Genomic DNA, 72089 nt, shown 5'->3' on the forward strand with positions numbered 1-72089 from the left:
CCGACCATGCAGGAGAATTTCTTCTACACGGATCCCCTGAAGCAGCCGGAGCAGCCGGAGCAGCCGGAGCAGCCGGAGCGCTGCGTCTCTGCCCCACACAAAGTGATCAAACACTGCGGAAATCCAAGACGAACCAGGAATATAAGGAGCTGACAAACGACTGCTGCTCCCACATGAGGATGACCCAGGTGCTTGCTTGGCCCGCCAGCAGATTGATGACATAGGTGATACGGGAGCGGGAAGAAAGAGGGCTGAAGCTCGAAAACCAGGGAGCACTGAGCCAGGAACACCCTACAGGAGTCCGGATCCCCATCGTACAGTGCGGGAGGAGAGAGGTGGGTTTCCGGACGGGAATGGTGGCAGTCGGGGGTGAAATTGGAGTTGGAGGTGGCCACACTGCATGGAGTGTGGCAAACTCCATGGAGAGGGACTGCACGACAGCCCGGGGCTTCTGCAGGTCGTGGTCGTGATCATGTCTGCCGATGGTGGCCCCCTGGGCGCTGGTTGTGCTAGGACGACAGTCAATGTCTGCTGGGTCCTTAACTGGCTAGCTCCTACTGTCACGCGCCGACTTGAGATAGTAGTGGAACCCAGATGCAGACAAGACAGGACGAGGTTGGGGTAAACTGAGAATGATCTTTACTGAGAGGCCTTGGAAACATTAAACATGGGGGTAAGAAGAACGAGCAACAAGACATACTAAGAGAAGGGGATAAATACACATGGGGGTGATTACAAATAGACAGCTGTACGAGACAGGGTCTAGGGAGACAGGAGGGAGATGTCCATGGTAACAGAGACAGACTGCAAGACAACAGCGAGATAGATGAGAAACACAAGGAATAAAGACAGAGCACACAAGAGACCGAACTGTGACAGAAATTATTGTGGAATCTGGTAGTTGGCTTAAAACAAAGCTGATGATTTGGTCAGACATTGAAATTGGGACTACCACCATAAACAAATGAGGGAGTTGTGTAACAGTGTCATAAATTAATGCAGACAGTTCATAACAGATATGGTGGAAAAAGGAAGCTGACGACACCAACACTCTTATCCAAGACATGCTGAAAATGATTGATCAATCAACGCCATAAGAAAGTGGTGTTGAGTGAAGAAATGGAGATTGCGCTCAAAAGGCACATTTGTGGCATTGCTGCCGCAGAGTTCCAGTGGATGTACAACAATTTCCTTGTTACAAGGGACCCCCAGAAAATTCTTAAAAAAAAACATTACTTTGAGGACTTTTCAGATAGGTTCCACAATAGAGCCCAGGGCCAAAATAAAGCAAATGAGTTTGTCCTGCTTTCCTTGCAACCTGCAGTTTTGGAATATTTAACCACAAAAACTGTTCCAGATATTCCACAGCAACTATTGATAAGCATAGTGTTGTGGTTAGTTAGTAACCCGTTGTTTTTGCTAATTAGTAACCCCACATGAAAAGAACCTATTACATGTTATACTAAAACCAATACTCAAAATTTGATTGGCTTCGATTGGCTATATGGAAAGTGACATCAGAACAAAGACAAAGACTAGGGGCTGCGATTGGCTCAAACAGGATTTTGAGTAATTCATGACACCAAAAAAAATGGAAGAACATGTAAATGAGCAAGCTTTTCCGCCACTATAAAACAGGAGAACAAAGGAGATAGAATCAGTCGTTTTTGCGAAGCCTACTCGAGTTTGCTGCTGTATTTGTCTTACCGATACGCAATAAACTTGATCGCATCAGATTTTGTTTTGTTCCAGTGGTTTTTCTTCCAAGTTTTGAAGTCAGAATAAGAAAGAAACATTGTCTAGAGATCCAGGATTTTTTTCACAGGTCCAGGCCTGGACTTCTTTGTTCACGACATTTGGCGAGCTCCAGCCAGGACAGAAAGACGACCAAAACTGAGGCCAAGACCTGAATGGTCATTTAAAAGCTGTTAAAAAACCCCCAGATATTTAATGTATTCAATTTATGCTGACTTTTTTGTTTAATCACATGACACATTTCAATTAACAGCTTATTCTTGTAATTTTAATACAATTTTCCTGTCATTTTGAAATACAGGGAAAATTTTGAATTTTTTTTGGAAAAAAACATAAAAACAAAACCTGTAAAAACATTGTTTTTTAAAGTGTGGATGTTGGCAAACGTACGGCTTGTCCAGAGGGTCGTCACAGAGTAATTACATACAACTTTCTCGTGTTGAGGAAGTTTTATCTCAAAAGAACGCCAGATGGTAGAAGATAAAAAGTTCTAGATTGGTAAAAGATAAAAAGAAAAAATTGCACTTGTATTTGTAATCAAGTTAAAATGTTATACAGTACTTGAACCACCCGGAGTGAGGGGGAGTCAGAAAACTCTAATTAGAACAATTAGAGATAATTAGAACAACCAATGCACAAGTGAAATGACTCCTGGTGTTATTTGGATTAGCATTATGCACACTGTGGATTCTGGCACAGTACTTCTTACTGAGAAGGAAAAAAAAGAACGGACTCGGAGACGCATACAAGGAAGGTGTGGAGCATTGGCAAGACACTATTCTGATTAAACTAAGTCTTTGGCAGATCACCAAATTTGTTAATCTAACTCAAAAAAAAGAGAACTTCCCAAACATTCCCTAGGAGCAAACGTTGCGCTACTAGTACAAAAAATATATAATTATTTGGTTTATTTATATGTATATATAAATATAAATATATATATAAAAATAAAAAATAAAAAGATGAACAAACAAATAAACAAAGAAACAAATAAATAAACAAACAAACAAACAAATAAATAAATAAGTATTAGAACAGCTGTGCAACAATCCAAGTATGGCAGCTACCATCAAACCCGATATTCAGGGAACTGGAGGGGTTCACTATAGAGGGCCGAGACAGACTCCAAATCCACGGCTGAGTATCAGCGTCAGTGCCAGGCCAGTCAGGTGGGAGAGTGGACACACAAAGTCAGACATCCCGAAGGAGACGGGAGACTTCTTCTTCTTCTTTTGGCTGCTCCCATTAGGGTAGGACTGTAACTATACTAATTAGAACAAGGGAGCTAGACGAGGAACCAGAAAACTTAGGTCTCTGTCGAGTGGCACGCGACAAGGATATATGGGGGTCGGCCAAGGGAGGAGCAAAGGGGGTAAGCGACGGCAAGCAGAAGGGGTCCCAAGCGGAGTTTAACGAGATGGAGACTAACATAAAACATCACAAAGCCAAAGATACCAGTGACAAGAGGGCAGAGAAAAGAGCTAAAGAAAGGGAAGTGCTAAGTTGGTTCAGAAAAGAGGGAAGCAATCACCAACAAATGGTTACGGCAATACGAAAGACAGTGATAGAGGATAATAAGGAGCCAGGGAAAGGAGACAAAGGAAAAGGGAGGGAAATAGAATGTCAGAGGCCCCACCCCATAGCTCCCCCTTATTGAACTGAACAACTGGCCTGACCCACGTGATAAAAACTTGTTTAGAATAGGACAGAGCTATAGCCAAGACAAAAAAATGAGAAGTGACCGGCAAGTTATAGGGAGACTTCACCCTTAGACTAAGGGAGGGACAGACAGACCAAAGAAGAAAATACAAGAATAGGAACGGAAGACAACCTCCCCCTGGAATGCAACACAGATCCAATCCAACCCAAGCTACCAACCAAATAACACGCGCTGGGGATGAGGGCAAACCGGCCACCTAAGGGATTGCCCTGAGCATTGGTAAATTGTAAATTGTAAATTAAAAGATATGATAAACAAGTAAACAGTATTGACTTTAGACACTATACATAAAGTAGTTACAGTACAGTATATTGCATAAGTCAATTGTTAGGTTTGGTATGATATACAGTCATGTTTGTGTGTTCAAATCCTTAACGGTTACCTTTTTTCAGGTAATGCCTGCCTAATCTCAACCTGACTTTGAATAAGGTAGCTCTTGATACACACTATAAAACTTAGCAAGTAGGTAAACAAAGAAGGATTTTTGTTTTGTACACTGGAGAGGTGATTGGTTGGTGATGAAAAATTTAAACAATAAAATAAAGGTGAAATATGTTGGCCGTTTCAATGGGTTTTAATTTGGGCATTCCAACATTTTAAGTTTAAATTTGAAAATATCTTGTGAATCAATTAATGTCATATTTGTATATTGACGAATATTAACCAACCTGTCTATCCAGTGTTTTATTTCCGCAGTTTTAAGCATTTGAAAAGGAATCCACTGGACTGCAGTTTCGACTTCTGACCAGTGTAGTGACTGCGTCGGATTGGGAAGACCTGAAGGCTTGACAACAGGATGATCAAAAAATAATTGCTCTACAATTAAGCAAGGCCATAACGTGCAGCACTCAAAGGTCCTTGTGAATTATTGTTACCGTATTATTGCTATTTGTATTTAACTGATTTGCAAATACAATTAGCTAATAGGCTCAATTGGAATTATTGTGAGATGAAATGCATGCAAGCATATAAATGAAAAAACCTTGACTGAATTTAACTCTATACCTCTAATTGAGCTCCATAATTTTCAGATATTATATTGTGCCCTATAGAACCAGAATCATTTTGATTAGCTCTTATTTGAATGTGACATTCTGCAAAATTTACCAAGTTGATTCAAGCAATGTTCAGAAAGAGTTAATGATTACTGTGATAACGCCTAGAGACATTGCTATCAGAGAACCCTGGGGTGTTTTCTTTGACACTGCCTGGGGCACTGGGGCACTGGGGCACTTAATGTGCTGGAGACATTGTCAAACTGTCTGCAGCACATTAAGTGCCCCAGAGATTTCACAGAAGCCCGACAGACAATCCAATCTACCTGATACTCTGCTAGGAGACGCTCTACTCCTGAATTGCCGATAAGGTCTGTGAAAACCTTGTGTACAAAGATCCAATTTGGTCAAGATCAGGCTGAATAACTTGGGACAGGCTGAATAACAAACGAACAAAGTTCTGAAATGCAAGCGTCGACTTCTGCTGCTCTGCCTCTCCACAAACAAACATGAAGTATGTGGCCTCCGACTGTGTGAAGTGAGAATAAGATAGAAACGTTGTCCAGAGATCCATGCTTTTTTTCAAAAGCCCAGGCCTGGACTTCTTTGTTCATGACATTAGGATAAAAGGATGACAATGCACAGAGAGCTCTTAACGTCTGGATACTACAGCAACTGCTATCCAAACTGGACTACGAGAAATACTGTCAGAAATCATGTTCTACTTCCAGCGTGTCTAAATCATATGAAAACACTGAGAAATGACAGTTCAGATGTGGAAGTTGTTTATGGACTGCCTTGTAGCCGTAGTTATTTCAGTTTTGCTCATTAACAGCGATGAGGCTCTACCAACTGGTCAACTGAAGTACAAAACAACCCATCCATCCTTTTATTTTTTGTGGAGTCAAAAGATAATTGTCAAGTTTTGTTACAAGTTGTGATGAAGAATTAAGAAAAGTCTTGCATGCCACATGTCTTCCATCGTCATATTCTAGAATTCAGCACAAGAATAATTATTATATCTTATCAGGTCTATTAGTCTTTTCTAATTTCTTTGAAAATCATAGATTTCCAGATTCTCAATTCAGGCATAATTCATTTGTTTCAATCAAGACCACCCTCACGGAGATCCATTTTTTGCATGAAGCTTACATTGAACTTTATTACATTAAATGTTACACCGTTATGAATTTCAGCAGAACAGAACCAAGAACAGCAGTATAGAAAAGTTTTTACATTAGAAGATAGGAGGAGCTGGGTGGGTGCTGGTTCAGACAGTGGTATACAGCAATGCATGAGATGCATGATTTTATTTTGTTTTTGCATTTTTATTTCCACCAACAAAATCTTTTAAAGGCCACATTTAACCCAGTCTGTGCGTGTGCATGTGTGCATGTGCGTTTGTGCCCTAGACTCTGAGTTCCTGATCCTGGATTCCCAGTGTTCCCCGTCACCAGTACCTGCCGGTGACGGATTGCCTGTTCCGGAATCCCTGTATCTTCTCAATGAATCCCTGTCAATACTCCCTAAACCGTGTGTCTTGCAATTGGGTTCCTCCTCTTGACCACCCACCGTAACACTACGAACCGACCAGCCGTGAACCCAGCAGACCCGGTTGTTATGGCATTATGGCCGGCCGCCCGCAGGCTGCCCCCCCCCATCCCCACAGGAAACCCACACACAGCTGTAAACACCGCCCGACCATAGACTTACACTGTAAACAGGCCGGAACAAATGAACTCCTGCAGTCACAAAACACACCGGAAAGCATACTCGTCCATTGAACTTTAACAAAGGGCCGAATTCCCTGGACCCCGTGTATTGCTGCCTGCTGCTATATTTGAAACAGAAGAAGAAGAAACAGTCTTTATTCATCACGCAACACACCACACTATAACACATGCTTGCACACACACACACACACTTTGATGGTGGCCAGTGAAATGGATTCTCTGCTTTTGACCCATCCTGGGTTGTCCTTCCTCCGGGGGCACAGCCAGGAGCAGTGGGCAGCATACGTGGACGCGCCCGGGGACCAGGTGATAAGTGTCCATTGCTGGTCAGACAATGATGGGTGCATGTTTTTGGTGGGGGTCCTTACTGACGTGAGGTGGAGGAAACCCCATGTGAGCACGGGGAGAACATGCAAACTCCACGCAGAAAGGCTCCTATTTGGGAGCCGCCGGAGCACGGTGCCAACAGCGCCCCAGGCGGGAATCGAACCCAGGACCTTCTTGCTGTGAGGCAGCAGTGCAATGGACTGCGCCACCGTGCCACACATTTGTGTGTTATTGTGGTGAAAATCGGGACAATTTGGTATTGAGTGTTGAAAACCGGAACATTTTTGTGTTTTACAGATATTTGTCTGGACTCAGGACAAAGAGACTTTTTTTTTATAATCTTCATTTTAAACTGTCAACATACACAGTATCATAAAAAAAACATCATCATCAACATCATACATACAGATGACACATTGAGAAAACATAACAAAAAGCAGTGTTAAACAGAAAAAAACAAAGACGAAAAAAAGTATTTTATGTAAAATAAATTAAATAAGGGTGCAAGAGTGTGATTAAGCTCACTTAAAAACTTTAAACACATTGCATACATTCATTGTTTTGATTGCTGTATTGTTTTGTGAGGAATCAATTGTTGACACGCATTGTTCCTTCATAAATACAAATAGATCCCATTTTTATTTTTATTTTACATTTGTGAATATGGAATTCGGCAAGAAGTCAAATTAGATTAATAAGGAAAAATGCATTATCATTTTTTTCACTATAGTCATAGCAATAGCAGTAAAAAGCAAAATCTGAGAAAATGTTGTCAACTATAAAATTAACATCTTTCCACAATTTATATGTTAATTTCCAAGACCAAAATAGATGGGAGCAAGTTTCCATATGTAATTCACAGAAAGAACAATTTACATCTACTTCTCTCTTTAACTTTTCTTAAGAAATGTTTCACTGGACAGAATATATGGATCAATTTAAATAAAACTTATTTGATCTTATTTGTTCTAAGGAACCTTTGTGGTAAGGAACAAACTTTTTTCGAGTCAATATTAGTCACAAATTTATTGCAAAAAAAGGTTGCTGCAGAAATCGAAACCATGTTGTCCTGAATCAAAGCGATAATTCTGGAGTTCATACCTCTATTAAACGAAAAACAAACTTTACCTAATGGAGACAGAATTTCGGTCAGGGGGCAACACTCACAGGGGCAGAGAGTGGTCGACTTTCCCAAATAACATGTATTTACCAGATGGAATAGCGTCAAAGGCTATAGAAAGTTCTTTTGGAGTTATTGGAATATTGTACTTGTCAAGAAATTCTGAGTAGCTGTACTACAGGCCTTTTTTATTAAACATCTGGCTCACTAGTATAATATCATTGTTTAACTATTTATCATAAAATAATGACTTGTTCTTATATATAATATTAGTCGTTCTAAATATAACCCCTTTGCCGAGAGAAATTGTGCTTGTAAATCAGCGTCCATGCCATAATAATCTGTTGATGAAAATTGGAAAGTTTAAGTGGGATTCTTTGAATACTATAGTTCTAAAGTAGAATACATTTTAGGCCACGTAAATGCGAAAAGACGTTATGAGAGATGAAATTCCAAATAGTAGTCTGGGTTTTTTTTTTTAAGATATTCTTTGATCCAGTTTATTTTGAATGCATTTAAGAGAGCTGAAGTTTATAAAATGAAGCCCACCACTGTTGTATGTATTTAGAACTACTGATTTTCACACATAGTTGGTTTTGATTTTTTTTTCATAAGAAATTAGTTAGCATCCTATCAATCGATTTACATTTTGAATTGTCAACATATAATTGCTGAGCAGCATAGGTTAGACGGGGCATACCTTCTGCCTTAGTGAGCAGAACCCTTCCCAGAGACATGTCTCTTTGTAACCAGTGGTTGAGAACCTTTTGGGTCTTTTTCAATAATTGGAGAAAGGTTTAAAGTGCCTCTTGATTTCCTTATCAACTATAGTATCTAGTACAGATTTCAATCTGGGAGTTATCTGGGAGATATCTGGGAGTCCACATCACAGAGGACTTAACATGGACTGTACACACAGACACTCTGGTGAGAAAGGCGAAGCAGCGTCTTTACCACCTCAGGCAGCTGAGGAAATTCCGGGTCTCGGTGAGGATCCTCAAGTCCTTCTACTCTGGAGCAGTGGAGAGCATCCTGACAGGCAACATCACTGCCTGGTTTGGGAACTGTACTGCCCAGGACAGGCGGGCCCTGCAGAGGCTGGTGCGTTCAGCTGAACGTACCACTGGAACCACCCTCCCCCCCTTGCAGGAGCTATACACCAGGAGGTGTAGTAGCAGAGCCTGTAGGATCATGAAGGATCCTCATCACCCCAACAACGGACTGTTCCAGCTGCTGCGGTCAGGCAAGCGCCTCCGCAGTCACACAGCGAGAACAGAGAGACTGAGACAGAGTTTTTTCCCGCAAGCCATTAGAACTGTCAATGCTGACCTCACCAGGGGTCCTCACTGAGCCACACACATAGGCTCCACTACCTTCTGTACTATATGCAGCATACTATACCGCATACTGTATCACTGTTCAGGGTTGTTCGTGATGCCGTATTGCTGCGCCGTACTGTTGTATACTGTGCTGTATTATCCCAAACACTACCTCACTCTATTTACATTCACATGCCACTTTAATTCACATGCCACTTTAATGCACATATCTGTATATACATAGGCATATTCCCTCTATCTATTCCATTTTATTTCATTTTTTTTATTGTATTTTATTCTATATATTTTTATTTTATTCTATAAGTATTCAACTTACTGTATTACGTTTTAGGAGTCAGTTAGTCGGTCTATTAGAAAGACATTTTTTATTTTTATTTTTTCCTAGGACAGTGTGCTATCACCGGGTGCGTTGCATTACATTTCACTGCATATATGTATGAAAGTATGTTTATGTATGTGACAAATAAAAATCTTGAATCTTGAATCTTGAAAATCTATTGGCCAGTATTTGGGCAAAGACTTAATCATTATTTAATAAGGAGTTTGGATGCCAGTTATCTAATACCAGGGGAACTTTTTTAGGTTTAGAAATCAAGGTGATTAGACATAATATAGTCGGGAGTAAACCTCTGTCAGTATTTTCTGTTAATGAAACGGGGCTACGCTTACAGAAAACTGCTTATAAAATTTGGCAGTGAAGCCATTTGTTCCAGATGATTATTTTCTATATGGTTTATAGCATCAGTGATTTTATTCAACGAAATAGTGCGGTCACAAAAATCACTATCTGCCTCATTCAACTGATCAATATTAGGAATCAAAAAATCAATCAAATCAAAAAAGTGAGAGGCTGTCTGATGATAGTACTTGGAAGTATAAAAATGTATGTAAAACTCAGCACAATAGTTTTCTATTTTCTTTGGTTGTCTTTAAAGTCTAAAAAAGTACGCAGAGTTCTGCTCTCCCTCTTCGAGCCATCTTCTCCTACATGATCTAACAAATGCTCCTTCAGTTTTAAGCTTATGTATCTCGTCCAACCTATGCTGCTGCTCAATAAGCCCAATCTTTTCTGACCCTGTGAGGACATCCACTGGTTTGGAAGCTAAAGATGCAATCTTAAGTGTTGCATCATTTTCATCTGCTCTTTTTCTTTTCGCTAAATTACGACTGTAATTCCTCAGGTTTTTTGAAATCTCATGTCTTAATAACTCACAATTTCTCTGATACACATTTTCATTTAGAGCTTTGTTACAGTAGTGCCTCATCACACTTTCAATGTCAGCAATGGTACTATTCTGTGTTTAAGAATAGTACTATTAAGTGTCCAGTATGAGGATTAAAGGGTAGTGGAGGAAGACGATAAAGGAATATAAATATGGAGTCTTATGATCAGATAATGGCAGCATGGTTAGAATGGTAGAATGACTGTTGAAACATTTTTCAAATCTTTGGAGATAAGCCAGTGATAAATATGTGACTGGCTTGATTGTGACTTGTTCGCTCCACGTATTAGTTCAATTAAATCTATGAGTGAACATCTTCACATGAGAACTAGAGGAATCTGAACTCCTTGAAGGCCACCTGTCAATGTGATTGTCCAGCGCAGTATTGAAGTCTCCACTGAAAATGATGGAAGAATTCGGAAATTAAGATAAGCAGGGATGTAGTCACCCTTCTAATTGTTAGCTTTCCCGAGTTGTAGCGCCATTGGCTCCCTTCCAAGTTCCTAGTGCATATTCCTAGTTAGTCTCGTCTTCCCCTTACCTGCTTGTCTCCTCTCGTCGACCCAGTCTGTCTCTCCAAATCCAGCCAGCCCGGTTTACCTGTCTGTCACCACTCGTCGACCAAGGCTGCCCGTCCATCTCCATCCAGCCTGGTCCCCCGTCTCTCCACCCGGATCCTGGACCCCATCTCCTGGTCATCATCGTCCCTGCCCTGCCCTGCTCCCTCCCTACCTGACCGGGTCCTCCTGGCCAGCTCCACCGTCCAGGCTAAAACATCCTTCGCCTGCCTTCTGTGTCGTGCGTTTGGGTCTCTCCCAGTTCTGGTCGTGACACTAATCTGTCAATATAAGCATTTTTCTCTGTTTGTATTCTTTGAGTCAGTATTATATTGTTTGCAATATAGAAATGTAGCTTTACGTTTAACATGAGTTCTTAGCCCTCTCGTATTTAGTGAAATAATAGACAAAGACAATGGATGAAAAGTAATAAACATAGCTACAGGCAACAATACATGGGTATGTATTACAGGTTTTCCGGGTTCTGTAAAACACAGCGAATTACAATTTTCTGAGTTTACATTGAACACTGCATCGTTTTTTTTCACTCGCTTCATAACTTTTTTTTCAAGGTTTTCTGAGATTTGTTTGGTCTTTTCTTTTACACGAGTGACTCCTCAGGATGGATGTTCTGTCCACTCTTTTAGTAACTAGCGATGCAACTTGGTCGGGTAGCTCCCAGTCCCAGCAAGGGAAGTTATTTATTTTAATGTAGATTTAACGTCTTGGAAGTAAATTTTGTATGAATAGTTATAAATGCTCACTTTCGCATTTTTTCCAATCACCTTGCACTTATGTCACTGACTGTTTCTCATGTTTAGTTCAAATGTCCCTCAAGAACGGTGTTTTAACAATTACGATCTTTGCCCGGGCCCGTCTACGTATGCTGCCCACCGCTCCTGGCTGTGTCCCCGGAGGAAGGACAAGCCAGGATGGGTCAAATGCAGAGGATCCATTTCACCGGCCACCATCAAAAGCATGTGTGTGTGTGTGTGTGCAAGCATGTGTTGTAGTGTGGTGTGTTGCGTGACGAATAAAGACTGTTTCTTCTTCTTTCTTGGATCGTGCAGTGCGGACACCAAAGAAAGATTTGGTTCCTCCAAAGGTTCTTAGAACTTCCTGCGGTGCGAAAACGGCTTCTTTGTCCATTTATAGTTTTTGGGGTTTCCTTTAAACGCAGCATCGACTCAAGTTGTCTGCCTATGTGCAAACGCTATGCAGTCCACAGGGTGCAAGTGGCTAGATGTGAATGAGTTCCGAGAGCTGAAGCTTGGACTTGTATAACTTTGGATGATGTCACAAAGCGCCCCTCTCCTCAAACTAATCAAATCACGCCAATGTTCTCCTTCCATTAAAATTACAACAGTTTTTCCACAAATTTCTTCACCAAATGTGGATCGATAATAATCAAACGACAAGACATCTGAAACATCCTGGTTCAAATGAGACCTCAATCTCTGTGTAGTGCAGTTGTCATGTTCAAGATATTTTTAGCCTGAAATACGCCAAGGAGATTAAAAATAGAGACTCTGAGCAATAACAAAGGGGTTCCAGATGTGAAGTGTTAGACCAGATAAATGGTAATACACCAAAATAGAAAACTTTCGGTCACTAAGAGGGTACTAACAAGGGGATGAGAACTGCAAACTTTTAAGAAAAATATAGTGCACATGTGGAACATATGGTTCAGAATCAAGTCACAATGTGTGAACATGAGGATACAGTAAAATGTGTGAAATGTGGCATCCTCTGGTATGTTTTAAGAATGATATTTTTCTCTGTTTTTTATAAATAAAGAGGGAAATGAGTAACTAAAACTAACCGCTGTTAACTTTACCTTGCATCGTCATTTATGTAGTGTTTGTATATATGTTAAAAATAAAATAAAGATTCAGCTCAGCAGCTTGCAACATAGGGCATCTCTCCCTATATTTAACAAATTCAAATAAATTTGCTAGTGCAATTGAAATGTTCGTTAAAAAAATAATAACCTATGGCATTAATGCAAAAGAGAGAAGAAAGAAATTAAGTAACATAGTAAACTGTACCCTGATTGTACCTTGTGCTAAATATGGCACACCAACCATGTCTCTAAGGACGAGGAAGTACAGTAGTTGGCTCCTTATATTCGCCAGCTCCTTATTCGAATTGAGAAACACAACATGACAAGATGGACTGTAATTAAATGAGAAAGGTAAAAAGTGATGGCACTTTCCGCAAAATTGTCATGACTTAACTATAGGATTTTTTATTCTGACTTTCATTATGAATATGTATTTTTTATAATTTACCTGGTGTGCAGACTGTGGTGTCATTGTGTCATTGCACTTTTTTATCTAATTGCCATGTTCCTCCACTCTTATTTTCTCTGGATTTTTTTTTTTTTTACAGTAGCAATTATATTTTATGAATCCCAGAACATGGTATGTCAGACTAGTCTCAATGTGTATTTCTTCCCCAACTGATAAAGCCCTCCCCCTTTATTTCAAAAGTGTCTCAAAATGTGACACTCGTGTATGACATACAATGCAATTGAATACCAGCAATTACGAAGATCTTTAATTAAGATATTTTACTGTATTTCCATTCAATAGTCTAGAGTCCTCTTTTGTTTTAAGGAAAAAGAGCAAATTGGTGTTTTTAGCTGTGTATATGTCTATATATATAGCCAGCATATCTTTGAAAGTGAATATCTCGCAGGGACGAACCCATTTTAATCTGGATGCACAGGAGAAGATAGTTTCCTTAAGCTGTTAGAAAGAACCCTGGCAATGATTGTCTCCATATCAAGTGAACATTGACAAAGTGTAGCCTCATCAACAACCCCGCCCTCTCACCCCAAGCTGTGGCGTACTCATGCTCCGTCTGTGTTTCTGTATTTATACGTGGTGTTAAGTTTAGAGTCGCCTACAGTTTAAAGGTAGTAACAACAAAGACCAAAACATCAACAACTTCACACAGATATGGCAATTTGTTGAAAGAGGACTTGGAAAGGACATTAGAACTAGAAAAGGACATGGTCCTTTAGGCTTCCCAACTATAGACCATGTGGAAACAAACTGTTTACCATCGGTTTCTATTTTACATGTAAAACAATCATTTTACTACATAACACTTCTATAGTTCTACCACATCTTAAATGAAAAGCAGGGATTCAATTAAAATAAGTAATTCAATAGCTTCTCCTCATTATTTTTAAAGCACTGTATTGGTTGTGTTACAACACAGACAACACTGCGTCACAGTATGATATGCAACTGCTCTGTCTCGGACGGTAAAGCACTGCAGAGGGCGATGAAAACTGTCCAATGCATCACCGGCTCCTCACACTCCACCATTGGGGCTGTCCAGCGCAAGCGAGGTCAGCAGAGGTCACGCAGCACGGTCAGGGTCAGCTCTCACCCCGGCCACAGACTGTTTGCCCTCCTCCGCTCTGCGAGGCGCTACACAACTCTCCGTTCCCGGAACAGCAGGTTCAGGAACAGCTTCTTCCCTGCGGCTGTCACCCTGCTGACCTCTGCGTCGCCGCTGAATAACCCCCACACACCTTCCTCCAGCCACTGAACATTTGCACCAGACTCTTTTATACTGCTGTTCATTCTGTATACATCTCACCTATAGTGTGTTCATATACAGTATATCCTACTGTCCATACTTCAAATTGAGTGGCACAATGAGACCGTATCTCTTGTCATTCTGGATTCTGATATTTAGTCACAATGTTTGTCATATAAAAGTGTCCGATTTTTTCAATGTTTTGAAAATAAGGGCGGCAGAACATGGCAATTAGTTATAACATGCAATGACACATTGACACCACAGTCTGCATACCAGGTGAATAATAAAAATGCCATTCACCATAAAAGTAATAATACAAAATCCTAAAGTAAAGTCATGACAATTAAGCAGAAGGTGCCATCACGTTTGGCCTTTCTCAATTAATTAGAGTCCATCGTGTCATGTTGTGTTTCTGGTTGCTTCATATATTAGCTACGGATATATATTTTTTATATATTCCATTGAAGAATGCCATCCTGGACAGCCATTGTTTGTTTTAATTTTCTGAATACACAGTATTTGTAACAGGTGAGTCATTTCGGAAGTCTCTCAACAGAGGCCTCTGCAGTGCAGGACAGAGTTCAGTCACTAAATAGAGCCACCTACAGACCAAATGACGTTATCGCAGCAATTTAAGGTGGACTGATTATTCGAATAAATAGCTGGCGATTAATAAACCAACTTCCGCCTCGTCCTCTTCAGGTGGGAATATTTCAGTTCCATTCACAAAAGCACGGCCTCCAAACAAAGAAAGCCAGCCTGTTCCTCCTTTCTCGGTCTTCTGCAGACATGTCCTCTCCCAGCTTCGAGTTGTTATTCTTCAGAAAGGTTGAGCAAGCCCGGTCACCGCGGTGGTGACGACCGTGGAACGTTAGCTTCTTACTTCTGGCGATTGCAGTTACGCTTCAGAGATCACAAAAGTGGCGTTCATTTGTGACGATGTGATTTGTGTCTTGTTGAACAAAACTTTTGCGTGTGATAAACTTTTGTTTTCCGCCGAGCTTATTTTCTGCAGTGATCCCAAACCCCGTGGGGAAAATCCCATTCACTTTTGGCCGAAGGAACCAGGGCGATGCTGACTTCCGGGTTGTCTACAAAATACCCCATCCCTGCGCCACACGCTGTAGGACCTTTGGTTAGTAAAACTCTATTTAAAAACACCACACGCCCGCACATGCAGTACACCGTGAGAAAGGTGTGATATTGATATGCTAGAAATACCAGATGTTAAGCAGTGGTTGTTGGAAAAAAAACAAAAACAACCGAATATAAAGATCGAAAATAATAACAAATAAAGGGGGGAGAGAACAGCTGCATTCCATCGATATAGGAACACGGAAAAACCACACCGCCCACTCGGATTTGTGAAAAGGAACGGCCAGCCATTTATGTTCAAATTCCGGGCAAAATACTCATGTTAGGTTAACATAGGTGTTGTAGCTTACAGAATTCGGGGGGTTGCCAACCAAAAAAGATTTGCTCGCGGGCGTCTATGTTTTCCCCGAAACAAATGAATGAAGGCAAACGAACACATCAGCTCGGAAGTGAGGGGAGAGGGGGCCGCCGAATCTCCAATTTCCGAGTTCCAATGGAATGCGGCGTAACGTCTACGTCGCAGGCCATTTCCGGAAACAACGAGCCGGCGTGTATCCAATCAGAGAGCACTTGCGTTTGAAACGCGAACCGAGCACCGACGCCAGCTCCCAGTTTCGGAAACCTGGTCGTCTCAACTGACGTCTCAGCAGTGGAACCCGGGTCGGGAAAGTCCGCACAAGGCAATTTATGCACCCGGTTGATTGTGTTCGACCCTCGGTCGCCTCTCCTCGACAGCTGTTTCATGGGAACTCCAGAGGGAGAAAGAGGTAAGGCGCTTAGAAACTGGCTTTATGTTTGTCCGGAAAAATCCAGCTATTTTTTTTTTAAGCTAACGTCAGCTGACAGTAGACTTGGCTATGGAGGAACCGTCTGTCTAGCACACACACACACACACACACACACACACACACACACACACACACACCACAACCATTGTACGTTAGCCACCGCGTTCACAACTTAACGTTAGATATAAAGAAGTATACATTTAGTTCGGCAACGTCGTATTTACATACGCCTCTAACCGTGTTAATTAAAAATAGCAGGGCGAACGCCGACAGTCGCCTGTTTACTTTGGTGATGTGTGTGTTGAGTTCAACGCCTACTGGGAGAAGGAATTAATAACCAAGGGACATTGTTTGTGTGCCGGGGCTGGGATTGCTTTGGGCTTCAGATGTCCGGTGAAAGTCATCAGGGGAAATCATCCCGACCAAGATGTCTGATCTCGCTTCGTTACTGTTTTTTACTCAAACCGGGTGATATGTGGGAGTTAATTATCACAGGATAGATTAACACACACACTGACCACTTTATTAGGGACACTTTATTAATACTGGGTAGGACCTCCCTTTTCTCAACAAGACGTTGTAAACATTCCTTTGAGATTCTGGTCCATGTTAACATGATTGCATCACGCAATGCCTCCAGACTTGTCAGCTGCAATTTCATGCTGCGAATCTCCCGTTCTCTCACATCCCAAAGGTGTTCTATAGGATTCAGATCCGATGACTGGGAAGGCCACTGAACAACATTGAACAAATTTTCATGTTTATGAAACCAGTTTGAAACGACTTTTACTTTGTGACATGGTGTATTATTATGCTGGAAGTAAGTAGCTATTAGGAGATGCGTTATTTTTTGCCATGAAATGATGTACATGGTCAGCAACAACAATACCCAAATAGACTGTGGCATTCAAGCCATGATGAGTGGTACTAACGGCCCAAAGATAGAAAGAAAAAATTCCCCACACCGTTACACCACTGCCACCAGCCGGGACTGTCGACACAAGGCAGGTTGGGTCCATAGAATGGATTCATGTTGTTGGCGCCAATTTCTGACCCTACCATCTGTGTGCCTCAGCAGAAATCGAAATATATCAGACCAGGGTACCTTTTTTCAGTCTTCCACTGTCCAGTTTTGGTGAGCCTGTGCCCACCGCAGCCTCAACTTTCTGTTCTTGGCTGTCACAAGTGGAACCCGACGTGGTCTTCAGCTATTGTAACCCATCTGCCTCAAGGTTTGATGTGTTGAGCATTCTGAGATGTTTTTCTGCTCACCACAATTCTACAGAGTGGTTGCTGTATCTGAGCTACCTTAGCCTTTCTGTCAGCTCAAACCAGTCTGGCCATTCTCTGTGGACCTCTCTTATCAACAAGGTGTTTCCGTCAGCAGAACTGTCACTCACTGGATGTTTTTTGTTTTTCTCACTATTCTGAGTAAGCTTTCGAGACTAATGTGCCTGAAAATCCCAGGAGATCAACAGTTACAGAAATATTCAAACCAGCCCATCTGGCAACAACAATCATGCCACGGGTGAAAAACACTGAGCTCACATTTCTCCCTATTCTGATGGTTGATGTAAACATTAACAGATGCTGCCCCATACCCGTATCATGATTTTAATGCGTTGCACTGCTGCCACACTGTTGGCTGATTAGATAATTGCATGAATAAGTAGGTGTACAGGTGCTCCTCATAAAATGCTCAATTGCTATCAACTGCTAAATATTTAGACCTATTGGTGGACAGTATAAGTCATACATTGTCGTTATTAAATCCTCATGCAAATTAGTTTCACACAATTGAGATGCTAAACAATATTGTCCATTTATACTATCATCTGAGTTATGCTGGTGGTTTATATTCACAGCGGTTGCTGTGTTGTCCTTTCTTCAAGTTCACAATTTTTATTTTTTTATTTTTACTATTTTATTTTTAACTGTACAATTCTCTCTTGAGCTGCAGTGTACAGGGTAAACATCTGTACAAATCGTTCAATATGAAGTACGCGAAGTCCGGACTTGCGGACTTGGTAGTTCAGACTTGGCAAGTTCGACTCGGGAGTACAGACTCCCGAGGACGGTCATTCTGCGAAATGCATTCTGCGATACTTGGCTGTCCCAAGTCCACACAAGTCACCATTGATGCATCCTCGATAAAATGGGTGGAGCAAGTTCACATCCGGGCATTTGGACTGGACTTGGCTTGATGCGTACTTTGAATTGGCACAGTACTTGGGCTGCGACTGATGACGTTTCACAAGTCCACAAGAACACAAGTACAGACAAGAACGCAGATTGAGAAAGGGCCGTTGTCTCCTGAAATTAAATTAGGTAGGTAGGTACTTAATTCTTCCAGAAGGGAAATTGCAATGTCCCACTAGCTCACATAAACAGGCAAAATAGGCAAAATACTAATAAAGCAATACGATAAAAATATGAAAAAATAAAACGGCAATGTATGCAAAGTTATGAAAATATACAATAAACCTAACAGTCAACTGTATCCAACAAAGAAATCTGCCAGTATACACTGAACCTGATGATATACAGATAGCACCTAAAAAATAACAGAACAATAAAAACGATAACCATGAAAGACCTGAAAAATAATTGGTCATGTCCAAAAATGAAATATACGGTCCTACACAATAACTTGTGAAATAAACAGTGAATCACAAATATGAATGTACAATGAACCTGGCATTAAATATATAACCCTTAGAGAATAAACTGTTTTTCAATACATTTCCTATCCACCAAAATAAAAGATTGACATTAAACATACATACACAGCTGTATTAACAAATTCAGATCATTGATGTAGGATGATTATGATAATAACACCATTATACTCCCTTGAATAAGTGTTATGTGTACATCTCTCTCTTCAGATTGGGTAGATGTGGCAAATGATCTACTCAGAAAGTGTCAAATAAACCTGAGGCTGGCCAAGTTAGCAGACTGCAATGCCAATGTTTTCATCGCTTTCTATGAAAAGATCTTGGGAGAGAAAGTTCCAGGTAGGTTTCTGTTTGAAATGTTTTTCAAATGCACTTCAATTCCGGTCATTACATTTTATTTTTTTAAATCCATAGGGTTAAAAACATTTTGTCTAGTGGCGAGCACGTCCCCCTAAGCATGTTTAGAATGTAAGGAAGGATTCTTAAGAACCTCTAAGCCACCATCACAAGATGGCCTTTGTCACTCTGTCCTGTGTAAAGTGAGTGTACAGACCAGATGAAGATTTCTGCATGTGTATGTGTTCCTGAGGTTTGGGGTGTGTGTGTGTGTGTGTGTGTGTGTGTGTGTGTGTGTGTGTGTGTGTGTGTGTGTGTGTGTGTGTGTGTGTGTGTGTGTGTGTGTGTGTGTGTGTGTGTGTGTGTGTGTGTGTGTGTGGATTTTGTTTTATTCATTTTTGTCTGTGTTAGATTACATTGCTAAACCATGCAGTCAAGAGGATGATTTCCATAACGTTCAGTCTGTGATAGACTCGTTGGCTCTGGACTACCTTCAGATCAGTCTGTCGCACATTACAGGTAAAAAAACAACAACAACAAAAGCAACCCACCACTGAATTAATGAATGAATATGAAAGGGTTACAATAAATGATGTGATGTGATCAATTCAGTCAGACCTGAGTGGTACATTCACAGCTCATGGACAAGCAAGTTCTCATTGAACACATAATGGAAAAAGCTCCAGCTCCTCCTCGGGCAGGATTATATAACGCTAACGCTTCATGGCCTGTGTCCTAACTTTGTATATGTATTTATGTATGTCTGTCAAAAGGAGAAAATATTGTCAGAGGTGACAAGGAATCCATAAAGAACTTGTTGGAAATCTTCGACGGCCTGTTGGAGTATCTCAACGAGGAGACGAGTGAGGAGTTTCATAATGGAGGTAGGGAAGGTCGTTGCTTACTTATCCTCACTCTCAAGACTCTGTCCTTCCCCATGGGTCTGTAGCTTATCCCAGAGTGTTAATTTTCACAAAGGATCTATGGGGTTTTTATCAGATTTTATATTATTTAATTATAAAAGTATTTCTCTTGTGCTGTCAGTTTTTAAGGCAAAAAAAAATCGGATTAAGGATTAAATGTCACAAATGTTTTTTTTTGTTTTTTTTGTTTTTTTTTTGAAACATGGACAGTTATCGGCCCTGCATTTCACTGATGCAAGTAATCAAAAGATCTTCACAGACACGGAGACGTTCCCCACCTCAATTTAACTCCATATGCTGTCGCTCACTTTTAAAAGACACTTCTATGGCCACTGCGTGGAGAACGATGACAGTATTTCTCTATTATCATCTATTGATGGTGATTTAATCATTGATAAAGCGACTGCTTTAAAAAAAAAAGCCGGCTAACTAGAAGCTGCTCCATTGTTGACTTAAATAGAAAAAGTCCCTTCATAAATTATTGATAGACCACTACAGAAATGAACACATATCCAAGTATGGAACATATACATTCAATTGTTCTGCAAAAGTTCAATATCACTTCAAAGGTTTAAAAAGCTATGTAGTTGTAATAACCATCAGGTACCTGTTTAAAAGCCTTTCGGTATTTGCGCCGTCCTGAGGTTTAATATATATATATATATATATATATATATATATATATATATATATATATATATATATATATAATCAGCCCCAGAGCTTTGGTTGGGGGACCAACGGTCTGTCTTCCAAAAACTACTTTTAAACTCAGTTTTAAACCCCTGGGTTTCACTGAGGACAGCCAGCTCTGTGGAATTAGCCGAACTGAGTGTGCCTTTGTGTCCACGCCTGGCTTGTCTCACTGGCCACTGGCATATCGCAATTAGAGCTTAATGACTGTCTGCCTGACAAAGGATGTTTTTTTTTATAAGGGCCCGTTCAAATTAGTTTGTTTAATCATGCCAGGAGACAAGACATAGACTGTACAGGAATCTATGAGTGGCTCGTTAAAATGTATATATTTTTTAATGTTTATTTTTATCTTTTTCCAATCACATCACAGAATGTTATGTGAGAAGAGGCTTTGCTCTGGCTTACCAAAATAGGGATACTGTGTGTGTGTGTGTGTGTGTGTGTGTGTGTGTGTGTGTGTGTGTGTGTGTGTGTGTGTGTGTGTGTGTGTGTGTGTGTGTGTGTGTGTGTGTGTGTGTGTGTGTGTGTTGTGTGTGCAGTGTGTCTGTGTGTGTGCAGTGTGTGTGTGTGTGCTATGTGTGCAGTGTGTCATAATCCACACTGTACATTAATTAATATATCTCAGCTTTAATTTCTGGAGTTGCTGTGTGTGACTACTTTGGCGCTTAAATTCTGTGTGTTATAATTATGTCTCACTGCTTTTTAGTTTATTTTTATTTTTTTACTTCAGTCTTTTACTTCAGTCTTACATCTTCTATCGCCGCTATTTCTTTCCCGGTAAGACTTTGATAGGACTCTTGCTGAGTTTGTGCCGAGAGGCGTGGAGCCACAGGGCCCTGAGCAGACAGACGCCACGTTGGAGGCAGACTCCCTGTCATCCAGTGCACAGTGAGTTCTTTTGTCCTCTCTGCCGCCCATCATACCATCAACATACCACCAACATCCAGAGTGTGGTTGATGAGACCCTTAACATTATGTACCATGGAAAGTTGGAGAAAATGTGTCTTGTGAAATGGAAAGGTTGCCACCTGGGACATACTTTGTTTCTATCTGTTTTTTCTTCCACAACTGAATGTATTATAGGGACTTAAAGTCCCTGTCTAGCAAAAATAAATGTGTTCTGATTTTTTTAACACCAGATAAAAATGTGCTATTAATTACCCAGCCAAATTTGAATGACTGTAAAAATCGGCAAGATGTAAAATAAGGTTTCAAAATCGTGGAAAAAAAAGGCAGTTCCCTCTGCTCTTGGAGGGCGGTGTCTGCTGAAGGCACGGTAACCACACCCAATCATGTTAATCATGTTAAACGTTTATATTGAAGTATGTCAATTCCATGTTTAAATGTTCTGCACAACCCAGTCCTGTGTCTCCAGTTGTTCACCTCAAAGCAGCTCTGTCTGGCTGCAGGGCCCCCTGTTGGCTCCTCCGCAGGCCAGGTCTCGCGCCACGGCCTGCTAGCATGCAGCTAATACTAACAGAACCAAACCCTGCACGGTCAAACCAATGGGACGGTTCTTTTTTCATTTCGGGTGTCCGTTGCATGAGTTCACGATCTCCCTGGAGACACCTTTTACTCCAGGTGTTTATATAGTGTTAGGGGAGGGGCCATGCCAAGTATGACCGCTCCACATCCTTGAGTCATGATTTTGCTCCACCCAAAAAACCCGCACCACAAAAATGGTAAGAAACAGTTTAATGGTTTAACTAAATCCACAATTCAATTCAGCTTTACATTGTTCAGTCTTTTCACAATGTTTTTAGCAATTACCTTTCAGCAATTACTTTCTTAATAACTGCCGTTTTTGTTTCACTCTCCCTTTTAAAGCTAGAAATGGCCAATAACATCGATTCCTTTCCTCATGACTTAAGGATATTTAAGCCCCTTCATTGTTCTCTTATCTGCCTCTGTTTGTGTCCCCTGGGCCAACTCCCACCCACTTTCTGACCTTCCCCTTGTCTGTGAAGGAGGGGAAAAACGAAGCAAACGAAATGGAAATATGCCTGAGCCGTCATCCGAGCACATCTTATTGACACAACAGCCGGCTTGGCAGCTCTGATCACTGCTGTACACAGTAATGGCCGCTAGTTATATTCAAAACAGTAGAAAGCGTTTGAGGGCAGCTCTGTTCATACCCATAGCGGGAGTTCCAAGTCAACTGTAACAGAATTGGAAGCAACTGGCTTTTCAGATTAGATTACAGTGGATTTAGTTCCTCCCTTAGTTCTTCCTGTCCCGGAAATGGCAAATTGGAATTCAGCTGATACAACATTGTGCTACAGCTGATACAACATTGTGCTACAGCTGATACAACATTGTACTACAGCTGATACAACATTGTACTACAGCTGATACAACATTGTACTACAGCTAATACAACATTGCACTACAGCTGATACAATATAAGTTAGGCTACTGCAGGGTTCCTACGCAGTATTGAATTTGATTTGAATCATTTCCAGGTCTGAATAGGTATGGAAAAAAAATTTGTGTTTCCAGACTATTGCTCCTATTCTGTTTTCTAAAATATAAAATTCAGAATTTCTAAAAATAAATTGATCATACAAGCAGGATGTTTGTTCATGGCGTTTGGAGCCGGCAGCAACTGCAGCCAAAATGTTTACCACTCTGAGCGAGCACGGGCCAGAGCGAGCTTGATGTCATTGAAAGCAAGGCAAGAAGTGTGATGTGTGACTGAACGCACTACGCAGAGCTGCCGCCACACCTGTACGCCACAGCCTCTAAAACAGCTCTGCCCCAATGTGCCTTATTTTTGTACCAAACTGGACATCCGCGACCAAATTAGTTTGGAAGAAAATGCGGCAATATCTTTGAATTGCATATATACATAGCATCGCCAATAACCAAATATTAAGCTTGTCTGAACATTTGTGTTATGCAGTGATGTAGTTATCGGAAAAGTAAATGTAACATTTTTTGCATAAGGAAGCCATACCTTTATGGCTGTGTTCATCGTTGTTTCCATGGACACTGAATAAACAAGGCTACACAGACGCCGTGAAACTTTTTTCAACTCCTTCAGCTTTTTTATAAAATAGACAAAAAAAATATGGGGGTAACAATAATATATTATTTATTTAAAACATTAAGGGAAAATAATATAGGGTATAGGTAGCAATGGTTACTTTACTTGCTCTTTGAGCAGAGATGTTTGACAGTGGAACATTGTCCAACTTTTTGCGTAGGGGTGTGGACTGAACGGCCACAATGGGTAAATGGAGGTTTTCTGGAAGCTTACAATCCTTGGTTGAACTTTTCTGGGTTTGGTGTTATTTGAATGAGCTACAGTACCTAGCTACAATCTTCTGGCAATTATTTTGGTAAAATGGAGAATCATGTTTTTGTAATTCTCCTTAGTTCTGCCATCCAGTCCAGTAAACATTCCCTTCACTCCTGGAATGCAGAAGAGATTGGATCGACCAATGAGCTCATAGGACTGGGAGACTCGGCACGCACCTTCACAGCCAAACAAGATGGTTAGACACACACACACACACACACACACACACACACACACACACACGCAAGAATGCATCCTCTGTCATTGGAACCTGGCCAAAGGGGGTAATCAGTAATATTTTATTCATTTATGGCACTAATTGTCCACAGCGTATGAGTGGGATTTGAAAATGTCGACAGTTGGTCCACTGTTACTTCGATGGCCGCTGAGATTTCAAGCTCTAACAGCATACAGTCTCAGTTGTGGACGAAATGCCCCTCCAAATGAGTCCTCCTCGACCAGAGCAAGAAGCTCCGAAGCCTAAAATCCTTAATTCAGCGTTTCATTCTAGTGTTAGCCACACAAGACTTGCTGCTGAGAGAGAGAGAGTTAAAATCATGTTTATTTGTTGATTTTATCCTTTTAGCGGGTGACTTAACGCACCCCCAGGCCCTTCCATTTGTGGAGCCTCTTCTCATACCAATTCCACAGCAGCCTCCCTACCAGACCACCACCCACCACAGGGGTGATACAACCCCCTGTCAGCCCGGCCTGCCTCCCAAATCCAGCCGCCTTAGCCAGGGCCACTCCGAGCAGGAAGCCGCCCCTGCTGCTACAGAGGTAAGTTTTCAGCTTTTGTCATTAAGTAGGATAATACCTGTTTTCCCCATAAGACAACAAGAACAAGTTATATAATGAGAATGTTTACAGTTTATCGAATTATCCTGAAAAGATGTTAACAATCAAACATCAAACAACTCGTGCTTACATTTGACTGCATTTTAAGTGAAGTAGCTAAAGTGCTTGCAACTTGGTGTTGGCAAGTTTCCATGGCCTGAGACACTAAGGAACAGGAAGGAAGCGTGGAAGGGTCAATGGAAGGTTCTATTGTTTCCTGAGAGCGCCAACGACTGCCGGTTTTTGCTATTTGAAATTAAGTGAAAGTCACTCAACCTGCTTTTCGTGATAGTGGAGGTTGTTATTCCTGGTACCAATCGGGCTCACCGTGAACACAAGTAATGCTGTTAAGTAGAACTGGGCTTCTTTATCCAACCTTGCGCATTTTAGCTGAAGTAGAGCTGAGAGAAGCAAGCACACACTTCCTTTGACTCTGGCCAGCATCGGGAAGCATGAGTCGCTGCTGAGTCATTTAAAATGAGAAACATGAGAGGAGTAGTCATTTCAAAAAAAAAAATAATAAAAGCCTCATCCTTTCACTTGCTATTTTTTTCTGGTCCCGGACCTTGTGTTGGTCTGCGATTTCACCTCGTTAAAAATCTGTCGACCAGTTAGCGTCTTTGTGTGGAAACAAGGGAAGTCAATAGTTGAGTCGATTTAGTACAATACATTTTAAAGAATTGTAGTAGTTTTCGGTTCTCCTTATTTCTCCTTGTTTCAGCCAGTTATATTCTCTATAACTGGGAATTAGATTACAACGGCCCTGTGGCTTTATAGAGCATTGGACTTCTAGGTAAGCACTGGAGAAGTGATTCAAAGGTTGTGGGTTAGAGTAACACCGAGGTCGAGCTTTATTTCTAACTTCCAGGCGTTAGTGCTGGGGACTCCCTGAAGGGAACTATGAACTGTGGAGGAACTAAACACCTTCAAGGGCTTTCTTTTCTGGTTTCGTTCGCACTGCACTGGAACTCTAAAGTGATTTCAACTAATGTGGTTTCAGCATGACTTCTGTGTTTCGTGTTGTATTTAGTCTGTAACTTTCACCTATTCCACCTTATCAGTCTACTAAAATATTTCTACTAAAAAGTAGAAAGAAAAACAATCCAGTTGCTGCATCATCACTTATATTAGATCTAGAAGACATAATTTAAAAGTTTGCTCTGACTTTCATAAGGCACGGGCATGCATCGGGACAGAGCAGGGATTTTTTTGTTTCATTCATTAACTTCGGAAAATGAAATAAATACATCTACAATAAAAAAGTTTATTGTTTTTTTATTTTTATTGGTATTTTTTTGTATGTCGTACAGAAGTACAATAACATTTCCATAGAGTTCATAACAGGTAAAATGTTCCCTCTCATGACATCCCTATCATATACCTTTTATTATTTGTCAAATATCACACTTCCAGTAGAGCATGCACGGGGCTAAGCACCGGGCCAAGAAAGAAAATAAATAATAAAAACTCAAAGATTATTGGAGGGAGACTCAGAATCTAGGGAGGAGCTGTGATACGGGATGAATTGTGTCATCATGCCTTTAAAAAGGGACGAATAACAGCAAACTGTACGGCCGTGATGATTGTTGTGAAGTAAGCGTCTCTTTTTCTTTGCATAGCACAGTATGTTGTCATGATATTTTCAGTTAATTTTAACTACTTCAGGTTCATGGTATTTGTCTTAATGGTTTGAGGCTTGAGGAGGACTGCTGTCTTGGTTGGCTGAAATCGGTTACATGCAGTTTCTGACCTGCGCAGAGCGCGTTTCTGTCTGGCTGCACAAAGACCACTTTGCTTTAATAACGGAGGGCCAATAGTGCCTTCTCCTTCTATTCTGTGGTAAAAAAAAAAAAAAATCACAACTTTCATAAATCAGCCATACCTCATTCTCTCTCATTCCCTCTCTCAGAACTCCAAGCAGCCGGCGGAGAGCAGCCTTTCCAATGGACTGCAATACCCTAACCAACACTCCACTCCTGGTGAGTCAAAATTAACACACTGGCACACCTTTCCTCAGACTTATACGAATACATATATATATGAATATAGATAAGTGTTACGGGAACACAAACTGTGTCCTGGAACAAATTAATTATCACCAATATGTTGATATTGCAGTTGATGCCAGCTCTACCAGCCTACTGGAGCTAGCTTGCCAACATGACAATTGTACTTTCTGTTTCTGGTACAACAGAGTGATTCTCATTTGAAATACACACCGTTTTGACGTACTATCTGGTAAATTAGCTCAATGTTGTGTTGCGGTGGAACTTCCCATTAAGTGCTGTGCTTCTTCTCCAGCTCTGAGTGAAAATTCTGACTCCAGTCTGCAGAGAACCAGGACAGCGGAGGAGAGAGAGACACTAGAGGTAAGGAAACAGCAAGCCAGCCTACCTCAAACACTGAAATTCAGTCTCTGTGAAACAATCCGAATGGCCATTGGTGCGGTTGTCTGGGTTAAATGCAGAATTATTTTCAAAATGAAACACGTTGTAGTCTGCTGTCTGCTGTGGCCCCACAGTGATTCAAATCTGGCTGGCCCCAAAACCCAAATGGTTGACTCTGTTAAAACCTCTCTCTCCTCCCAGCCAACGTACGGGGGTCCCAGGACGATTCTGTTTCGGACACAGACAGACTTACTCCCCTCACTGCAGGATGGGTTGGAGCACAAAGCCACTTCACCGTCAGACACAGAGGAAGAGGAGGTGGAGGTGGAAGTGGAAGATCTGAGCGCCAACCTGAGGCAGGAGGACGGACGAATAGCTCCCAGGGAGAGGAAAGCCCACGGGTAAAATTGATCAAATCCACCAATAGGGCTGAAATATTTTGGGAAAATATGAAATTGTGATTATTTTTTATTTAATTATTAGTAGTTTTATTTTTTTTAGACCATTATTGCGATTTAGTATGTGATTTTCTTTTTAATTTCCTTATCCTCTGTATTATTCACTAAACACAAGCAATACATCTTTCTATACAACCTTTCCCAGATCAGGAGCCACATTAACAAAAAGTGTTTTCAGAGGAGCCAAATTTCTGAAACGCCCCTTTCCTCCATCAAACCATTATGCATTTTAAAATAAGGCTACTAGTTATATCAGTAGTATATTTCTAGTATTATAACAAATTAAATATAAATTATTAATAATAAAATTGCCAGTGGAAACCAGATGATCAGCCATTGATCACTCAGTTAACAGATCATTGATCACTACCAGGAAATAGATCTCTATAGATACGCTCTCTCTCGAAGCCGTCATAGGTTGATGTGTCTAATGGGAAATTCAGTTTTGAATACTGCAGACAATGTCTCAGACAGAAGTTATTGAAATACTCATAGAATTTTTTTATTAAACATTACATAACACTTTGAAGAGCTGCAACTAGTCATAAAAGAGCCGCAAGTTGAGTATCACTGCTTTAGATTGTGTAACATTAAAATCGCAGCCTGCGATTTGTACATTGTGTACTATTACATTGTGATGTCAGCTTGAATTTGATTAATCGTTCAGCCCTACCCCCAATACCTCAAACCTATCTTTTCAGCCTCCCGTATACTGTACATAGTTCTGTAGAGAAATATTATGTTAAGTGAGGTAAAGCTTTGTTCTTACTCTCTTCCCCTCAGTCATTAATTAATGCTGCTTCACAAATTGTCCAGCATGTCTTTTTAACTTGCATAATATTTTGTGTTTATTAAAGTTTATTTTTATTTTTAAGATTTTTTTTAATTGTTGACTTAATTGTTCATGTTTAATTGTCCCTTCAGACGGTTCTCAGAGGAGAAGTGTGAGGAGGACCCTTTGTCCCGGCAAAGGCAGAAGAACCTGGAAACGGAACAGGAGCTCCACCACATGTCTGTGAAAATGTCTCGACGACTGGAGGAGCTTGGCAAGGTGTGTGTGTGTGTGTGTGTGTGTGTGTGTGTGTGTGTGTGTGTGTGTGTGTGTGTGTGTGTGTGTGTGTGTGTGTGTGTGTGTGTGTGTGTGTGTGTGGCTTTTATTTACCATCTTAATGGACGTTGTCATTGAGACATTTGTTTCACTGCCATTGCCTCCTTATATCAATAGTGATGTGAGATAAAAGGGTTATAACTATTTCACAGTTAGCTGGAAAAAAAAATCACATATTGAACACATATTGAATCTGCAGCTTGATTTCATTGTAATGCAGTATCAAGTGACCCATTTTCTAATGACCAGGACCAGAAGTAAGGAACTATGATGTAACGCATCTCGAATTTCCCATCTGAGTTGTGCTTTAAAGAGTCTGCGTGTGGTTTTTTGTTATTTTCTGCAGATGTTGAAACGTGCGCTAGTAGAGAGTGGCGAGTCCAGCGAGGTCCGAGAGGAGGACAATGAGTGCCAGCACAACGACAGCATCGTGGACAGCAGGCCACACAAAGGTAAACTCCAGCACTTCTGTATTTTAAAGGCCATGGCTCATTTATTTGACATTCCCCTTAAAAACTGATCCAAAGGTTGAGCCATACAGTGGTTACCAGGGTTTTTAATTTATGGTTATTATGCTTGTTGGGGTCCGGGGTAGAACCCTATTATTTCTTTGCCACATCATTATTGGGGTTCAAACCCTGCAGGGGTAGAATCCCATTGTTTTCTTGCTGCTCTATTATTGTTATTCTTCTTTGTTGTCTTATGTTGCGTCTCTATTCTATTATAAATGAGAAAGATTGGTCGAAAAAAACATGGCCATCAATCTTCAAACAAAATATCTTTGCACAGGGCGGTGCTTAGCAGGAAACAGCCAATTAACTCAAGCTGTCTTAAAGCAATCCCGATTAAACCCAGAGGAGGCATCCCACACTATTCTGAATGTACACACCAAATTCCATTCAAATTTGATAAAGGGGGGTGGGGGGTGTAAACGGCATAACTTTGAGTGCACAATTGTTGAAATGCTGCATACATTGTGATGATACAACAAGTGAAGAAGAAGAAGAAGAATCTTTAATTGTCACACGACACACAACACTACAACACATGCATACACACACATGCGCACGTGCTTTGGATGGTGGCCGGTGAAATGAGTCCTCTGCATTTCACCCATCCTGGCTTGTCCTTTCTCCGGGGGGGCAGCCAGGAGCAGTGGGCAGCATTCGACGACGCGCCCAGGGACCTGGTACCATATGTTCATCGCAGGTCATGTGCATGTTTTTGGTGGGGGTCTTACTGATGTTTGATGGAGGAAACCCCATGTGAGCAGGGAGAACATGCAAACTCCACACAGAAAGGCTCCTATTTGGGAGATAACCTGCCAGAGCACGGTGCTAACAGCGGCCCAGGCGGGAATCAAACCAAGGACCTTCTTGCTGTGAGGCAGCAGTGCAATGCACTGTGCCACCGATTGAAATGCGAAACCCGTTCGTGGCTTTAATTTTTGCCTATTGAGCTGCTTCCTCCTTATTATTACTAATGCATGCCCGTTCAAAAGAGAGGGGGGAAAAAAAAAAAGACTTCTAAGACATTTTAAAGGCAGCTTAACAAAATCAATGATTCAATCTGTGTTCCGCAATGGAAGATGAAACTGCCGGTTAAAGTTATACACCTGGTAAAGACGCTCTTTGTGACTCAGTCGCAGAGCCCTGAAGGCCTGCTGTGTATTCAAAGTTTTTTAATATTACATTTGGTGCGTGTCCAAATTGCACCAAATTCGACACTGCAAGCTAGGGCTGCCCCTGACTATTAAGATTATCCTCGTCGACTATGAGGCGTCATTTCAAGCCATTAGTTAACTAATTGTCGTACATTCATGATATTAATTTAATTATTTTAATAGAAGTTTTTGGGATATCAGAAAATGGTTTGACTTTCATGGCCGATAAAGAATATTTAAACTAACACTGTGCTACATTACAGATTAAACACAAAACTTAATAACCAGCTTTTAAAATCGAAATTAAATTTACAAGCACTGCACGCACATAGTGAGCTGCCTGTTAAATACACCGATTACATATAAGATCGGTTAAAGGGACGAGCCTCTACACGGCGACTCAGCAGATCCCATAGGTTTTCTATGGGATTCAGGTCTGGAGAAAGTGCAGGCCACTCCATTTGAGGTGCCCCAGTCTCCAGCAGTCGTTCCTGAATGATGCGATCTCGATGTGCTGGAGCATGGTCATCCATGAAGATGAAATTAGGCCTGTGTTGTTCATGCAGGGGCACAATGACTGGATTAATGATGTTATTCAGGTACTATGGGCTTGTCACTGTACCATTCACAAAGTGTAGGGCAGTTCTGTATTGACTAGACACACCTGCCCACACTGCCACACACCACCACCACCAAAGGCTCATCTGGTGACAACATTGGCTGATGCATAGCGCTCTACTTGACATCTCCAACATCGCTGGCGGCCATCATTTCTGCTCAACGTGAATTTACTTTCATCAGAGAACAGCACTGAGGCCACTGGTCCCTCGTCCAGCGTAAATACTCCCTGGCCCGTGCAAGACGATGATGGCTGTGCCTGGTGGTTTGGTCAGGTACCCTTGCAGGTCGTCTAGCACGCAGACCATGCTGATGTAAATGGTTTTGAATGGTCTGACGTGACACTTGGGTGCCTCTCACCTCCCTTAAATGTGCCTGGAGTTGAGTGGCATCATCATCTGGTTCCACAGGGCACTGTTCACAATGAAGCGCTCATCAGTGTGGGATGTGGCCAAAGGACGTCCACTTCTAGGCCTTTCTGTCGCTCCTCCAGTCTCTCTGTATCTCTGTTGGAACCTGCTGATGACACTCTGTGACACTCTAAGCTCAGTGGCCACTTCCCTCTGAGAACATCCTGTTTGAAGCCTCACAATGGCGAGGTACTGTTGATCAGTTGTTAGGTGTTGTCTTGGTCTCATGATGTCAAAATGTGAACAGCATGATGAAGAGGACTGTTTAAATACCAATTCTAATTGAACCAGGAAATGTATTGGTCGATTCATGGATCAAACACCTGTTGTGAATTTTGCCGTTCGGCTCCTTGTTAGAGAACAGCAAGTTGTGCAAAAAGTACTGAAACATTGAACAGTTGGACATGTGCATTCAAAAGTTTAGAGAAGGTCAAATTAAGTTCACCTGTAAAGGTTATAGTGCATTTTATCTTCATCCTGAAATTTCACCTGAAAGCCGAATATCCCTACCTTTCTGTGAGTAGTGTATTTGTTAATTTTTTTTGCTGAAAATACCACTCAGATTATTAAATAATATGCATCCAATCCACCCTGTCTGAAAACTGACTACTTCAGTGGGAGGAGCCACCCTGCCAAGGTCCCTAGTTCTGTGAGCCAATGGAGTTTGAACACAATTTTCCGGGTTCTGTGAGCCGATGGCGTTCACTGATTTTACCTCTTAAGCAATGCAGTTGCTGAATCTTGACTCTCATTAGATCTACGAGGCCTCATTTAAAAGTTTGTTCCAACTTTCACCACGGTGTCCGGAACAGCGCAGAGCTTGGAGCACCACGAAATACGGCTGGGCTTGGGGCTTTTTTTTTTTTGTTTCATTCAATTACGGAAATGTCGGAAAATAAAATAAATACATCCACGGTTTATATTGGAGAAATCCGAGCAGATCGCGCGCCACACCCAGCAGTAACCTGACGTGGACACACACACTGGTGTCTGGAGCAGCACAGAGGTTAGAACACCGCAGGATACGGTGGGGCTTGGCGTTTTTGTTTCATCAATTACTGAAAAATAACGGAAAATTAATTAAATAAATATATCTCCGGTTTTGTTTGGAGAAATGCGGAGTGGATCTCGCTCCGCAGCCTACAGTTCAGTCAACCTAACGTGAACACACACAGAAAGAAGCACACAGTGGAATTCATTTTTAAATACTTACATTTCCCTCGTCTGCAGTTTTGTCCCACACAGTTGGTATTAATTCCACTTTCCTCTCTCTTTTAAAGATTTGTGATGATCTCTGCAGCCAACAGAGCACTTCCCATGCTTAGCTTTTAGCTTCTATGCTAGCGTATCCAGTTGTGCTCCAGGTGTGGGTGGAGTTACTCAGATGGGGGTGCGGTTCTAATTAGAATGACTCCCTCGGTGACGTGTAGGAGGGCAGCAAAGCTAAACGGCTCATTTTAGGACATGTTTTCTGTAACAGACAGCTTATGCCATGGACACACTACACGACTTGCAGAGTTGTGAGATCGCTGTACTGTTCACACTACACAACTTTCTGTCTTGTGATCAGGAATCTTTCAGTCTTGTGGTTTCACACTACATGACTGATCAGCGACAGGGGGTCACACATTACGATCTTTCACCAGGAGGAATCCCCAACGAGTCTGTCGGGTCTCCAAACTACATTTTGTCACGAAAAACGAATGCAAGAATTTACACCAGAAATGACGAAATACCATGCATGGGACAGGATAATGTATTTTTTATTATATTCTTGATCACTGTAAAAAAATTAATTAAAGCAGAATTAATAAGAAATATATTAAAAGAGCAGCCTGTCCACACCACACATTGCTCACGGGAGCGCTATGATTTTCCTCTGATCTGGAGTTCTGCAGCGATCTAGAAAATCCTGTCGGCGAGCGGAAAATCAGGTCAGAATCACGTAGTCTGAACCTAAACTGACTGGGGATGGTAGCTCAGGCGGTAGAGCTGGCGGTCTAGTGATCTAAGGGTTGCAGGTTCAATCCCAGGCTCCTCCTGCTAGCATGCTGTAGTGTCCTTGAGCAAGACACTTAACCCCTAATTGCTCCTGATGGCTAAGTCGCTTTGGATAAAAGCGTCTGCTAAATGTAATGTAATGGGTTATCTTATTTTATAGTCTGTGTGTTGGTAGGCCCATCATAGACCAAAATGTACATGCTCAAGCACTGAAAAAGTGAGTTTGGCATAATAGGTCCCCTTTAAATGTATGAGGCCCTATTATTATTATTATTATTATTATTATTATTATTATTATTTTATTCATATATACATTTAAATTACATATTGACATAATTTGCACTGAAATGTGGCGTACGGAAGATCATTTTCCCGCTGTCGATCGGCATCCCCTTTGAAGGCACATTTACCAGGGCCTCGGACTCTGTAACTTGCTGCGCCTTCCCTGTCCGGGATCCCGGACCATTGCCCCTCCGCACCGACTTCAATGCTTCTCGGGGCCGCGGACTTGCTCACTGCACCTTCCCCGTCCCCTTCCGGCCTTCGGGCGCTCCTCTGGCCGGCCTCTGGCCAGTGGTACAGTGGTGATGGGGCCTTTTTATAATATCCCCATTCTCAATGTGTCGCAACAACCAGCAAGGGGACTGAACATTTTGTTAATTTATCAGTAACACAAACAAAATAACTTAGAACCAGCATTTAAAATATACATTTAATTTACAAGTGCTGCATGGTGGGCACGCTTGAAGCGAGCGGCCTGTTAATTACTGGCAAAAGCTGTATTTATTCTTCTGCATGTGTCGGAACAACTAGAAATTTGTTAAATATCAAATTTAAAGCCACATAGGTTTTAAGGTTAATTTTGACAGGGCGCAGCTCCTGAAATGGAGTTAATATATGTACAGTATATATTATTTTTGCTCGACCAACCTACCAATGAAAGTCTTTGTTGACTTGAGCCTAATGGAAACCTGCTGGAGACATCACTTCACATCACTTGTCAATCTTGCACTGGCCACACGATATTATTTCCCCAATATTTGTATCAGCACTTCAGCAGTATTGTTTCAAATCAGTCAAAGTGTTTTCCACTCACGTGACCAATGTCCCCTGGATTTGCTTCTTTCTAGACACCCCCCGCCCTGAGGCAGAGTGTCGGCCCCACCCTACACTGCCCACCTCTCCCCGGGCGTGTCCGTCCCTGCAGGAGCAGCTAGAGGGCACTGCCAGGGGGGAGTGGGGCCAGGAGACGGGCCTGGAGCGTGGCGTCAAGACCAGGCGGCAGACCAACCTCTCTGATGGTTCCTCTGTACATCGGACACGACGGCAGGAGCTCCATCCTAGGCCCAGCCGCAGGAAATCCAATAAGGTGGGAGCACACTCATTACGTCACACATTACTTCTATTGAGAAGTTTCTGAACAACGGATTCTTGTGAGTCCCAAAACTCATCACTGTGATATATTTTTTGAATTAAAATAAATTAAATTGGTTGGTAATATATAACCATTTTGTCATTTATTTGGGGCTCCCTCTCTATAGTATAATAAAAGTAAGTAATGCAATACTCATGAAGCAGTTGCCTAATATATACCGTTGAATATCCGCAGTACAGTTTCCTATTTAGCCTCAGTCTTTCTTATTTGCCTAAATACAAATTCTAAGTTTCATATAAAATTAGTGGTGCTTGGTGGTGTCTCCAAAAGTATAAGTAATTCATTTAAATAGTCCCTAAAAACTGCCTCTTTGGGCCCAAAAGGTTGAGAACCCATGATATAACATCGGTAGATATTTACAGCTTTAAAAAATAATAATAATAATGTCTTTGACTGCTGCCTACCGAAAATAATGTACATTAGTAAGGATGGGAGCAATTTACTAACCCTTTGAACTCATACAAATTAACAAAAAAACTAATAAAACCAAAAAGGATTGCTCTCTATGAATAGAACTGAAACTGGATATACTGAATTTTAGTTCAAATGTTATTATAATTTTAAAAATGCAATTTTGCAGACAGGGTTTAGTCTATATCAGGACAAAACTAATCCTTATTTAATTAATCCAGAACTGAAAAATGCCTTTCTGAGACATTGCTTAGTTTATGATGAATTAGTGCTAGACTAGGATTTCCTGGAATAAAGTCAGGACGAGTCGGCTGCTTCTGTCTGGTCTTGGTGCTGGTCTTAGTCCAGATAATCCATGTTCTCTATTATCAAGGTCAACCTGGAGGCCACGTACATGAATCCAAAAATGAACCTGCCTCTGGCCAGGTTTAATTCAAGACCTCACTTAGACTAGATTAGCTCTAATCTTCCCTCTGGAAGTCCGATTTTTTTAAAACCGAGACTAGGGCCAAGTCTGAGACTATTTGAAATATGGCTGAATCTGGACTAACTGAAAGTGCGATTTAGTCTAAGATTAGGCCTAATCTGTATCTGGGAAAACGCCCCTAAAATGTAATGTTTTGCCGACTTGGCAATATATTCAGAAAGAGTGCAGCTTCTATCAAAAAAGAATGAATGTGCTATGTGGCAGTCTATACTTTTGTATTTCAGCAGCAGGTGAACGTGGCCTATGAGGAGGAACTGAAGAGATTTGAAGACAGAGAACGGACCAACCTGGCTATGGAGCGCCTCAGGGCTCAGGAAGCCGTAAGTCTGAACACACTCCCTGTGTTAGTTTCTCAAACTACCTGTCTCGTGTCTGTGCCTTTGGAAAGGAATGCATTTCCCTGTAATTACTCTTATCAGCCATTGGCGAAACATTTTGCATGGTTCTAGATGTAGAGTAAGAAACTGTTGTCATGTAGACAACACGGCATTATCTTTATATCTGCACTAAACTGTTTCAGAAGAATATTTTTGGGTTTTTTTTGGTTTTTTTTTTGTTTTTTTACTTATTAACTTGGTTCTAATTTTGGTTCTCGGTTCTAATAATTGTAGGTTTATTTCCAACATTTCTAGTTTCTAGTTTATTGTTTGTTCCTAGGTACTTTTGATTTTATTTATTTATTTTTTACTGTTTGTTTTTATTTTTTACTTTACTTTTTTTTGTACTCACATTTCTAGGATTATTTTTTATTTCTTATTGTTTGGGTCATTGTATGTTGACACATTTGTATTGCTCACTGCTATTTTAGGTTTATTTTTCTGGTTTACCATTCATTGCTAGGTTTATTTTTTTATTGTCAATTGTATATTGGTAATTCCCCTACCTTCTAGTTAACCTCGGGTTTACTTTGCTTTTTGTTTTTCTTATTTACTGTTTCAATTAAAAATCATTTGTCATTAGGTTTATTGTTCATTACCAAATCTTTACTGTTCATTGTTTGTCATTAGGTAGATTTTTCTGGTTTATTCTTAGGTTTATTTTATTTTTAACTTATTATTTATCCAAAATCTTCTAGTTGGTGTTGTAGTTAGTTATCAGGTTTATTACATTTTACTGTGTTGATTGTAAGATTAATTGTATTTTTTTCACGTTTTCCACATTTTGGAAATTTTATTTTTTATTTTCCATCCTCTAGTTAAGTATATTGAGGTTCATTGTTTATTGCCATTTCTTGTCTCTTTTTATTCTATTTCCTTATTATTTTGGATTTGAGCTGCTCTGATAATACAATTTCCCCCAGGGGCTCAATAGTATAACTAGTTGTCTGACAACAGGCTGGGTGTTGATATCAATGTTTTAAGAATCTGTGTCTGTGTCTGTGTGTGCAGGAGCGGGAGTACAGGGAGGCCATACTGAGCGGTGTTCCCCGGGCCGCCAGGCCATCTCCGGCTAAAAAGACGACACTGCAGCCTTGGCCTGTACACGCCCGACCGGTCACAGCACGCAGACGGCAGGACCATCCCAGGAAAGCCCCTCCGAGTATGACGACAACACTCTGTTTATCATTTTTGGAACCAAGTTTTCCTACTCTCTCTCTATGTAGAAAATGCCACGTCCTTTTTGGGGAGTTTAAAGGAAGAGTTTAATTCTCTTGTGGTTCCTTCCTATATATATACAGTGGGGCAAAAAAGTATTTAGTCAACCACCAATTGTGCAAGTTCTCCCACATAAAAACATGAGAGAGGCCTGTTATTTTTTTCATAGGTATACCTCAACTATGAGAGACAAAATGAGAAAAAAAATCCAGAAAATCACATTGTCTGATTTTTAAAGAATTTATTTGCAAATTATGGTGGAAAATAAGTATTTGGTCAACAACAAAAGTTCATCTCAATACTTTGTTATATACCCTTTGTTTGAAATGACAGAGGTCAAACGTTTTCTGTAAGTCTTCACAAGGTTTTCACACACTGTTGCTGGTATTTTGGTCCATTCCTCCATGCAGATCTCCTCTAGAGCAGTGATGTTTTGGGGCTGTCGCTGGGCAACACGGACTTTCAACTTCCTCCAAAGATTTTCTATGGGGTTGAGATCTGGAGACTGGCTAGGCCACTCCAGGACCTTGAAATGCTTCTTACGAAGCCACTCCTTCGTTGTCCGGGCGGTGTGTTTGGGATCATTGTCATGCTGAAAGACCCAGCCACGTTTCATCTTCAATGCCCTTTCTGATGGAAGGAGGTTTTCACTCAAAATCTCACGATACATGGCCCCATTCATTCTTTCCTTTACATGCCGCCAGAGAAGCCAGAGGGCTGTGGAGCAACCCCCAGGCCTAGCCCTAAGGAGCATGACCCAGTCCCAGGGAGCATGAAGAGACCCCGCACCCTGGGGGCACACACATACAACCAACTCCCAGGTGCAGGCACAAGACCCAGCCGCAGGCACAGAACCGGGGCTACGGGCGTCAGGCACGGACTGCAGGCCCGGATCCCGGCCCCACAGCGACATACACCCCGCCCGAAGGGCCGCCCCCTGCAGGCGAGCCGGCAGGACTCCCATGCCACCCACGCCTCGCGTAAGGGCAAGGCCCGCCACACCGCAGCCGGCCAGAGACCCCACCTGGCGTACCCCACTGTTTGATTTTAAAAGAATGGTTAACAAACACGCCAACCGGCGATGTTTGCCCTCCGCCTGCCTCCTCTTGCCCATTCCCTGGCGTGGCACCAGTATGCACCTGTGGCGGACAAAAGGGCGTGGTCAAGCACCAGCTGCAGAAGACAGCACGGTTCCCTTTTCCCGCGGCCACCAAGCTGCCTCAAATCGGCCGAATCAGCTGGTTGGGCCGACTCAAGGCAGGGAGTTTTCTTAACGTTTTGTTTTGTCTTACAAAGGAGATCGGCGCACAGGCTAGTGAGCAACCCAGCAGAGGAGACCACCAGCATTCAATTATTTACCTTCATTAGTCTTATAATAATGAGGGTTAATAATCTTCGTCTCGTCTGCAGCTGATACTTGACCACAAACCTTTGTCTGCCACATCATGCATCTCAAGCATTGCTGTATGCCGCTGTCTGAACCAGCCCCCACCCATCCCCCGTCTTCTAATGTAAAAACTTCCCTAAACTGCTGTTCCTGGTTCTGTTCTGCTGAAATACATAAGTGTGTAACATTTTATGTAATAAAGTTCATGCCTAATGTAATAAATGGGTCTCCATGAGAGTGCTCCTGATTGAAACAAATTAATTATCTTTGAATTGAGAATCTGTAAATCTATGATGTTCAAAGAAATTCGATAAGACTAATAGGCCTTGTGGTGTGGGAACAGTGTGTGGAGCAGTCACACCTGTCCTGGGTCTAGGTAATTGGGGCCCAGGTTCAGTGTGGCTGTATACCTGCTCCTCAGGAGAGGAGCCCTTGTCATGAATTGCTGTCCATCTGCTCCGGGACTTGTTCCATCTAGCCCACTCTCTACAATGGAACTGCTGTGTTTCAATCCAATCACCTGTGTCTCTGTGCTGGAGGCCCCTGAAAATGCCACTTGGGGTGGAAGGCGGAACTGCCACAGGCCTAATAAAAGATAATAATTATTCCAGTTGGTAGAGCCTAGTCGCTGTTAATGAGCAAAACTAAAATAACTAAAATAACTATAGCTACAGGGCAAACATGAAACAATTTCCACTTCTGAAGTGTCATTTCTCAGTGTTCTCATATTATTTAAACACGTTGAACATGGTTTCTGACAATTATTTTTATTATTTTTCTCAAGTGATAACATAAGAGGCAAGCAGTATAGTTAGTTTTTAAGCATAAAAAAAACATATATCTCTCTTATTTAATGGAACATTACACTTTCCTTCAATTGCTTGTCACATATATGGAAAACTTTGAGTAATAAAAGTGGATTCCCTATCTCATATCGTTAAAACATTTAAGTAATTTAGAATAAGATTGGTGGATTGATGAAGTCTTATATACAGTATAATGGTAAAACAGTGCTGGTACAGAATCTATCATTCTACTCGTCTTCAGTTTTTTTTAAATTGAGAAACCGAACGCCTTAAAACATAAATGGCACCAAACGTAGATTAACCAACACTCTACACAATATTTTCGACTTTTCATATACAGTTTACACACTGATTTTCTAATCTTTCAGAAAATATGTGTCAAAAATGAGCAAGTCAAGATCATTGTCGTTAACTTAACACAACAAACAAAAGTCTATCTCCTCTAAAGTGTAGAGATACAATTTAACAACTCATTTTACAAAATAAGCAATAACACACTATATTTTACACAGGGATGAAACGGCTGAGCCCTCCCTGTATTTTTTGGGGGGGGGGGGGATAATTAGTTGAAAGTATAAAAATTTGATGTAGGTGGAGTTTTTTTTTTATTTGTTCAGATGTTTTGGAGTTAAAACGGAAGTAAACAGACCGGGTACACATCTTCCAAACAATTTACAGCTTACCAAACGTCAAACATATAAATGTTGTGTTTCATGGTTTCATAGGAAGTTCTGGCTAATGAGAAGTGAATGATATTGTTTTTTTCTGTATCCCATGATTTTCCACTTTTTTTTCTTAAGTCCTCCCATCCAATATCACCAGCAGCCGCCACTGATTTTACATCTTATGTTCAATGTGAAATACCATAGCTAATGTTTCAAAGTTGTCATTGTTGATCGCAGTGGTTATGATGTCGCTTAAATGGTTAATGTTATTTCAAAGCTCCTTTCAAGCCACTGAATACATCACTGCGCGTCAGACTTTTCCAGGATTCAGGGATTTTAGCCGGAAGCACCCCAAAATCCTTTGCTATCTTTTCGTTAAATGTAACCATCACATACTTCCAGTAGTTTGATAGCTCTGCGTTGGGACCAACAGTGAAATTCCAGTTCAGGAAATGCATGCTGCCATTCTCATTTGCTTGACTGTTGCTTGACAGGCTCCATGTCGACGTGTTGCCTCTTACTGAAAAACATGTTTCTGCCACCAATGTGTTTGAGGCTTTGAGGCCGCTCAGGCCCTTAGGACGGTGAGCGACGGAAAAGTGTTGATCGTGATCTCCGTCCCCCGCCTCACATGGGGCTTTGCAGAAGGGACATCGTTCCTTGCAGCCAAGCAGTTGGTTTAGCTGCTGAGTATTAAAGAGCACACTTCTCACTCTTTTTCTGATGTTGTCGCTCCCCTCGTACTGTTTTGCGAGGCGCAGCTGCATTTCACTCACATATGTTGTGAGATGGTCTGCAAACTGTTCCTCATAAGCCAAGTCCAGAATCATAATGGAATCGAGAGCGTTTGCTGGCAAGGGAAGCTTCTTGCTCAGTGCATCGCAAAGACAATTAATGAAGGAGTTTAATTCCCCGGTGGCGTGAGCAGAGTGTCTGACCTCTGAAATTGCAGTGGTTATCATGTCAGCTGCATCTGTAAGATGTTTCTTTTCAAATTTGCCCAGGGAGGCCTCTTTGGAAAGCTTCTGTTCAAGATGATCAAGCACCCAGTTTTTTACGAACCTCTCGTAGTCATGGATGTACTGACAGTATTTCTCATAGTCCAGTTTGGATACCAGTTGCTCTAGTATCAAGACATTGAGAGCTCTCTGTGCATTGACATCCCTTGATCCTGTGCTTATCAATAGTTGCTGTGCAACATCTGGTCCAGTTCTCATGGTTACATAGTCCAAAACTGCAGGTTGTAAGCAAAGCCGAACAAACTCCTTTGCTTTCTTTTGGCCCTGGTCTTTATTGTGAAACCTATCTGAAAAGTCCTCTAAGTAATTTTTTTTCCACTCCTTTAGCATTTTCTGTGGGTCCCTTGTAACAAGGAAATTGTTGTGCATCCCCTGGAACTCTGCAGCTGCAATGCTGCAAATGTGCCTTTTGAGTGTGATCTCCATTTCTTCACTCAACACCAATTTCTTATGCCTTTGCATTGATTGATCAATCATTTTCAGCATGTCTTGGATAAGAGTGTTGGAGTAGTCAGCTTCCCTTTCCACCATATCCGTTATGAACTCTCTGCATTGGTTTATGACACTATTGCACAGCTCCCTCATTTGTTTATGGTGGTAGTCCCAATTTCTATGTCTGACCAAATCACCAGCTTTTTTAAGCCAACTACCAGATTCCACAATAATTTCATCCGTCTGACATTTTCTCAAAGTCTCTCCATCTATCATGCAGTGAATGTTGTGCTGAATGAGGTTTTCATTCAACATGGCAGCCACCTCCTGGGCGACATCTTTCTTTGGGACTTCCATGATGTTGATCTCACAATCCATTACAGCTTTCCTCCACCTTTTTTCAAACTCTTGTATTAGTGTCTTACCTGAAACCGGTGTCTGGGAGCTCTTGCAATGATGCAGAAGCTCCAGCATGTGCTTTTCCAGCATAAATGCTTGTGGACTTTTAATGCTGTTAACATTAACCTCCACTTTTTTTTTGAATGACTGCTGTAGTTTGATTCTCACCTGGCTTCCAGTGTCGCCACATAGTTTCTTGGCCTTAGCAGTCAGTTCTTCCCTATGTTTTTCAATGATGCTGGTGGGGAGATCTTGCTGTTCAAGGTATTTCTCAAGGCTGTGCAACATTTCCTTTTCTGCCAATTCAAGCACTGTATTTGCTTCCCTCAGGAATTGCTGTTGCTCAGGAATTGTGTCACCATCACAAACTTGCATTTCAGACTTTTCCATCCAAGAAGCAATTTTCCTGCTGAACACCAATTCCCAATTTTTGAATGCGGCACAAAGCTTGTTCCCAAGACAAAATGTGTTCTGATATTTGACACATTCCCTTAAATTCTTTATCAGCTCCAGAAAATCTTTTAAATCACCCCTTTGTTGTTGCTGAAGTTCTTGAATCAATTTCTTCTTCAAGTCATAGACAGCCTCACTGTATGCAACACTTACTGGAGCCATTGGGGGGATTCCATGCCAAAGCCCTGGCATATAGCTGCAACTTGTGTCTGAATCATAATCCATTACATCTGTGAACTTGTTGATTTTGTCATTGTTCACCATTTTGGCAGCTTCCAAAGTCATTTCATCCAGTTGTTCCGACAATTCTTTCCTTTCTCTTATATTGGCGTCTGTGGACATGTCTGTAACGTTCTGATGCACAAACAAGAACTTTGGTTTCTTTTGCACGTGTTTCATCCCAAGGAAGGTGCACATCACCATCTTCAATATGGCTTTCATTTCTGCAAATGCCTCCATGGTCATGTTGATAATTGTGACATCGCTTAGGCCAACGACCAGTGTTGCCAGCTCTCGGTCGTGTTCACGGCTGTCACACTGTTGAGCAAGTTCTGGAGCCTTGAGCCCCTCTGTATCAATGATCATAATGAAGTCGCATTTCATATCCTCTCTCAGCTTCCTGTCAACTTTGATCAGTTGCATGAAGGCCCCTCTGGTGCATCTTCCAGTGCAGACAGCAAACTGGACACCAAACATGGTGTTAAGGAGCGTGGATTTACCTGTGCCTTGAACTCCTAAAACCGTGACTACCCTGATCTTGCTCTTTGTTTTGACTAGATAGTGGAGGCAGGTGAGCACATCTGTTATCCACTTCATCGGGATGTCGGACATGTCACCATCCACAAGTTCGATTGGGAGACCTTCTAACAGCATCTTAGCATACATTTGAGGAAGTTGCTCTATGTGTTTGTTTTCACAGCTGTTTTCCAGGAAAAAACGTTCGGACATGCACCACTGATATAATTGACCCAATTCACGGAAAAAGTGTTCCAACCCCAAGGAGCAATCAAACATTTTCTGATCTAAACACGCAATCAGGTCATTTCTCTTTGGCATACTCTGACAAATGTTTTTGTACTGCGCTCTTAAATCAGACAAGTTCTGTCGTGACATGTTGTCCAGGTTCATCTTCATCCACTGGAGGAAATAGGAGCGCTCCTCTGTGCTTTGATCTAACATTGCGTCGATGAACTTTTCCATGATGGACGTCATTTTGAACATTTTTAGTTTTTCTCTCAGACTTTCTTCTTTTGTTGTCAGAGAATTTGCTTCCACGGAATCTGCTTTGTCTTTCTCTCTGCCAACTTGGGAGAGTTCCCGACGAATTCCTTGCAAAGGTAGATGTTCCTCTTTGAAATTCAGCGTGTCTGTTATTTTGCTGGATATTTCCTCTGCCATACGTTGGGCTTTTCGACACTCATCACTGTCCTCGTCCACCAGAATCCCATGGTGACGTGCCACCTCAGCCATCTTTTCTATCGTCACAATATTTGGTTTATCGTTTAAAACATTAGTTACTGAGAACTGAAAGTTTTTGACAAAGTCAGCATCATGCTGCCTTTTCTTGATGATCATTTTCACCGGTGTGCTGCAGTCAAATGAGACTTGTCTTCTGATCGAATTTCGAAATACATCTCGCTGTCCGTCCATAACCAGAAAAAGTTGTGTTTTTAAGTATTTCCCTTTCAGGACACTCATGGTATTCATGTAATCATCACTGAAAATGTACACTGCAGCTGATACTTCGCAAAGGAAGGAGAATTCTTTTCTGAAGGACAGAATGTCTCCTCTAAGGTTGGCTACTGCCACAGGCTTATCGAACATATCTATGTTTCTGTTTCCACATGGGAGACACCAGCTGATTTCAACAATACCATCTGATATCTTGCGGGGTGCGTGGTCACAATCCATGTCGCGATGGACAAATGCGTTGCTTTGCATCTTGTTCAAAATCTGGTACTTGTTTAATCTGTCTTTTCCCAGGGTGACAAAGGAAACCAGTGGAATTTCAGAGACAACAATGCATTCCTCAACCAATGTCCCGGTAGATGTGAAAGGTTTAAACTTCTTGACAATTTCTCGCATTGCCCAGATCATCAAAGTCGTTTGCTTTGTCTCACAGTTGGGCAACAGAAGGGGAACAGCAAATTGACACATTGCCATTTTCCGCATCATTTCCTGTTGCAGGGACCCATCAGAGCATAGAAACAGTGCAGTGATGAGATCCAATGGGTTGATAGCATTGGCATTATTGCTCTCAGATTCATTATGTTCATAACTATCTAATTCCACAATGTATGCCTTTTCATCAGACAAATCACACCGGACACTCCGAGCATCTACATTTGCCAGCATAAGTTTCTTCAAAAAGGCCCCAGGAAGTGACTGCATTGTGTCAAGTTGCTCTTCTGACATAGTAACACTTTTGATCTCCAGAACACCACTTAACCTGAGTTTGTCTTGATAATGGTCACTCAGTCCCACATTAGTTAATATCTCCATGAGAACGGAACCTGTGAATTGACAAATGAAAAAAATATGTATTATAACCAAGCATAACCCATACTCATCTAAGAGACACAGTTAATACGTAAAACAGCATTATGGACAGTGATTAACTAATTTAAGCAAAGGGTTACAGCACAATAATTTATTGTAAGAAGACCAAAGAAAGGGATGATTCGGATCGAACTGAGATGTAAAACATGTGTGTATGAAATACGCCTTACAGGACAGGTTAATGCACATGTAATTAACCAATTTGTTTGGTTGTCTTAATTAAAAATTGTTATAGTTGCAAAAAAGTTGAGGAGATCCTCTAAAATATGTGGTTGGATTTTATCTTTATGGATTTTGGATACTGAGATAATGAGAGCTTACTGGTCCTAATGGTTGAAGACACAGGTTCACTTTGTTCACCCTCTGGCAGCACGGTGGAGACACTGACTGAGTATTCAGTGTTTGGTTGGAGGTCAGAAAGAGTTCTGGTGCAGCTTTCTGTGTGTATAATCCTTGTTTCTGCTCCAGGGATGCCATAGGAAATTACAAAATGCTGTTGACCTTCATATATTTGGGAAGCCTTGATCCATTGTAGGGTAATTGAGGTTGAATTTAGACCATCTATTTTCAAGTCTTTCGGTGGTGGGATTACTGAAATAGAAACATAGAAATAAAATTGTAAACTATTGCAAAGAACCAATAAACAATGGAAAACACTATTAGAGACTTAAACATACCAGTGAAGTATGATTTTCTAATCCAGATGCTCCTGTTGTTTTCCACCTCTGCTGTCACAGCAAAGTCATATTTTCTTCCCAATTTGAGTCCGCTGATCTCAACTTGGCATACGTTCTTGACTTTCAAACTTTTTCTTTCTTTATCATACTGCCAAGCTACTCTGTATTGTGTCGGCCCGCCAGGTCCTTCTGGAGGTTCCCAGCTGATAGCCACACAGTCAGCGTTCAATGGTTGGATCTTCATCTCACCAGGAGGGGGCACACAATCTGGCACAGAAATTAGGCCAAAATAAATATGTGTCATGACTGTTGCAATACACCCATATGCAGGGGGATTACAATTATTATTATTATTATTATTATTATTATTATTATTATTATTATAATCTTTCAATATTAAATTATTAACTAACATCATATTTTATTTACAATTTACTAATAAAACCAACGGTTTATTTTTCTTTTCTTGTAGTAATAAAAGTAAACATCCAGAGAGATCTTTTGTATATTAAAGCTTTGAATGGGTCGATTGGGTTCTGGAGTTGTGTGGTTGGTTGTGTAGTTGTGACGCGGTCGGGCCCAATGTGACATCTTTTCACGGCAGCCCCTGCCCATATTTAATCAAGGGTAGATTTGCTATTTTTCAGCATGTGCTTTATTAAAATGTTGGTTCCCATCATATATAAGCGTTCACAGCACAACCTCGCTGAATGCTTTAATATTAAGTGCTTTACTACTATCGCTCCTCCAGCTTGTCACAATGCAAATAAATGATGGGAATCATTCTAATAAGGCCTGGGTTGAAAAATAGCAAGCCTATCCTTTAAACTACTCACATCCACAGTGTTAGTTTAAATGTCAATGTGTAATAAAGAAATATGTTAGTCAACCAAAGGACCGCTGCTGTGTAAGTATCCTTGGCCACTTGAAAAATGGTTGTTTGCTGATACATACCATCGCCTGGGAGTGGCCAACATGGCTGTTGCTCTCCAGCTGGAGTCTGTTGTAGGACAAACAACATAAATGTATTGTTATTATGCCTGTGAAAAAGAAGCAGAATCAGCCGCAGGGTCTGTTATAATATTTATAGGTAATCTGTAACTTCAAACTTTTACCTTGATGAAGATCAAGTCATGCTCTCTGTGGCTTGTCTTTGAGCAGTGACTGCAGATTTGCATCTGGTCTGTCTTGCAGTATACATCCAGAGTTCTATGAAAGTGCTGACAGCGTTTGTTGTCCACATCCTCTGTGATGTCCACCAGGATATGTCTCTGCATGGCTGGAATGAGGTAATGCTGTCTAATGTCCACCTCGCAGATGGAGATGTTGCAGGTTAGGCAGGTCTTCACTGCTTTGTGGTCGGAGCACAGGTCACATGTCACTTCTTTTGTCCTGTGGAGTGTAGCAGTGACTGTCAATTGTCTGGAAAGGGTTACATATTACTGGGAGTCACATGAATTTAGATTTGGGCTTCAACATTGGTTTGTAAAAAAAAAAGTTTACACAACAGTATTTATTTCAAAGTGCAGCGCTCACCACTCATTTTGTGCAAAGGGGTTAGGTTCTAAGGAACGGGAGGACTTTGCCGAATGGGTAGATGATGTAGACTGAGTTTCTTCCTCTCTCTTTGGCCTGCAGTGAGAGAAATAATGACATTTGAGGAAATACAGTAGATATGAGTTAAAAGATGAAACATGTAAAGGTTTTTTAATTCATATAAGACTAGAAGAAACATAATACCATCATTAGAAGAATCTTTAAGAATTAGAAGAATCCTTAATCATCACACGACAAGCCACACTACAACACATGAATACACCTACACATGCACATGCTTTGGATGGTGGCTGGTGAAATGTTGCCTTGGAATTTGACCCATCATTGATATAGTTTAAGGGAAACTGTGCAGGGTTTTGCCTGATTTCTTATGCATAAGATAGCCAGGCAATCACCAGTCTGTGTTGATAAAATGAAATCCCCGACCAGCTTCTGTCGCATCGTCATTCAGCTGAAGAGGAACCTAAAGTAGACCAAACTATTTCCCTCCTCTATTTAACGGTGAACCATGATGCTCATTCCAAGTTGCACCAAGACATCTCAGCTCTCTATGCATTCTCCATCATGCCCAGAGTGTGGGATGCAGGTATGGGAAGATCTGGAGGAAACCGCATAGAATCCACCAGGAAATGTTCCTGGTGAGGCACAGGAGGAGCCTGGCCTGGAGTCCCTCCACGGTGCACTGTAGTGAACAGCCATCCATAACCCTGGACTCCACCCCAGCACTATGGAGTCATCTTTGCCTACTAAAAAGAGAGACATATTAAAGCCTGTGTATCTGAACCGGCTCCCTTCTGGCAAGCAGGTCTGTGAGAAGCAACTGACAACTGGTGCGAAAACCCTCAACTGAGCCACAGAAGGGCCCCAAAACTCTATGATGAAACTCTACCCCTTTCTCCCTCCGTCTCGTTTTGACAGACATGTAATAAACACTTGAAAGTCACAACTCCAGACTCTGAGACTGAAAATCCCCATGATACAATAGGACACTACAACCTTTGTTGGTATAACCAGGCTGCCTTTCTTAAACAAACACACACAGACACACACAGACACACACACAGACACACACACACACACACACACACACACACACAGACACACACACACACACACACACAGACACACAGACACACACACACACACACACACACACACACACACACACACACCACCTTCCTATTCTCCCTCACCGAAGTCACACCCCATGAACTGATAACAAGTCCTGAGGACCTGTCTGCAAACATTCTCTGTGCTTAAACAAGAACAGTGTCAACATGAGTCTGTAACCAAACTATGTTGAAGCTACAAATGTTTCTATCGTGACATAAACGCAGTGTGCGTCACGCACGCTTACTGGTCGTCAGCTCTATTCAGACCAGCGTGTACCACCCGCAGACGGAAGGCCTGGTCGAGCGCTTCAACAAAATGTTGAAAAACCGGAAGTGATCCGGAAGTTCGTCCACGATGACAGCCGAAATTGGGGCAGATGGCTGAACCCCCTGTTGTTCACAGTGCGGGAGTTTCCCCAGTCCTCCACTGGGTTTTCCCCCTTTGAACTACTGTTTGAAAGGAGACCTTGTGGGGTGCTCGACCTGATTAAGGAAAACTCGCAGGAAGGTCCCAGCACCAGTAAAAACGAGGTCCAGTACGTCCTGGACCTGAGAGCAAAGTTACACGCGGTACAACAGGAATCACAGGGGAACTTGGGGGTGAGTCAGCTGTTGGGGGTATGTTCAAGTTCAAGTTTAAGTTCAAGAGATTACGTGGCAGGCCAAGGGGTCATGGTCAAGCCACGGCTACAGATAGGCGGCACAGGCTCCCATCCCTGATTCGTCCGATCCAGATCCAGGAAGTAATTTAGGCTTTGTTTTTCCCCGCAGTGAGGGAGATGCGTGCTGTAGGGAAAACACGTGCGTGCCTAAACTCCGTCATTCTGGACCCTTTCCTCATTTGCTAGCGAGCAGTTAATTTCTCCCTTTTAGCTCACGAGCCGCCTTTTGTTTAAATTATTAATAAATACACGCAAACAGGCGCTGTTTTGCTCCACCTGCCTCCTCTCTCTCATTCCCTGGCCAGAACACACGTCTACAGCATCTTGAATGGGAGTTGGTGTATAATAGATGAGAACTTAGAACTATATTTAATCTCCTGGTCCCTTCATTGTAACCCCAATCACACACTCTCTTCGTTATTTCCAAATCAGCAATGACTCTATCAATCTATCAATGACTCTTTTCTTATTTGTTTAATTGATTTTGTATTCTTTCATTCCTTATTCTCCATCTCTCTATATAATCTTTTATTTGCCAAGTATTTTAGCATAAATAAATGCTCCTTTTATTATTAAGGATATTGTTTTGTTTTCTCCATGAAGGAGAAACACACACTTTTGGTACAAGACTGGTAGATCAAACTTGATGATTGATTTACTTAAATGAAACACATTTTTAACTAAATAAAATTAGATGGTGCCCCAATGAGACAATGATTAATTATTAGATATCAAATTGGTGTATTAAGGCTACAGCACGGAGCCTACATGTTCCATTAGCTTCAGCCCCAAGCAAAGTGCAGAACATTGGCATGTCAAGTGACCTCTTGCAAGCAAAGAGAAGGAGACGCTCTGGTTCAACAATGATGTTGGTGGGATCCTTTAGGCAACAATGAAGGGCAACGCAGACTGGAAGCTACATACACTGACAACATTCACCATCAGTCTGGCAATTGAAAAATCTGGCACGGTGGAAAGGCAGTCAAGCAAGATCATGAACTGGAGGCAGAAGCAAAGCTAATTGAAGCACCAGTTCAACTAGGCAAGTGAGGGAGGGAAGTAGCGATTGGCAGAACTCCATAAGATCAGCAGGAAGAGACTCATCACCCTTCGCAGAGCAAAGTGGAGGCAGAGAGAGCCAGGAAGTGGGCTGCCTTTATTGCAAATCCCTTTGGGATCACAAAACAATTGCTCGGGCAGCAATTCAGCAATCTTGCTTGCTTCAATGAGGAGATTGACGACCATCTTGTAACACCTACAGTGACCCAGCAAGGGAGGAAAACTTTCATGTATGGCCACTGCAGCACCAACAACAAGTAGTCTAGTTGGTAGGAGATCCAGGATGTCATTAGGGCTGCCAAAGGAAGCTCTGTCCCGGGACCAAGTGGAGAACTTAGTGTGACAATGTCATCAGCGCCTGGGTGCAGATGGATTATCCAGGACCTGGAGAAGCTCATCACAAACAACAAACAACAAGCAACCTCCCTTGCATTGTCACCTGTGGTAGACAGATCCTGCAGTACAGTGAGTCAAGCAACCTGAAGATATCTCACGGTGGCATTGAAGTGAGGCCTGGGAGGAAGTGGAAGGCAGAGAAGGCACTCGACAAGGCTGAGTCGCAGCTGTGGCACAGTGTACTAGTGTGAACCTCTGGTCGGGCAGGCCATGGCAACACGAATCCATACTCTATGACAAGGTCCGAGGCAAAGAATGGCGCAAGATGATGCAAGAGGAGGTGCAATCATGGGTTGAGAAGGTTCAAACCAGTAGGAAGGTGGGGATGTAACAACAAGGTCTTAAGATCACCTGGTCTGAGCTCTGGCAGGCAGAGACCCATCACATGAAGTTCCTGATCCAGTCTGCGTACAATGTACTCCCCAGCCTGACCTACTGCTGCTGGAGCAAGGACTCTACATCATGCCCCTCGTGCCAGGGAAGAGGACACTTGACCACATCCTAAGCTGTTGTCCGCAAGCCCTGGGAGAGGGCTACTATTGTTGGTGGCATGAGCAGGTTCTGAAGGCAATAAACACCATATGCAGTGCCATCATCTGGAGCCAGTGCCTTCAACCAACAAGACAATCATGTTTGCCAGAGCAAAGAACATCGGCAAGACTACTGCTCAAAGCTAGGACCATGAGATGAAGGTGGACCTTGAGAGGCAGCTCAAATTCTCAGAGACCATTGTAGTGACCAACCTCAGGCTAGACATAGTGCTGGCATCAGTAACAAGGCAGGTTGTCATTTTTGAGCTGACCGTCCCCTGGGAAGACCAAATGGAGCGAGGCAATAAGAAGAAAAAGGGCCAAGTACACAGACTGGCGAGAGACGTAGGCAGGGGTGGCGCACACAGTGCATGACCATTTAAGTAGGCTGCAGGGGGTTTGCGGGCCACTCACCCTGGCCTGCAAGAACTACAGTCTTCTGGGAATCAGTGGTGCTCACAGGAAGATTGTCATCATATCCACTACTGAGGTTGCCGAGAAGACATCTTGATGCTGTAGATCAAAAGAAATGATCCGTGGACAAACTGCTACTTGGACACAATTTGGGGCCTGATCAACTGGATCAGCTGGGTCACCTGGGTGAGGGTGTCTGATGCAAGACCTGATACAACCAATGACCCCAGGTCACACCACTGATGGCTGTGTCCAAGAGCATCAGTACATCAGTAGCCAATTCTGAAAATTTGTAGCCTATAGATCAGGGCTCTCAAACCCAAATAACCTGGCCAGGTTCTCTCCTATGGGGGTCACTTGAACACTCGTCGGAAAAAAACTTGTTTTATATATACACACACACACACGTATATATATATATATATATATATATATATATATATATATATATATATATATATATATATATAAAGCACATTTTGCCCAACTTTTGCATGGTATTAGCTGCCACCCATTTCTTTTCACCTTGAAGAAATTTGTGTTACATTGTTTTATTCATTTGTTTATTGACATTTGCTATTTTAAAGGCTGTGTTAATTGTGAAGACTTGAGGGGCAGAGCCAGGGTAGAGCGTGCAGGAGGCGGGACGTGACGCAGTGACCCAATGACGCTGCAGAGTTTTAGCACACCCAGGATGGCAGACGAGGCTGCCGAATTATCTTTAATAATATCTTCAATAATAAAAAACGAAAGGGTAGAAAGGAATATAAAGGAAAGCAGAAAGGAGTACAAAGCAGCTACACTCCGTGCATGAAGCTCTGTGCAAAGGTAAATAACTGTCGCATGATAGAGACGTGTTCAACACGTGACACACGCACTTGCTCGCTGTGAATTCTCCAGAAAATCACCTGTTCTGTTCATACATACTGCTCAAGCAGACATTACGCGGATCAGTTCAGGGTTGCAATGCATGGGTGAAAGCAGCTTTTATGTATTTATTGAGTTAGAATCCTAAAAAATGTCCATATGTCTGTTCCGTTTGACAATGATAACATAAATCAACAGTGAAACCCAATGTTTTTTCCTATAACGCAATGTATTTCCCAGAAAGGCGATGAATAAAAGATTTTAAAAAATGAAATTCATAATAAACTTCTGAATCCTTTCATTCACCCTTCCTTTATTCGACTCCGCATTAAAATCACAGTGCTGTTGGTCCAAGTTAAAGTGTTTATGTTGCGCAGATGGGCGCAGCTTGGTAAATGTTAACTGTGAAATAAAAAGTAAATTTTTGGAAAAATCGAAATGGGAAAAAACTCAAAAATTGATTTTACAACAAATTCTAAACATGTATGAAATTGCAGGCCGGATCTCACCATGGCCAGTAGTTTGAGGCCCCTGCTATAGATGCTACAACTGCTTCAGCATTTTGGTATAATTATGTATCTATATCAGTTAGCTGTAGGTTGATTGGTGGTTAGACTTGACTTGAACTCAAATTAGAAAATGAAATGATATTAAATTAAACAACAGTGGAGTTTCATATACACACTGAATTTCTTTAATTTAAGAATGACAAATTTGATGATAGGGGTGTTATTAAATTTCTCACCACTGATCCTGTTGAAAGGCTTCCTTCATATATGGAGGGTAATTTGTGCTCGTACTTATGGAAGCATAATCATCTGTAGGTTGCCGTCCTTCAGTGGTGCTACAGGTTAATAAACATATTTTATTACAGCAGGGAAAAATCTGTAATCTCAAATCTCAATGAACTGAACTCAGGTGTGATGCAGGGCCGAGTTGCTGTGACGGCAGTTTACAAACCATTTTATGGAACAAAACTTTTATGTGTACTGGAATCTCAAAGATTTTCAAACGGGGGGATAATTGTAAAGCAAAACAACAAATATTAAGAACCCAGTTTTTATACACAACTATCCTGAATTTCCTCCCCGTAGATAAATAAAGTCTAATCTTGTCTTACGTATTTTATATGATGATAAAGTGTATATATTTTGTTAAATATTGTGTGGCATTCAAATAAACATTTTTCAAATTAATCCTCACCCTTGCCATGTAGACTGCGAATGTTGTCTGAAATCCAGAGGAAGTACCATTGATCCAGCACTCACTGACTGATGATCTGACCACTCACCTCTTTCATATTAGAATGGAAAACATAGATTAATAAAGATTACATTAATAGACATGAATATTTAGTAATTAAGGGATAAGTTGCAGCCGGACAATTTTTGTGAAAATTAGCCACTGGCTGCACATGATCCTTACTTACCAAATAAAATAATATATTGAGACAGAAAATTTATTTGAATGCATACGTTTATAATTAGTATGATTAGCATGGCATAGAGCTCCACAACTGCAAAGCATCTGCTTCTTAGATAACAACGTAGCAAACTATTCACTGCCGCATTAATTTCTTCCAGTCTTCAATTGTACTTTATATGCAGCGTCACAAGATGTTGCCCCTAGCTAGTTTTAGTATTATCATATAGGCAGCATAATCATGTGGATGTGAAACCAGGCGGAGAAGTGGTTGCCCTTGACAACGGACAGACAATGGTCACTATTCGGAAATAACTGATGTGTTGACTAATCAGAAACGAGTACACTGAGCCGTGTAACAATATGTATAATATATTGCGTATATTTTTTATGTACAGACGTGTAACCATACAAAGGTGAATATTAACATCTATACCTTGATGTATCTGTATGTTTGCATCTAATTATATTTCTTATTTATATGTAACCGTTTTATAGCTGTGCTGTATCTAATAGTGTTTATTACACAATACTGTAGTCTCCATGGTACTAATGAACTGTCTGTACCTCTTATCTCCACTGCCGTTGTAAATACAATCAGATTCTGACCCTTGTCCTGATCATTTTAGTTTTATTTTTCTCTTCAATACAAAAATGCAAGTTCTTGTGCAAATCTGACACTACAACATAATATCTTTGTTATTTTCTTAATAATTCATTTACACACCAGGCGATCTTTCCCCTTGTCATATTAAAGTTAGGAATGATGCACTTGAAAGACAAACTCAACCTACATGTTATGCTGCGAAGCGGCTCCTTCTGTGGGAGTGTATTTTCCATGAATGCCGATCTGGTCTGAGACAGTGTCTGGTGTTGGTAACACTCCTCCCCTGTTGGATGGCAGACAAAGCAAGGACATGTCAGAAGAAGAGTAAAAATGTATTATCACTGCCTTATGTATAGACATGCATTACAGCACATACTCATGACTATATTGGGTTTCGTCCTCCATCTCGTCGTCCCACACTGGCTTCGTACAGTATTGTCTTCATACAGCCACGCTGGGGCTGCAAACAGGAAATATTCACACTGTAGGACACTGTAGGAACCTACACACACACGCGCGCACGTGCACACGCTCGCACGCGCACACACACACACACACACACACACTCAGGTTTTGGTGGTGTATAGAGTCAGGAAAAACCTTTAAAAACAAGATTAGCAGGGATTAAGTAGACTTGAAACAGCACTAAGAAACCTGTAATCACAACAGTACATAGAGTGTAAAATATTTTGAAATTACTTAGTTAAATGCTTAAAAACAGCATTAATAGGACATTCGGATTATGAGGACACTGACAATGTCCTGTCAATGCTGGTGGGTATTCAGGTGTTTGTCTTTTAAAACTATACACACGCACACACACACACACACACACACACACACACACACACACACACACACACACACACTGAGGTGACATTTTGTTCCATCGCTTCAATATGAGAAAATAACTTGTGTATAAAAGGTAGAAATTGGTTGTCGCTTTTAATATTTTTTTAAGAGCACCCGCAAGTTCATTGGATCTCAGTCAATGTAATTTCTTTTTTAACAGTCAACAATAGCATACCCAAAACATATGAAACATTACAATATAAACAAAACTACCGCAGGGGTACATAAATACTGTAAAATAAAGACTGACTAACGCATATATACAGCCAATCAGATCAAAACGTCACATTGGGAAGCCACCAGCAGAGACCACGCCCATCAAACTATCGAAACTATAGAAAACATTATATCAGGCATTTACAAGTAAAAAGAGATGTGGCTGGCACAAAAAATTACAACCGACTGATGATTTCCATCCGTCCGAAAATCAAAATCAAAAAGCTCACTCCAACTTTAACCAATATATAAATGTACAGATGTACAAAATGTACAAAAAAGGAAACATTTTCACTTTCAAATTGATTAATTAACGAATGAACAGCAGCTTTTCCTTTAGAGTTGTCCCTTTTTTTCTTAACATTTTGCGTTATTTTTTATGAGAAATTAATCAATGCTCTTTCAAGTCTATCCAATTTGAGTTAATAATAAACTGGAAGTGGCCTTGTCAAAAATTGTAATTGCATTTTATCTAAAAAGAATTGGGCGTGTGAGAGAGACATGATTCACTTCCTATGTATGACAGAACTGTTTTATCACCTAAGATCTCAATTTGACGTCTCCCGCCCCAAACGTAGCATTAGCAGGGTTGAAAAAAGATGATATGAGGAACTGAAGCGAAAGTCCCACAAAAATAGAAAAAGAAACATCATTTCAAGTCATTTACCAGAGTGCCAAGAAGGCTACTGCCATTTCAACCTTAGAGACAAACAGGTTTCCTTTTTATGTTGCGTGTTGAAGATCTGAACACTTCTAAATTCTTAACCACACTCTCGGAACTCAAGCCACGATTTGCGAACGTAACGGGCGACACGTCCAAACGTGGTTCTTGGGTTTTGATTCGAGAATTCTGTGCCCAACAGAGCTGAACCGACTCTTCCGGCCTTGCTCAGTGCGCGTTACACCAACCGAATCGAATGAACGGAGAGACGGAAAATTTAACAAATGGTTTTACTGAGTGGCTTGTCGAGAAGGGAGTCTTAAACAAATATATCAACATTCATCACTACTTCATATCCATTTTTTACAAAGTAAAAGCGCTCACCAATGTTGCCCAGCCATACCACGCTCTTTCTCTTCTAGCCTTGTGCCTCGGAGTACTGTTTAGTGTGTGCCCAAGAGTGCCCAGGGAGTGTCTCAATCAAAGGTCGTAATGGAAGGGTAGACCATAGAGCAGGATAGATTAATTATTTACCCTGGTTACTTGCAATATCACATTGGATTACTGAACTTCTATATTTACAACGGTGTTGCCATTGACGGCAGATATTGATACAGGTTCTCCGGGAGTCTTTTGACACTTGACTTCTCATACATACAGTACATTGTAATATAATAATATAAAAAATAAATAATGCACAGTATACAATACAACAATCTGCTTGATGATTTTTATTGTGGAGCCCCGCTGAAGCTCCACTGGATTGTCATTTTACCATATAAATATAGCATACGTGACACCGCATATGTCTTCTCAGTTGCCTTATCTTTCTTGGCTAGGTGCAGAAAATACTGGGACTGGTTCATGTTTGGGTGCTTATTGCATTGTATTTTTTGGTGTATTTGCATGTTCTTGACTTGACCGGTTTAAGCCCTGAAAGCACAACCTGATACACATGCAGGAAGAAAGCCAAAGCCATATTTAATGTGATTCTTGAGAATGTTGCATCATACTTGCGCACAAAAGTAAAGCTTTTCCAGTGTGCAGCACGACATGTGAAGAAAAAGGCCAGAGAGGGATATAAAGAAAATACAAATAGTCATAGTGACAGTAAGAGTAAATAATTGACAAATAGTAATAAAAGAGACAGTAGATGCCTTGCATGCTAAATAAGAAGACACTTCCTGCCTCACTGAAACCAAATTTTTAATCCATGCTTTTCTCCTGTTGGTAAAGCTTGTCTTAAACTGGCCTTTGCAACATGATTTTGGGGAATACTGCATTGTGTAATATCACCCACCAATATTTTGTAAAACACTCTTTGCAGCTGCAGTTATCTAATAGAGGACAAAGATGGTGAAGGGGCTGAATTAATATATTTAGTTATATTAACAAATTAATTACAACAAGTGAATTACATTATGAATAATATTTTTTATTTATTTTTTTACTCACAGAGAATGAAGCGCAGAGATGTTGAGAAAAGCTCATGTAACACAAAGCAGTCCAACACTCACAGCAACAAGTCTGTACAACTTTTGCACTACACAGATATCAAATGCATGCACACACACACACACACACACACAAACACACACACACACACACACACACACACACACACACACACACACACACACACACACACACACACACACACACACACACACACACACAGGCACAGGCACACACACACAAACACACACATTACAAAAAACCAAAAGGTTAAAATTTTTTGCCATAGCATCCATCTAAGTTATATATTGGGCATTTCCATTTTATTCGCGGTGATAATTGTCTCACCAGAGGTTTCAGAGTCATCACCTCAGCTGCTCTTCATGTTGCCACCCTCAGCAAAAGCTTGGACCTTAGAATCATTTTTCACAAGTAATCTTCACCGCACGCTTACTTGAGATGATGGCTCGATCATAGCACATATCAGTGCCATACGTTCTGGAGAACCATTTAACAAAGTTAATTCTTTTTTAACAGCTTCTTCTGCTAGGATGGCTGATAATGAATAGTATCAGTCTATAATGTATGATATTTAGCCACTTAAAAGCTGTAGATACACCTACGGGTGCTATTACAGACATAAAAATGTTCTGCTCAACCTACAATCCTATACTCAGCTGGAACTGATGTGACAGACAGTATATGTTCCTGATTGTCTTACACGTACAGCGGAATGGATCTTGGTCAGATTATACATGTTAATTGTCTAATTATCTAAGATAATTGGTGTGCAAATGCCAGTCCAGTTGGGCAGACTTGCATACGCCATGTGTCCACATAACCAATAGAGGTCTGGAATTGTTGCTTGTTGCATTGTACACATTATCTGAGTTTGATGACATGCAGTCATTATCCCTACTGGAACTCCAGGGGAACAGTTACTTCTTCTCTCAGAACAAACGGGTTGAAAACATAAGGGATGAATAATTCCAGCATGTGAATGGACTACAGTTGAGCAGGCTAGAGCAATAGTTTCAGTAGTAACTTATCTTCTCCATACATTAGTACAGTTCAATTGTCCTTCAGATGGATTATAGTGTTACTATACTTTTACCCATGTATCGCTTTGCTTCCTTTCAATAGAATGTGTCTCTATCAATAGGATTAAATATTCGTTTAGTCATGAAAGGACAAGTCGGAAAACCTGTAGCCCATTCTAAACATCAAGATTCTTCCCATGACATTGATATAGGTGAGAGAAGGAATGGTGCTTGTACTGAGTCAGGCATTTTAGTACATACATAATATGAATGATCCGCACCATACTCTTCTTTAACTGAATGATTCAAAAATCTCCACCACATATTTTGTTAGAATGAATCTCCAGTGGAGTCAGCATTTAACAATGGGTGGACTACGTTAGTGACAGAACATTCATTTCTCACTTGGGACTCTTCTTCTGGATATAGTGTGAGTGAGAGTGGGGTGGGGGAACGGCTGTTTTTTAAGTCTCGCTGTGGAACTGTGTTCCAGAGTTGGGTGATCAACAGGATGATGGCGATGGTGAGAAGAAAGGTGATGAGATGAAAAGATGATCACACAGATGGGGCCAATCTTTTCCTATTGACGGGGCGTCATCCTTTTCAAGTACAGGACTTTGCCACTGTAGTGGCAAATCCTCTTTGTAGAGTGTGGCAGTTTCTCCAACCCTTTGTCTCCCTTCTCCGTGCCGGAGAGTCCCTGTTCAGGTGCCAGTGTGGCAGTTTCTCCTACAACGCACCATCAGGGCGTGGCATGTTCAGGGACCTCCGGCACAGAAACACAGAAGACAAGGGGTTGTAAACACCAGTTTATTGTAGAGATTTGGCCAGCTGGAATTTACCCAGGAGCAGAGAGACGCATGTCATGACACTGGCTCCTATCCTGAGTGTGTGTGAGGATGGCGGTTTTACCTGCTGCTCATTAGACCAACCAACAAACAACAGGTATGCAACCACTCTGATTCCATTTACCTAGATCCAGGTCATGTGTGGCTGCTCAACCCAGACCATACCCACCCCACACAGAGGTTACCAGTACTTAACTTCATCGGGATCATGAGCTCACCAAGGACAGAGTGAAGTTAAAAACAGAGAACACCTAGCCTAAGGGGAGTTTAGCCGTTCAGCCCTCTGGATGTAGACCAGATTGTTGTGGTCGGTCCAGACTAAAAAAGCCCCCGTCGGCCCCCGTCCAACCAGGGCCTTCCCAGAGCTCCAGATTGTCGATATCATAGTTCCTCTCAGCCAGGGAGAGACACCATGAGAAGACGTGCAGGGATGCAGCTTGTGATCGGTGAACGCTGGGAGAGAACAACGCCCACCCCCCTCTCCGAAGTGTCGACCTCAACCACAAACTGCAGAGTCGAATCAGCATGTGCCAAAATAAAGGCAGAAGTGAAGTGCCGTCTTAGCTCCAGAAAGGCCTGATCCTCATCTGGAGACCAGAAGAATAGTTCCGAAGGAGAGGTGAGCCACCAGAGGCCAAACCCAGCGATAAAACACCGGTAGAAATTGGCGAATCTGAGAAAATGTTGTGGTTTAATTAGTAACCTGTTATGGTTAAATTTAGTAACCCCACATGAAAACCTACAATATGTTTTACTAAATCCGATGCGATCCCAACCAAATTGAGCATATCAACTATCCCTTTAAAATTACCTTCTGAAAAGTAGTACACCTTAATAAAAACCAGATGGAGCTAAAGTCTAGTACATTGTATGACCACTAGAGGGCACTATCTCTATCTGAAGGCTGTAATTGGCTTGCTGAGAAATGACATCAGAGGACCGCTAAACAAAGAATCAAGGCTACGATTGGCTCAAAACAGATTTTGGATTGTTTTCTGACACAAAAAGAGACAACATATATATATGAGCAAATGCCTCACTGCGACTATAACGATATGAAAACAAAGATAAAAAAATTCAGTCAGGCTTTGCAAAGGCCACTCCAAGTTCCATATGTTGTATTTTCTGATACGCAATAAAACTTGTACGCATCAGCTTTTGTTCTGTTCCAGTGATTTTTTCCAAGGTTGAAGGTTGAAGCAGGATAAGAGCGCATAGCCGAGACACTGTTTTTTTACCACAATAATTCATAGGATAGGCCCAAGTCTTTTCCGAGACAACAAAACCGTTGGAGCTGCTTCACGGTAGTGGCTTGGGGCCAATCCCTCACTCGCAGCCACCTTGACAGGATCCATCTCCATATGTAGGTACCCAAAACAGAAGGCACGGGAAACTCACACTTCTCCACTTTCACAAACAACTGGTACTCCAGCAGCCTCTGGAGAACCCAGTGGACATGATGATGTGTCTGTGTTCTCCTGAACAGAGTTCGAAAAATCTAAATGTCTATAAGATAAATAAAAACAAAACGGCTAAGCATGTTGCAAAGAACTTCATTCATCAGTGCCTGAAATACAGCGGGACCATTAATTAAAACAAACGGCGTCACTAAATACTCATCAATTTCCATTGGGGGTGTTAAACAGAGTCTTCCACTCATCCCCCTCCTGGATGCGCACAAAATGATAGTCATTCTACAAGTCCAGTTTAGTAAAAACCTTGGCTCCTTCAAGATGCTTGAACGCAGGGTTCAGGAGAGGAAGTGGCTACTGGTTCTTAACAGTATGTAATTTGACCTTCTATAGTCTTTCTTAGCAATGAAAAAAGAACACAGCGCTGCTCTGACCGAGGAGGACGATGGCCCAATCATGCCATTTGCCAGGGACTCCTTAATATACTGTTCCATGTTCAACCTCTCAGGACGTCTCAGAGGGAGTACTGACATCTACCAGGAAGAGTAGTGCCAGGCAGAAGGTTAATAGCACAATCCTATTGCTGAGAGGGGTGGCAGGGTGGTAGCATGAGTCTTACTAAAAACCTCCTGAAGGGGATGATACACCGACTGTACTCTGGCGAGGTCAGGATACTCAGAGGAACTGGAAACTACAGAAATAAAGCGTAGAACCGGTGCATCAACTCTGAGACAGACTGTGACAAAAGGAGCTCCTGTTTAAAACCGTGTGGTTCCCAGTCTATGTGTGGATTATGCATCTTTAACCAAGGGTAACCTAACAACCTAACGCCGTGGGTGAACTTGCACCGCCCGGTGGGAGGCAGAGCTGAATGAGGACATGAGACGGAAAAATGGGAGGTTTTCTTTTGTTCTTGGAGGCAGTTATCCGCTTGTATCGAGAGCTAAATCAGCGCTTCCAGTTCACCAGGTGGGTCACGTGCTGCGAGCTCTTCCTTGAGGGACTCAGAAAGTCTATTTAAAAATGACACCAACAGGCCTTCATCGCGCCACCCACTCTCCACTGCGAGTGAGCAGAACTCCACCACGTAATCAATGATGCTGCGGGTGAAAAATGCATATGATCAACTATTTGAATGATGTTTTACCTGTTGAATGAGGACAATAGCTTCTTCCTATTGACGGGGGTTTAAAACATTGCCTCTGAGTTTTTAAGGAGCCCCTCCCAGAGATTATGTAAAGAGAGGTTGTGGTTATTCTTCATCTCCATAGAAGGTAAACAGGATGAAATGTGATCTGGTTCTTCTATGTTAGAATTGACATTGTAGAGAGAGAGAACATTTCTCTTTACATAAACTCTGGGGGGTTCCTGGGAAAACAGAGACAATGTTTTAAAAAAACCCTCCACAGGTCGTAAAAAAACGCCTTTGTCCTCATTCAAAATAGTTGATCGTATGCATTTTTCTCTCACAGTCTGCACCAAAGTTTGCAAGTACCTGTGAATTCACTGTCTGAAGGTAACACCCAGGGAGACAATTGAGGGGCACCGTCTTGTAAAAGACTTCTGACCAACGGCCCACAACATCTCTTTGGTATAAAGGCCTCTTCGTCAGAAATAGTGGCAGACTGGTCAGAACACTGCTTTGGAGCTGTACTGAATCTTTCTCTTTATTCTGCAGAATAAATATCTTTAATATTCTCAGTTTTGTTTTCTTGTAGCGGGCAGATTAACTTCACCGACCATGCAGGAGAATTTCTTCTACACGGATCCCCTGAAGCAGCCGGAGCAGCCGGAGCAGCCGGAGCAGCCGGAGCAGCCGGAGCAGCCGGAGCGCTGCGTCTCTGCCCCACACAAAGTGATCAAACACTGCGGAAATCCAAGACGAACCAGGAATATAAGGAGCTGACAAACGACTGCTGCTCCCACATGAGGATGACCCAGGTGCTTGCTTGGCCCGCCAGCAGATTGATGACATAGGTGATACGGGAGCGGGAAGAAAGAGGGCTGAAGCTCGAAAACCAGGGAGCACTGAGCCAGGAACACCCTACAGGAGTCCGGATCCCCATCGTACAGTGCGGGAGGAGAGAGGTGGGTTTCCGGACGGGAATGGTGGCAGTCGGGGGTGAAATTGGAGTTGGAGGTGGCCACACTGCATGGAGTGTGGCAAACTCCATGGAGAGGGACTGCACGACAGCCCGGGGCTTCTGCAGGTCGTGGTCGTGATCATGTCTGCCGATGGTGGCCCCCTGGGCGCTGGTTGTGCTAGGACGACAGTCAATGTCTGCTGGGTCCTTAACTGGCTAGCTCCTACTGTCACGCGCCGACTTGAGATAGTAGTGGAACCCAGATATAGACAAGACAGGACGAGGTTGGGGTAAACTGAGAATGATCTTTACTGAGAGGCCTTGGAAACATTAAACATGGGGGTAAGAAGAACGAGCAACAAGACATACTAAGAGAAGGGGATAAATACACATGGGGGTGATTACAAATAGACAGCTGTACGAGACAGGGTCTAGGGAGACAGGAGGGAGATGTCCATGGTAACAGAGACAGACTGCAAGACAACAGCGAGATAGATGAGAAACACAAGGAATAAAGACAGAGCACACAAGAGACCGAACTGTGACAGAAATTATTGTGGAATCTGGTAGTTGGCTTAAAACAAAGCTGATGATTTGGTCAGACATTGAAATTGGGACTACCACCATAAACAAATGAGGGAGTTGTGTAACAGTGTCATAAATTAATGCAGACAGTTCATAACAGATATGGTGGAAAAAGGAAGCTGACGACACCAACACTCTTATCCAAGACATGCTGAAAATGATTGATCAATCAACGCCATAAGAAAGTGGTGTTGAGTGAAGAAATGGAGATTGCGCTCAAAAGGCACATTTGTGGCATTGCTGCCGCAGAGTTCCAGTGGATGTACAACAATTTCCTTGTTACAAGGGACCCCCAGAAAATTCTTAAAAAAAAACATTACTTTGAGGACTTTTCAGATAGGTTCCACAATAGAGCCCAGGGCCAAAATAAAGCAAATGAGTTTGTCCTGCTTTCCTTGCAACCTGCAGTTTTGGAATATTTAACCACAAAAACTGTTCCAGATATTCCACAGCAACTATTGATAAGCATAGTGTTGTGGTTAGTTAGTAACCCGTTGTTTTTGCTAATTAGTAACCCCACATGAAAAGAACCTATTACATGTTATACTAAAACCAATACTCAAAATTTGATTGGCTTCGATTGGCTATATGGAAAGTGACATCAGAACAAAGACAAAGACTAGGGGCTGCGATTGGCTCAAACAGGATTTTGAGTAATTCATGACACCAAAAAAAATGGAAGAACATGTAAATGAGCAAGCTTTTCCGCCACTATAAAACAGGAGAACAAAGGAGATAGAATCAGTCGTTTTTGCGAAGCCTACTCGAGTTTGCTGCTGTATTTGTCTTACCGATACACAATAAACTTGATCGCATCAGATTTTGTTTTGTTCCAGTGGTTTTTCTTCCAAGTTTTGAAGTCAGAATAAGAAAGAAACATTGTCTAGAGATCCAGGATTTTTTTCACAGGTCCAGGCCTGGACTTCTTTGTTCACGACATTTGGCGAGCTCCAGCCAGGACAGAAAGACGACCAAAACTGAGGCCAAGACCTGAATGGTCATTTAAAAGCTGTTAAAAAAACCCCAGATATTTAATGTATTCAATTTATGCTGACTTTTTTGTTTAATCACATGACACATTTCAATTAACAGCTTATTCTTGTAATTTTAATACAATTTTCCTGTCATTTTGAAATACAGGGAAAATTTTGAATTTTTTTTGGAAAAAAAAATAAAAACAAAACCTGTAAAAACATTGTTTTTTAAAGTGTGGATGTTGGCAAACGTACGGCTTGTCCAGAGGGTCGTCACAGAGTAATTACATACAACTTTCTCGTGTTGAGGAAGTTTTATCTCGAAAGAACGCCAGATGGTAGAAGATAAAAAGTTCTAGATTGGTAAAAGATAAAAAGAAAAAATTGCACTTGTATTTGTAATCAAGTTAAAATGTTATACAGTACTTGAACCACCCGGAGTGAGGGGGAGTCAGAAAACTCTAATTAGAACAATTAGAGATAATTAGAACAACCAATGCACAAGTGAAATGACTCCTGGTGTTATTTGGATTAGCATTATGCACACTGTGGATTCTGGCACAGTACTTCTTACTGAGAAGGAAAAAAAAGAACGGACTCGGAGACGCATACAAGGAAGGTGTGGAGCATTGGCAAGACACTATTCTGATTAAACTAAGTCTTTGGCAGATCACCAAATTTGTTAATCTAACTCAAAAAAAAGAGAACTTCCCAAACATTCCCTAGGAGCAAACGTTGCGCTACTAGTACAAAAAATATATAATTATTTGGTTTATTTATATGTATATATAAATATAAATATATATATAAAAATAAAAAATAAAAAGATGAACAAACAAATAAACAAAGAAACAAATAAATAAACAAACAAACAAACAAATAAATAAATAAGTATTAGAACAGCTGTGCAACAATCCAAGTATGGCAGCTACCATCAAACCCGATATTCAGGGAACTGGAGGGGTTCACTATAGAGGGCCGAGACAGACTCCAAATCCACGGCTGAGTATCAGCGTCAGTGCCAGGCCAGTCAGGTGGGAGAGTGGACACACAAAGTCAGACATCCCGAAGGAGACGGGAGACTTCTTCTTCTTCTTTTGGCTGCTCCCATTAGGGTAGGACTGTAACTATACTAATTAGAACAAGGGAGCTAGACGAGGAACCAGAAAAACTTAGGTCTCTGTCGAGTGGCACGCGACAAGGATATATGGGGGTCGGCCAAGGGAGGAGCAAAGGGGGTAAGCGACGGCAAGCAGAAGGGGTCCCAAGCGGAGTTTAACGAGATGGAGACTAACATAAAACATCACAAAGCCAAAGATACCAGTGACAAGAGGGCAGAGAAAAGAGCTAAAGAAAGGGAAGTGCTAAGTTGGTTCAGAAAAGAGGGAAGCAATCACCAACAAATGGTTACGGCAATACGAAAGACAGTGATAGAGGATAATAAGGAGCCAGGGAAAGGAGACAAAGGAAAAGGGAGGGAAATAGAATGTCAGAGGCCCCACCCCATAGCTCCCCCTTATTGAACTGAACAACTGGCCTGACCCACGTGATAAAAACTTGTTTAGAATAGGACAGAGCTATAGCCAAGACAAAAAAATGAGAAGTGACCGGCAAGTTATAGGGAGACTTCACCCTTAGACTAAGGGAGGGACAGACAGACCAAAGAAGAAAATACAAGAATAGGAACGGAAGACAACCTCCCCCTGGAATGCAACACAGATCCAATCCAACCCAAGCTACCAACCAAATAACACGCGCTGGGGATGAGGGCAAACCGGCCACCTAAGGGATTGCCCTGAGCATTGGTAAATTGTAAATTCTAAATTAAAAGATATGATAAACAAGTAAACAGTATTGACTTTAGACACTATACATAAAGTAGTTACAGTACAGTATATTGCATAAGTCAATTGTTAGGTTTGGTATGATATACAGTCATGTTTGTGTGTTCAAATCCTTAACGGTTACCTTTTTTTCAGGTAATGCCTGCCTAATCTCAACCTGACTTTGAATAAGGTAGCTCTTGATACACACTATAAAACTTAGCAAGTAGGTAAACAAAGAAGGATTTTGGTTTTGTACACTGGAGAGGTGATTGGTTGGTGATGAAAAATTTAAACAATAAAATAAAGGTGAAATATGTTGGCCGTTTCAATGGGTTTTAATTTGGGCATTCCAACATTTTAAGTTTAAATTTGAAAATATCTTATGAATCAATTAATGTCATATTTGTATATTGACGAATATTAACCAACCCGTCTATCCAGTGTTTTATTTCCGCAGTTTTAAGCATTTGAAAAGGAATCCACTGGACTGCAGTTTCGACTTCTGACCAGTGTAGTGACTGCGTCGGATTGGGAAGACCTGAAGGCTTGACAACAGGATGATCAAAAAATAATTGCTCTACAATTAAGCAAGGCCATAACGTGCAGCACTCAAAGGTCCTTGTGAATTATTGTTACCGTATTATTGCTATTTGTATTTAACTGATTTGCAAATACAATTAGCTAATAGGCTCAATTGGAATTATTGTGAGATGAAATGCATGCAAGCATATAAATGAAAAAACCTTGACTGAATTTAACTCTATACCTCTAATTGAGCTCCATAATTTTCAGATATTATATTGTGCCCTATAGAACCAGAATCATTTTGATTAGCTCTTATTTGAATGTGACATTCTGCAAAATTTACCAAGTTGATTCAAGCAATGTTCAGAAAGAGTTAATGATTACTGTGATAACGCCTAGAGACATTGCTATCAGAGAACCCTGGGGTGTTTTCTTTGACACTGCCTGGGGCACTGGGGCACTGGGGCACTTAATGTGCTGGAGACATTGTCAAACTGTCTGCAGCACATTAAGTGCCCCAGAGATTTCACAGAAGCCCGACAGACAATCCAATCTACCTGATACTCTGCTAGGAGACGCTCTACTCCTGAATTGCCGATAAGGTCTGTGAAAACCTTGTGTACAAAGATCCAATTTGGTCAAGATCAGGCTGAATAACTTGGGACAGGCTGAATAACAAACGAACAAAGTTCTGAAATGCAAGCGTCGACTTCTGCTGCTCTGCCTCTCCACAAACAAACATGAAGTATGTGGCCTCCGACTGTGTGAAGTGAGAATAAGATAGAAACGTTGTCCAGAGATCCATGCTTTTTTTCAAAAGCCCAGGCCTGGACTTCTTTGTTCATGACATTAGGATAAAAGGATGACAATGCACAGAGAGCTCTTAACGTCTGGATACTACAGCAACTGCTATCCAAACTGGACTACGAGAAATACTGTCAGAAATCATGTTCTACTTCCAGCGTGTCTAAATCATATGAAAACACTGAGAAATGACAGTTCAGATGTGGAAGTTGTTTATGGACTGCCTTGTAGCCGTAGTTATTTCAGTTTTGCTCATTAACAGCGATGAGGCTCTACCAACTGGTCAACTGAAGTACAAAACAACCCATCCATCCTTTTATTTTTTGTGGAGTCAAAAGATAATTGTCAAGTTTTGTTACAAGTTGTGATGAAGAATTAAGAAAAGTCTTGCATGCCACATGTCTTCCATCGTCATATTCTAGAATTCAGCACAAGAATAATTATTATCTCTTATCAGGTCTATTAGTCTTTTCTAATTTCTTTGAAAATCATAGATTTCCAGATTCTCAATTCAGGCATAATTCATTTGTTTCAATCAAGACCACCCTCACGGAGATCCATTTTTTGCATGAAGCTTACATTGAACTTTATTACATTAAATGTTACACCGTTATGAATTTCAGCAGAACAGAACCAAGAACAGCAGTATAGAAAAGTTTTTACATTAGAAGATAGGAGGAGCTGGGTGGGTGCTGGTTCAGACAGTGGTATACAGCAATGCATGAGATGCATGATTTTATTTTGTTTTTGCATTTTTATTTCCACCAACAAAATCTTTTAAAGGCCACATTTAACCCAGTCTGTGCGTGTGCATGTGTGCATGTGCGTTTGTGCCCTAGACTCGGAGTTCCTGATCCTGGATTCCCAGTGTTCCCCGTCACCAGTACCTGCCGGTGACGGATTGCCTGTTCCGGAATCCCTGTATCTTCTCAATGAATCCCTGTCAATACTCCCTAAACCGTGTGTCTTGCAATTGGGTTCCTCCTCTTGACCACCCACCGTAACACTACGAACCGACCAGCCGTGAACCCAGCAGACCCGGTTGTTATGGCATTATGGCCGGCCGCCTGCAGGCTGCCCCCCCCCATCCCCACAGGAAACCCACACACAGCTGTAAACACCGCCCGACCATAGACTTACACTGTAAACAGGCCGGAACAAATGAACTCCTGCAGTCACAAAACACACCGGAAAGCATACTCGTCCATTGAACTTTAACAAAGGGCCGACTTCCCTGGACCCCGTGTATTGCTGCCTGCTGCTATATTTGAAACAGAAGAAGAAGAAACAGTCTTTATTCATCACGCAACACACCACACTATAACACATGCTTGCACACACACACACTTTGATGGTGGCCAGTGAAATGGATTCTCTGCTTTTGACCCATCCTGGGTTGTCCTTCCTCCGGGGGCACAGCCAGGAGCAGTGGGCAGCATACGTGGACGCGCCCAGGGACCAGGTGATAAGTGTCCATTGCTGGTCAGACAATGATGGGTGCATGTTTTTGGTGGGGGTCCTTACTGACGTGAGGTGGAGGAAACCCCATGTGAGCACGGGGAGAACATGCAAACTCCACGCAGAAAGGCTCCTATTTGGGAGCCGCCGGAGCACGGTGCCAACAGCGCCCCAGGCGGGAATCGAACCCAGGACCTTCTTGCTGTGAGGCAGCAGTGCAATGGACTGCGCCACCGTGCCACACATTTGTGTGTTATTGTGGTGAAAATCGGGATAATTTGGTATTGAGTGTTGAAAACCGGAACATTTTTGTGTTTTACAGATATTTGTCTGGACTCAGGACAAAGAGACTTTTTTTTTATAATCTTCATTTTAAACTGTCAACATACACAGTATCATAAAAAAAACATCATCATCAACATCATACATACAGATGACACATTGAGAAAACATAACAAAAAGCAGTGTTAAACAGAAAAAAACAAAGACGAAAAAAAGTATTTTATGTAAAATAAATTAAATAAGGGTGCAAGAGTGTGATTAAGCTCACTTAAAAACTTTAAACACATTGCATACATTCATTGTTTTGATTGCTGTATTGTTTTGTGAGGAATCAATTGTTGACACGCATTGTTCCTTCATAAATACAAATAGATCCCATTTTTATTTTTATTTTACATTTGTGAATATGGAATTCGGCAAGAAGTCAAATTAGATTAATAAGGAAAAATGCATTATCATTTTTTTCACTATAGTCATAGCAATAGCAGTAAAAAGCAAAATCTGAGAAAATGTTGTCAACTATAAAATTAACATCTTTCCACAATTTATATGTTAATTTCCAAGACCAAAATAGATGGGAGCAAGTTTCCATATGTAATTCACAGAAAGAACAATTTACATCTACTTCTCTCTTTAACTTTTCTTAAGAAATGTTTCACTGGACAGAATATATGGATCAATTTAAATAAAACTTATTTGATCTTATTTGTTCTAAGGAACCTTTGTGGTAAGGAACAAACTTTTTTCGAGTCAATATTAGTCACAAATTTATTGCAAAAAAAGGTTGCTGCAGAAATCGAAACCATGTTGTCCTGAATCAAAGCGATAATTCTGGAGTTCATACCTCTATTAAACGAAAAACAAACTTTACCTAATGGAGACAGAATTTCGGTCAGGGGGCAACACTCACAGGGGCAGAGAGTGGTCGACTTTCCCAAATAACATGTATTTACCAGATGGAATAGCGTCAAAGGCTATAGAAAGTTATTTTGGAGTTATTGGAATATTGTACTTGTCAAGAAATTCTGAGTAGCTGTACTACAGGCCTTTTTTATTAAACATCTGGCTCACTAGTATAATATCATTGTTTAACTATTTATCATAAAATAATGACTTGTTCTTATATATAATATTAGTCGTTCTAAATATAACCCCTTTGCCGAGAGAAATTGTGCTTGTAAATCAGCGTCCATGCCATAATAATCTGTTGATGAAAATTGGAAAGTTTAAGTGGGATTCTTTGAATACTATAGTTCTAAAGTAGAATACATTTTAGGCCACGTAAATGCGAAAAGACGTTATGAGAGATGAAATTCCAAATAGTAGTCTGGGTTTTTTTTTTTAAGATATTCTTTGATCCAGTTTATTTTGAATGCATTTAAGAGAGCTGAAGTTTATAAAATGAAGCCCACCACTGTTGTATGTATTTAGAACTACTGATTTTCACACATAGTTGGTTTTGATTTTTTTTTCATAAGAAATTAGTTAGCATCCTATCAATCGATTTACATTTTGAATTGTCAACATATAATTGCTGAGCAGCATAGGTTAGACGGGGCATACCTTCTGCCTTAGTGAGCAGAACCCTTCCCAGAGACATGTCTCTTTGTAACCAGTGGTTGAGAACCTTTTGGGTCTTTTTCAATAATTGGAGAAAGGTTTAAAGTGCCTCTTGATTTCCTTATCAACTATAGTATCTAGTACAGATTTCAATCTGGGAGTTATCTGGGAGATATCTGGGAGTCCACATCACAGAGGACTTAACATGGACTGTACACACAGACACTCTGGTGAGAAAGGCGAAGCAGCGTCTTTACCACCTCAGGCAGCTGAGGAAATTCCGGGTCTCGGTGAGGATCCTCAAGTCCTTCTACTCTGGAGCAGTGGAGAGCATCCTGACAGGCAACATCACTGCCTGGTTTGGGAACTGTACTGCCCAGGACAGGCGGGCCCTGCAGAGGCTGGTGCGTTCAGCTGAACGTACCACTGGAACCACCCTCCCCCCCTTGCAGGAGCTATACACCAGGAGGTGTAGTAGCAGAGCCCGTAGGATCATGAAGGATCCTCATCACCCCAACAACGGACTGTTCCAGCTGCTGCGGTCAGGCAAGCGCCTCCGCAGTCACACAGCGAGAACAGAGAGACTGAGACAGAGTTTTTTCCCGCAAGCCATTAGAACTGTCAATGCTGACCTCACCAGGGGTCCTAACTGAGCCACACACATAGGCTCCACTACCTTCTGTACTATATGCAGCATACTATACCGCATACTGTATCACTGTTCAGGGTTGTTCGTGATGCCGTATTGCTGCGCCGTACTGTTGTATACTGTGCTGTATTATCCCAAACACTACCTCACTCTATTTACATTCACATGCCACTTTAATTCACATGCAACTTTAATGCACATATCTGTATATACATAGGCATATTCCCTCTATCTATTCCATTTTATTTCATTTTTTTTATTGTATTTTATTCTATATATT

The 72089-nt window shown here is 41.4% G+C and overlaps 2 protein-coding genes across 5 annotated transcripts; one reads left to right on the forward strand and one right to left on the reverse strand.

The window, feature by feature from the left end:
- Window positions 1–16007: 16007 nt before the first annotated feature.
- LOC307229320 (centrosomal protein of 95 kDa-like) lies at window positions 16008–39177 on the forward strand. Of its 4 annotated transcripts, none has more exons than XM_079999293.1 (16): window positions 16008–16190; window positions 19100–19228; window positions 19637–19744; window positions 19999–20109; window positions 21627–21732; window positions 24223–24341; window positions 24732–24925; window positions 26892–26961; window positions 27284–27351; window positions 27571–27770; window positions 28752–28878; window positions 29282–29387; window positions 34758–34996; window positions 36185–36280; window positions 37349–37499; window positions 37966–39177. In XM_079999293.1, the coding sequence occupies exons 1-16, from the start codon at window positions 16166–16168 to the stop codon at window positions 37974–37976; spliced, it is 1860 nt and encodes a 619-aa protein (XP_079855419.1). In that variant the 5' UTR covers window positions 16008–16165; the 3' UTR covers window positions 37977–39177. The 4 variants fall into 4 exon arrangements, with proteins under 4 accessions (XP_079855419.1, XP_079855420.1, XP_079855421.1 ...); XM_079999294.1 differs by having other exon boundaries at window positions 36188–36280; XM_079999295.1 differs by having other exon boundaries at window positions 36191–36280.
- On the reverse strand, window positions 38293–45218 carry LOC307229535 (up-regulator of cell proliferation-like; the record flags this gene model as incomplete). The annotated part of the gene is made up of 3 exons (XM_079999534.1): window positions 38293–38298; window positions 38406–38694; window positions 40810–45218. The coding sequence occupies 3 exons, from the start codon at window positions 45216–45218 to the stop codon at window positions 38293–38295; spliced, it is 4704 nt and encodes a 1567-aa protein (XP_079855660.1).
- Window positions 45219–72089: the final 26871 nt, after the last annotated feature.

Source organism: Zeus faber, assembly GCF_960531495.2.
Source record: "Zeus faber genome assembly, chromosome: 4".
NCBI lineage: Eukaryota > Metazoa > Chordata > Actinopteri > Zeiformes > Zeidae > Zeus > Zeus faber.

Bases quoted from the DNA above. Each gene is read 5' to 3' on its own strand.
- LOC307229320 (XM_079999293.1), top strand. From the start codon at position 16,166: ATGGGAACTCCAGAGGGAGAAAGAG. The intron at 20,110-21,626 runs GTAGGGAAGGTC...TTTCCCGGTAAG, and splicing joins TGAGGAGTTTCATAATGGAG to ACTTTGATAGGACTCTTGCT. The intron at 24,342-24,731 runs GTTAGACACACA...TTATCCTTTTAG, and splicing joins CTTCACAGCCAAACAAGATG to CGGGTGACTTAACGCACCCC.